Source organism: Podarcis muralis, chromosome 2 (genome assembly GCF_964188315.1).
Source record: "Podarcis muralis chromosome 2, rPodMur119.hap1.1, whole genome shotgun sequence".
Classification (NCBI taxonomy): Eukaryota; Metazoa; Chordata; class Lepidosauria; order Squamata; family Lacertidae; genus Podarcis; species Podarcis muralis.
This window is the reverse complement of record NC_135656.1, coordinates 108,942,503-109,014,591: the sequence shown is the minus strand read 5'-3', so window position 1 is coordinate 109,014,591 and position 72,089 is coordinate 108,942,503. Positions and strand designations below refer to the sequence as shown.

Below are 72,089 nucleotides of genomic sequence, written 5' to 3'. Positions count from 1 at the left end.
TTTTATTGACTACAGTTTAGTACCGTAATTCTTTATTGTAATTGTTAAGTGTAGACTGCTTAATTGTTTTTTGCTGATATTTAATTCTGCTGTTTGCTGTTATATTCTAATGGATTATTGAATATTGCTCTATTTGATATAAGTTTTTTTTTAAGTTATCATTTTTTGTATCAGATCAGATTGTGGTTACGTGTGTGATCTTTGCTATCTATTTTGTCGTTCCTTCAGCCTGCAAACTGCCTTGTGCATCGTTATATGCAAATTAAAAGCGAAATGAAAAAATGGAGACTTGCACTATTTTTTTTAGCAACCTCTGTTTAATTATAAATATACAAGTTGAACAGGACGGAGGCAGGCAGGTGGGCAGTGATACATCTTAGGACAGCATCAGTTCTCTCCTTACAGCAACTGCTCACCTTTTCAAAGATTCCACTGGCAAAACCAGCCAACCAGATTTTCCTCTCCTTTCCTGGCTATTTTGAGAGGGCAAACTGTTTCTATCCTGCCACAGAGACACAGAGATCGCTAAGTTCAGCCGTATCCATGGTGGATGGTAATTGTGATCACATACTCGCCAGCTCCAATACTTTGGTCACCTCATGAGAAGAGAAGACTCCCTGGAAAAGACCCTGATGCTGGGAAAGATTGAGGGCACAAGGAGAAGGGGACGACAGAGGACAAGATGGTTGGATAGTGTTCTCGAAGCTACCAGCATGAGTCTGACCAAACTGCTGGAGCCAGTGGAAGACAGGAGTGCCTGGTGTGCTCTGGTCCATGGGGGTCACGAAGAGTCGGACACGACTAAACGACTAAACAACAACTCGCCAGCACTAGTCTGATGGCTGGAGAAGCTACAAAGCCACTCAAGGCCAGCAGGCAATTGATCAAGTGAAACAAAACCTCAGAGAAAAGGTTACCGTATTGGCCTAAATATAAGCCTCGCTTTTCCCCCAAATTCCGACCATGAAAATTTTAAGTGCGGCTTATATTCGCGACCTTGCGGTATGCAGCCAGGAGCTCAGGGCAAACAGTGCCAGGAGCACGGCAAAGCGGCCACCCACCTTGCGCGTAGTCCTCCATCCTTGCCCCCAAGGCTGGGAAGGGAGAAAGTGAGGAAGGGGAAAGGCTGCTGGCAATGCAGCAGTCTCCCCCCCCCCCCCCCCCCGTGTGCAGCCAGAAGCAGCGAGGAATGGAGTGGCTTATATTCGGGTGTTTTTCTTTTTATCTCCTCCCCGCTCCAATTTTAAAGGTGCGGCTTATATTCGGGCCAATACGGTACTTCTTTGCCAGAGGACAGAAGAGCAATATGTTTTCTCCATTTGGAACTGGGCATTGAGGATCTGAAGTCGTTTCACTTAGGTGCTCATCCAGACTTCCTTTCATGACACGTTTTCCATGTCCTTGTCTGAGCAGTTTCCAATACAGTGGCAAGACTGCTATATGCACAAAGATGGAAAATACTGGTTTATAGAGGATAGAATGGTTGGATCTTAAGGAATGAATATCTTATGTAGCTGCAGGACAGAGAACCAGAAGCTCTTTATTTTTCTTCTTTATTTTTTTCCTTTTTTCTCGCTTTCTCTTTCTTTAGGTTTTTCCTTTCCTTGTCTTTTCTCCCTCCTGACTTTGTTCTCTTATAAACTAAAGTAGCTGTTTTATCTCAGTATATTATAAAAAGATACTTTGCAATGGGTATGTATTTTCGTATATCTTGGAATATGTATCAATAAATAAATTATTATTTTTTAAATTATTTATTTTAATTGATTAGACACTCATACTGACATTCAAACACATACACTTACAACCATAATAACATAATAACAACAAAAAAGAACAACAACAAAAAAAGGATAAGAAGAAAAACAAAAGAAAAGTTAAGGTAAGAAAGAAGTACATGAAATAGGTGGATGATAATACACCTTTATGACTTCCCTCCACCAGTGCTCATCATTTTTTCATTCAAGTTCTTATTTACACTGCAAATCATGTATCGCTACATTATTTCTTTTAATATACTATTATATTGTATTGTATTCTATTCTATTGTATTATATTATCAAGAAAACTTTATGAGCTTAGTCTAAACATATCAGCATGTTATCTTTAGAGCAGTGTTTACTCTGCTCTATATAAATTGAAATAAAGAAATAAAGCAGTGGGATTAAAAAAACACACGCTTGGGACAGACCTGGTAAGCGCAGATCTGTGTCTGAAAGGGTGTTGCCAAAGGAAGTCTGAATGAGCTGTTATATTTTCTGCTCCTTCTGCTGGGCAATGGTTAAGGGTTTTGTTTTGTTTTTTAAAGCATCAATATAACAGCGCTGAACTATTAGCGTACCAAACATGCGGGCTCCTTGGGGGAGCAGAAGATAAAACAGCTAGGAATCAGACAAAATGCACCTGCCAGCATACTTCCCTAGAAACAGGTGTGTGTTTCCCTTAGCCTGTAGTTTGGCAACTGCGCTTAATGCCATCTCTCTTTGGAGCGGGGTAACTGGCAAATGGCAACATGGATACATTGCTGATCACGGATGCCTCAGATACCGCCGGGATGCTGCTGCTTCGCAAGAGGATGAGAGGCAAGTCGGTAGGGAGTTTGGCGAGGTGCAAACATATTGTTAGGTGTGCTGGGCTGGCTCTGCTGGTGCATCTGCACTGTACTGTACTGTACTGACCTCCCTGGCACCACGAAGCAATAGCGACTCGGCTCCCCGGAGATCAGATGCGCACCACTGTACCATGCTCTACTGTAGGGTTACCAGACCATCCCTGGTTCCCGGGGACAGTCCCCAGATTTGCAAATCTGTCCCCAGGAAATGTGGCAGTGGCAGCCTCAGCAGCCCGGAGCCAGCCTGGTAGCACAGTTGGCTCTGGCTGGCTTCAGGAGCTGCTCGCTGCCGCCGCCACTGTCGAAGGGGAACCAGGGACGTCCGGTGGTACAGATCACCTGCCCCCTTCCCCCTTTGTTTTGACAGATCGGAGGAGGCTTGGGAGTCATGGGCACCATTGCCCAGTTTTTTAAAAACTTTGCACAGTTATGTTTCACAGGGTGCGAAAGAAGGGCATTGCATCTTTATACAATATGCACGTGTGCTTTGGCCCAGGGTCTTTTGCCTCACCATCCCCACTACTGACTCCCTGTTGCTACTCAGCTTCAAAAAAAAAAAAAGTGTCCCCGGATTCATTGGAAAAAAATCTGGTAACCATACTCTACTGTTCACTATTTTAGCAGACTCTTGGCAACAAGAATATACACTACATGGGACAGCCAACCTCACTGGGAAGAGTTAGTTTTGTATGCCGTTTCTTTTAGATATGAAACACCTACTGATTTTATTTGCAGGTTTGCAAGGTTTTGTTTCTGGAACAACACCAGACAGAAAGTGAAAAGTGTTAAGTTGTGGGTGAACATATCAGACGACACAGCTATTCTTCAAACAGCTCTTCTTTATTCACAGGCCAGAACAGAACTGAACTGAAGGGTTCAGCCAGCCTGCTTATAGAGAGCTCCACTAGAACGCAACAGTAACCATTTTCTGTAACTATCCAATCACTGAACGTCACTTTCGACCCCTTATTTGCATATGTGGACCTGAACTATCTACAGTATCCCCCTGCTGCCCCAGGGTGAGAACTTCAGTACATAACACCCCTCCCCACCGAGATAAGGCGTTAGTTACAATCGTAATGGTTTCCTTATATACAGCACTACACGCAAAAAAGCAGTGGGAATAAATTCATTTTCCATGCTGGAACCTTGATGCAGTCTGTAACCATAAGAGATTCTACCGTTAACACCACGGTGGTCAGATTACTACAGTAAGGAAGGCGGAAGCATCGGGGGAGTTTAATAAGTTGAAGTAATCAGTCTCCTTAACCTGGTGACAACAGGCTTTTCGCAGTGGGTTCGAGTGCCATGCTGGGCAAAAGATTCCTGCGTTGCGGGTGTGTGTGTGTGTGTGTGGACTAGATGACATGCAGTCCCTTTGAACTCTGATTCTATGATTCTATAAAACTAAGATTTCCATTTCGGAAGTTATAGGCAGACAGCCCTCCCATTTTGAAACCTGATGGCTTTGCGCTAGCATTATAAAAGCAACACTGATTTATAAATGAATTCACTTGTGCAGAGCTAGATAGTGCCATTCGTGATCAAAACCTTCTCTACGATCCATTGATTTTCCTTAAGAGGGCTGCCTTTACATGCATGGCTCCCCCCTATCCCCCGCTTCCCTCTTCAATATCAGCCACAACCACCCATTCTTGGGCTGCCTATCAGCACCAGACCCTCGAAATTTTGATAATACTCTCATTTCAAAATGGGTTCAGGGGAACATGTTCAATTACAATGTTGAGTAGGTGACCAGGATGAAGAACGTTGCATAATAGATGACCTAGGAGAGAGAGAGAGAGAGAGAAAGAGAATGAATGAATGAATCACTGATATATGTTCAGGGCAATAATAACATGCAAGTCAAAGAAAAGGACCCTCAAGCCCTGGCTCAAAAAACATCCTCTTTCTGATTTTGGGAAAGGTGCATTAAAACATCTGGCATGCATAACTCTCCTCTCCTCTTTGAATTCCTCATTGTCCTTTGGGCAAAATTCTGTCCCTCCCTTAAAAAATCTTTAATATAGAAAACCTCCATATATTGTTTTTTTTTTTAATCCTTCTACTTGCTTTTTAAAGTTCATGCAGTTTTCTCTAGAAGTGTCAGTTTTCTTTCTCCACCCCCCAGCTAATTAGGGTTTTGTTTTTTAAAAAGTGGAGGGGAAATCCCCACTGTTTTGGTCCTTTTCTAAACTGAAAAATATCCATAAATTTAAATTTGTCGTGCTTTTTCATCTTGGAAGTAGGCAGAATCCATTATTCCCAGGCTTAGAAAACACCTAAGACTTTTTAAAATAACAAGACAATTGCCACCCCTACCCGCACCCTGCCCATTTCCTCTAATCTAAAATATTATTATTAAAATTAAACAAACAAACAAATGCCCTCTTTCTGTTTTAACACCTACACACTCAATAAGGGTATATCTGACAATGTCCATGGTGGGATGTGTGTGAAGTGCCTGTCTTCCTTACCATGCAAAATCCAACAGCCAATACCAGGATGACCAGCATGCCGATGAGCAGCGTGGGCCAATATGGCAGAAGGGTCACTGCAGGAGGCAAGGAGAGAAAGAATGAGCTGCTTTAATCTCATCTGGCTTGCTGCTGCTTCATCTGGAGCTTATGCCTGCCCTTTGTGGTCAGTGGAAATCGTTTTCAATGCCTTGGTACAGTCTTGGATCACATGAGTCAATGAGACGCTGGTCATGTGCAGAGTGCTGTTCAGTTACCCTGTGGCCTTGGTGGACCACAAGTTTAACATGAGTTAACAGTGTGATGCAGCAGCAAAAAAGGGGCTTATGCGATTCTAGGCTGCATCAACAGAAGTCTGGTGTACAGATCAAGGGAAGTCATAGTACCACTCTATTCTGCCTTGGTCAGGCCACACCTGCAATACTGCGTCCAATTCTGGGCACCACAATTTAAGAAGGATGTTGACAAGCTGGAACATGTGCAGAGGAGGGCGACCAAGATGATCAAGGGTCTGGAAACTAAGCCTTACGGGGAACACTTGAAGGAGCTGGGTATGTTTAGCCTGGAAAAGAGGAAACTGAGCGAAGATAGGATAGCCATCTTCCAATATCTTAAGGGCTGTCACATGATGTAGGATGGAGCAAGCTTGTTCTCTCCTGCTCTGGAGGGCAGGACTCGAACCAATGGCTTCAAGTTACAAGAAAGGAGATTCCGACTAAACATTTGAAAAAAAACTTTCTGATGGTAAGATCTGTTAGGCAGTGGAACAGACTCCCATGAGAGGTGGTGGACTCTTCTTCCTTGGAGGTTTTTAAGCAGAGGTTAAGTGTCCATCTGTCATGGATGCTTTAGTTGAGATTCCTGAATTGCAGGAGGTTGGACTAGATGACCCTTGGGTCCCTTCCAAGATTCTATGATTCTATGCAGACGTCAGCCATAGGGGTGTGTTGGGTAAGTCATTTCTACCAGGGCTGTCGCACTATGCTGGAAGTTCCCGTTGCTGGACAGTTGCTAGCCTAACCCTTTGCCTAGGGTTAGATGGAGTCCGACAAAATAAAGGTAAAGGTAAAGGGACCCCTGACTGTTAGGTCCAGTTGCGGACGACTTTGGGGTTGCAGTGCTCATCTCGCTTTACTGGCTGAGGGAGCCGGTGTACAGCTTCCGGGTCATGTGGTCAGCATGACTAAGCTGCTTCTGACAAACCAGAGCAGTGCATGGAAACGCTGTTTACCTTTCCGCCAGAGCGGTACCTATTGATCTACTTGCACTTTGACGTGCTTTCGAACTGCTAGTTGGCAGGAGCAAGGACTGAGCAACGGGAGCTCCCCCCATCACGGGGATTCGAACCGCCAAACTTCTGATCTACAAGTCCTAGGCTCTGTGGTTTAACCCACAGCGCCACCCGCATCCCAATAACACCCCCCCCCAAAAAAGATCCACATTTAAAAAGGGTCTAGGATGTCCATCAGGTCAACCAAAGGCCTGGTTAAAACGGAATGTTTTTGCCTGGTGGCTAAAGGTGTATAATGAAGGCGCCAGGTGAACTTCCCTGGGGAGAGCGTTCCACAGATGGGGAGCCACTGAAGAGAAGGCCCTGTTCTTGTGTTGCCACCCTCCAGACCTGTCGAGGAGGAGGCACACGCAGAAGGGCCTCAGAAGATGATCTCAGGGTAGGTTCACATGGAAAGAGGTGGTCCATTAATTAAAACAGGAAGGTTGACTTCTGGCATCTCAATCAAGCACACACAAAAACTGGGCTGGAAGGATGTGCCAGGAGCGAACTCATAGCTCCCATGTTTATGCCTCTTTCAAAAGGCCTGCTTTCCATTATGAAAACCAGGGGCTAAGATTTCACAATGGTTGCCCAACCACATACGACAATCCCAAAGACAAATGGACACCTGGGTGCAATATTGTGCACAAGTTTCTTAGGGGACAGAGCTGTGTCCCTCACCCAGACATGTGTGATGTCAGTGCTGAGGGACCTGCGGTGGCTATTTTAAGGTCTTAGAATCATAGAGTTGGAAGGGACCATGAGAGTCATCTAGCCCAGCCCATTGCAAAGCAGGGATCTTTTGCCTAACATGGGGCTTGAACCCACAACCCCGGGATTAAGAGTCTTGTGCTCTACCAACTGAGCTATGCCTAAGCAATTGCAGGCCTGGTTACCCAAAAGGCTGACTTCCCTTCCATATTCCAAAATAAGGACATTAAATCAACAAATAGTTTAATTATGGATGTTTTTATTTTAAAGTTCATGCAACTTGTGGGTTTTTTTAAAAATATTTTGCAAACTGCTTACAACAGGGGTCAGCAAGCTTTTTCAGCAGGGGGCCGGCCTACTGTCTCTCAGACTTGGGGGGAGGGCAGACTATATTTTTTGGTGGAGAAATGAACGAATTCCTATGCCCCACAAATAACCCAGAGATGCATTTTAAATAAAAGGACACATTCTACTCATGTAAAAACACGCTGATTCCCGGACCATCCATGGGCTGGATTTAGAAGGCAATTGGGCCGGATCCGGGCCCTGGGCCTTAGTTTGCCTACCCATGGCTTAGAAGTTTATTTTGTCATTTCGTGGTATATCAATTAATAAATAAAATGATATTTAGCTAGCATTCACAAAATCCAGATTGTATCTGGCTTACCTGGCTTGGTAATGCTGGATTTTCCTTGGGAAGCAGAGGTAACCCCTCTGGGGGCAACCACAGGAGCCTTTTTGCAGGTAGGGGCAGCAATGGGAGCATTCTCTGTAGGTGCAGCAGAACGGCTCCCTTTAGAGTCTATGGCAGCATCTTCAGAGACAGCGGGTGGAATCTCACCAAGAGCAGTGGAAGGGAATGCTCCAGAGGTGGCAGTGGCGGGGGTCTTCCCAGGGACTGCAGGCAATATTTTCCTGTGAATAACTGTGGTGCTTTCACATATGGCCGTGGGGGTCTCCCTTTGGGTGGCTTCAGTGGCATTTCCAGATTGGGAAACTCCTTTTGGGGTGTCAATAAGAGACACTTCCAGGGCAGCCAAGTTGCGTCCATGAGCTTCTGCAGTAGTGTCAACACTTTCTCCAAACGTGGCAGCATCAGGCACCTCTCCCAAACTAATAGCTAGAGTCACACCTGGATCCATGGATCTAGTGGTAGGATCCGTGGTCTTTCCAGTTATAGCAATATTAGTCTCTCCGGTGTTGGCATTGAGGACCAATCCTGGGGCAGCTGAGGGGTCCCCAGAGACAGTCGCACTGTTCTGTTCTGTGGACATAGGGCTCTCTGAACTGTTGTCCATGGTCTTTCCAGATGCGACGGTGGTTGCTTCTGCTGGAGGGATGGTAGAAGACCCTCCTGGAACCATTGCAATGCCTGTAAGTGTGCTAGTATCAGCTTCTCTCAGTTTTAGAGTGGGTCTTTTTCTGTAACTGATAACCTGGGTCCCTTCGATGGTAGCAGACTCTCTAGTGTGGGTGTCATTGGACTTGTCAAGCATGGTGGTCACAAGATCATCTAGAGCAGCACTGTTGCTTCCAGAGGCAGGAATGCTGACTTCGGCCATTGAGTTTTCAGGTGCATTTCTGCTATTTTCAGGGGTATTTGGGTGTCTTGAAGCACTGGTAGCATTGTCTTGAAATACTAAAGTCTCTCTAGGAGAGGTGGTAGCTCTGGAACTGGGTATCTTACCATGGACATCAATGGTGGTGACTTTCCCAGAAGGAAGTGTCTCATCAGGTCTATCACTGTCACAAGGTGTGGAGTCAATAATCCCAGGGAAAGGTGCACTGCTGATGGTAGTGGTAGCTGCTGCTTCTGAACTGGAGTGTATTTCCAATACACTGTTAGCACCAGATGTGGAGGACTTTCCCGTGTCAAATGTGGCTGCCCTAGTACTGGTATCTTCAGAAACAATGGTGTCCCCAGGGACGAGACTCTCCTCAGGAGCAGGAGTAGCTTTAGAAGTATGAGCCCCAACAATTCCAAGAGTGGTCCCAATAGTTGAGCTCTCTTTCCCAGTGCCTCCAGAGGACGGGACAGATATTACTCTGGGGAAAATATGGGCATCGTCTCTTGGGTTGGTGGAAGTCCTGGTGATGGAATCTGCTGAAGAGGTGGTACTCAAGCTTAGGTCTGTAGATTTCCCTAGAGATGTAGTCTCACTATGGGAAAGGATGGTTCCACTGCTTAGAGTGATGGCAGCAGCAATAGGGAACAATATGGGATCTTCTGTAAGTGTAGTTTCAGGAGTGATGTTGGTGTCTTCTCTACAAGTAAGGTTCATTTCAGAGACGGAAAGCACCTCAGTGACAGGTGTCTCTTCAAGGGAACTGCTTGCCCCAGAGGTATCTTTCTGTATTTCATTGTCTTCAACAATAGCTGCCATGCTGATCTGCCTGGAAGTAGCTGGCCCTTCAGAGGTGGCGATGCTTTCAGAGAAAGAACTATTACCTCCAGTGGTAGAGGTAGAGTTTCCACTAGAGGCTTTGTTGGCGACATTTGCACTACTATCAGGAATTTTATCAGTTGCCGTTTCACCTGTATGAATGACAGATTTGGAGAAATCACTGCCAAAGGTATCTTTGGGGGCCAAATTAGTCATAGGCATAGATAAAGTGTCAGATGTTGGTGTCTTCCCATAGTGGCTTCTAGGGTTAGGGCTAGAAGCTTCATACTTGGTGCTGGTGTTTTCAAGAATAGGTCTGGAGATCTTTGTAAAAGCACCTCTTTTTTCCGGGCTGCCTCTGATTGTGCTGGTGACCTTTCCAGAAGCAGTCTCAGTGGTGGGGTGAATGTCTCCAATTGCAGTGGCTGTTGGAGCAATGGTGTCAGAAGTGTTGTATCCAAGGGCACCTTCAGCAGCATCTTCAGTGGCAATGATGTCCTCAGAGAGTGTGGTAGTGGTGATTGTGTCTTGGCTACCAGAGAGGCCTGTGGTACTATCTCCAGAAGAAAGGACAATGACATCTGATGTGGTGGGGGTTCTCTCAGGGACAGGGGTAGCAATAGCCCCTCTATATTCATTGGCATTTGCCCATCCAGGAACTGTGGTAGCTTCAGGGGCAACAGTGATGGTGCTCAGGTCTTCAGAAGTGGTAATGCTAGGTGTGGCTCTAGGGGTAGAAGTGTCTTCAGTGGCAACAGGCAGGTCAGTTCCACCAACCAATTGGGTGGGAAGGATGGAATTGTCCAAGGCAATGCATGCCTCAGGTATCTTAGAAGTATCTCCTGGTATGGAAATAGTGTCCAGGCTTGGAATGAATACTGCTCCTGAGTGACCATAAAGGGTGCTGTCCGGAGTGCTGAATGCCTCTGTAGGAGGGAAGCTGTGTGGATGAGCACTGGCTTCTCTTAGAGGTGTGGTCACATTGATTGCAGTACCCAAGGAAGGTGTCTTCCCTGTGGGGACTATTGCTTCAAGGGTCAAAGTGGTTCTGTCCCATGGATTAGAAGCATCATCATCCGCATGTCTAGGGCTGACTGTTATATTGGCAGCATTTTCAGGATTATTGAGGATGGTGACATTACCGGTGACTGTGCCTTGTGGGACAGTAGACATGGTGGCCTCTCCAGTGACAGTTTGTGTGGAGGTGGTGACATTTTCTCCTGTAGCAAAGGAGCATATCTCAGGGACAACAGTGGGAGCCTCAGTGATTGTGGTCTGATCCTGGATCCTGGCACTTACAATGGTGGCTGGGACATCCCTAGAAGTTGGAATTCCATCAGAGCTAGTAGTGATCTTGAACACAGAAGTAGCATTATCAAGAGTAGAAACAGTATCACTCAAGGTATTGCTGGTACTAGTGCTTACATTTGTTGTAACTGTAGTCCTGCAATCAGAAAGGTCACTGCTGAGATCATCTTTTGGAATAATCTTAGCTAGATCAGAGGTTTCTTCAAGAATGTCAGTGTCTGCGGAAGACCTTGTCCCCCGAGTAAGGACATCACAATGGATTCTGATGTCTCTGAGAGAAGTAGTAGCAGCAGCATCCTCTGAGGTAACTATTTCTCCCAGTTTTGGGGTCTCCTGAAGGATGTTAGTAGATATGTTTCTAGAAACAGTGATAATATCTTCAGGAAAAGCCTGGGTGTCCATGACAGTATCTCTAAGGGAAGTACCTGCGGATGTGGCTCCCATGGTAGTGGTGGTGATAGTGATAGCATCTTCCCCAAGGATGGTGGTTTGAGAAACATCTCCTGAGACATTGGTAGCAGTAGGTTCCTTGAATTTGGTGGTAGGAATGAAGTTGGTGCCTACAGACGTTGCCGTGGTGTTGTTGTCTTCATTAGCAAATACAGAAAAAACTCTGGTAGCAGTGGTGTATCTGGCATCTTCAAAAGCAGTAGTGACTTCAGATATTTTAAAAGTCCTGCTAGTTACACTGGGGCCTGGTGGCCCTTTCTTAGTTCCTACCACCATGGGAGTATCAAACCATATCTTGTTGTCTCCAGAGGAGCCAGCAGCATTTTCTGTTAGGTTCCTCTCACTTTGTGTGGTGGCTTCAGCAATGACACGTCCACTACTGGTTGTTTTCCTACAGGATGCCTGCTCAAGGGCGAGGGGCATCTCATTGTGCACGGAGTTAACTGTCCCCGCAAGGTGTGCACCCTCTGGAATTTTGCTGGTGCAACTAAAGGCAGGGGTGGTATCTCCTGGACTTGTGTTGGCCTCTTGAATACTAGTTCCAGCTGAGAATGATAAACTAGGGGTAGGCATATGTCCCCTGATTGTGGTGGTCTCACTGTATACAGAATCAACTCTGTCTCCATAGCACATCTCCTCTGGAGTGTCAGTGGAGGTGTCTCTGCTCTTAGTTGTGTTGATTAGCAAAGAACCAGGTGTGTCCTTGGTGGTAGTGTCTTCTGCAGCATCATTTTCTACTTCTGTTGAGAGCAAAGAAATGTTAGCAGCAGATCCAGGGTTTGGTGTGGCAACCCCAGGAACAGCCATGGTAGCATCTGAAGGGGCTTTGCTGTTACCAGCAATAGTACTGACATTCAGATTTATGTCCTGTGCTGCACTGTGGGTAGAAGTGAAGACATCTCCAGAAACAGTATTTTTTCTAATGGAGGGAGTAGCATCTGCAGAGGTGATAGAGGTGTCCTCAGAAGCAGTAGAGATGGTCACAGCGGCACTGACATTGTCTAAATGAATTGTAGCTGCCTCTCTAGATGCCATAGAAGTCCTTGGGACTGTGACTTCTTCAGGAGTTGCAACACCGGTGCTCTGAAGAGCAGGAGCACACCGGTCATCCAGTGTGGTGGTTGTGTCTCTAGTAGTAGCCTCTCTGGCAGGTTCACTCCTGGAAATATTTGTAGGAATAATGACATCAGTGCTGGCAGTTTTCTCATGGGGAGTGATGATGTTACCAGAAGCTATAGTGGTTTTGTCAGCTATAGTTTCTGAGGGTTTCCCAAGTTCTGTTCCAGTGGTGTCCTGAGAGATAGAGGTGATAGTAACAGATCCAGGAACATTCAAGGTGGTATCCTGGGATGCAGCAAAGGTTTCACTGGAGACAGTGGTGATAGCATCATCATGAAGAAAACAGTTTTCCTCTGTGCACATGGTGGCGGTGTCATTCCCAGGGGTGGCATTGTCACCAAGACAATCACTACTGTCCTTGGGTCTAAAGGTGGTGTCCTTGTCGGAGGTGGTGCTAACTGCATCTCCAGAGATAACGGTGGATCCCTGGTTCATGGTGACCATGTTCCCAACCATGTTTGTGTGTGTGTTTCCTGGAGTTGCTGTCATTTTAGTACCAACAGGAATGGGAGTGCTTTCAACGAAAGGAGCAATTGCAGTGGTATCTCCGCACGTCTTTTTAAGAGAGGTGTCGAGGTTCTCTCTGGAGCTGATGTTGGCACCCTTCAAAGAGGAAGTTAAGAGTTCAGTTTGGTTGGCATTTTCTGGAGCAGTTGCAACGCTGTCTTCCCTGATAGTGTTATCTCCACAATCTCTGATATCAATATATCCAGCGGCATTAGCATTCTCACAGACATGAATTGAGCTAGGTTTAACGGTTGAATTTTCAGATTCGGTGCTAGCTTCTTTTCTAGGAATGGGTGTCTCCCTGACATCGCCAGAAGACGGCACAGTGGCAATTTCTTCAGAAGGGTTGACTATGGTGACGGTCTCTACTACAATAGTAGCTGGTATATTTCCGTGGATTGTGGCCATGTTTTTAAACATACCAGTTGTAGTGTCTATGATGCCGACAACATTGGTCACGTTTCCAGGGAGAATGAAAAAAGGCTCGTTAATGGTGGCAGTGTCTAAACAAGTGGTTGTGATGCTCCCAAGGGATGTGTCATTCTTACTAGGAATGGTGACAGAGTTTCCAGAGCCTGTTGTGACAGCCCCTAAAGGGACAGGGGTGGATATATTGCCAGAAGTGTTAAGACTGCCATCTGTGGAGGCTTTGTGGGTTTCTCTGGATGTTGTAGCAGTACTAGAGGAAACGTTGGCTTCTCTAGACACAGGTCCTGTTTTGTTTCCATTGGTAGGACTATCTCCAGGACTAGAAGTTGTGTTGTTGCCATCAATAGCCAGGCTGATGTTTGTAGAGACAACAGCTGAAGGTGGTTGGGAGGTAGCTGAAAACGCTGTAGTGACAACTGAATTCTCTGCACTGAAAAGATTGGTAGTGCCGCCCCCTGAGAAGACAGTGACGTTTTCAGGGCTAGAGAAGGACGTTTCTTTAAAAGTGGTGGCTGAAATGTCTCCAGGGTCAGAAACAGGGTTAGTGCCACTGGTTAACTCAGCACAGAAACTGGTGATGTCACCCACTTTAGTGGTACAGTCCTCAGGGCTTGAGGCTACTTGAGCACCATTGGTATCCACAGTGGCACCAAAGACAGTGGCAGCAATTGCAGTGCCTCCAGCATTGAAGACCTCTCCAAAGAATGAGCTATCAATAGCCTTTTCTCCAGAAGTGATGCTATTGCTCTCTCCAGGAGCAAGAACCGACTTCCTGTTGCAAATATCTCCTAGGGCAATTGTCGGAGTGCAGCTGATTCCAGGAGTGACAGTGACAGCAGTGTCCCTGTTGCTTTCATCCATAGCCGTATTTCTAGGAGCTTTGTAGAAATTGTCACCCGTGGTGGAGATCTTTCCAAGAACTGTGCTGGTCTTCTCAGTTGTAGATGCCTTATGTTCAGCACAGCTCGCCTTGATAACACATCCTTTGCTCAAGGCATCTTCAGAAACTGTGGAATTAGCATTTCCTGGGGCATCTTTGGACTTGAAAGAGGACTCCCAGCGTAAGACTTCTCTAGGTGCATCTCTAGAAGATGACTTGCTACGAGCTGCTTTCGCGATGCTGATGTGGCTTCTCCCCGAAGTGTCTCTTCCCCTACGGTCAACAGTAGCAGTATCATTCTCAAGGGCTGGGCTGATGTGCTTTTGATGTATGGTGTTTGGGCTAGGGCGAGATGTGGTGAAGCTTTTGGATGTTATGACAAATGTGGCTTCAGAGGTAACAAGGTCTTCATCAATGGGAGCTGTGTTCTGAACCGTAGGTGTTTTTCTGTGGGTTGTAGTTGTGTTGGTCGCAGAATGTATGTCCGTACTGTGGGTCTGCTGGTCATCAACTGTGATGCTCTTTTGGTTGCTGCCTACCCAAAGGTTGGCAGTTCCTCCTGTTTCTACTGGGTCCATTTTCTAATCTTCAGCCGTGTTCAGCAATAATGAAACCTGAGATGGTGCAGCAAATGATAACAACAATACAAGAAAAGCAAACTCAACACCGCAAATTATTATTCTATTATCAGAACAGCAGCTTCCTTTAGCTTTTTCCTTTTCTTTTTTCGTATATAATTTTTAATTAAATTTTCTGTTTTACCATTTAAAATACTCATTTTACATCCTTAAGATATCAACGACTTCTTCTCTTTCTATGGTTCATTTTACATATCATAAATCATAAATCCCTGCATATTTTACAAAAACTATACCATTCAGTATTCCATTATTGCATCCATCAAAACTTGTTTACACTGTTGAATTTATCTCAACGCTGCCAGCATTTTCAGCTGTACACAATTATTTCCCATAAAGTCAATAAAAAAAATTCCAGTCTTCTTTAAACGTATGTTCTTCTTGTTCGCTTATTCTATATGTTAAGTCTGTGAGCTGTGCATATTCTGTCAACAAGCTGCCATTCTTCTTTAGTTGGGACCCCACTCGTTTTCCATTTTGGGGCTAACAGAACAAAGCCTTTTCCCTTTGATCAGTTGTTAACCTTCAGTCGGTCCCATAAAGTAATTCCATTTACCCTGTAATTTCACACCAGTAGTGTTCAAGAAAAACCACACTGAAAACTGTAACACCCCTCACTGCATCTGTCTTTTAGAAGCCTGGATGGGGTGGGTTTCCCGAGACTGATTTTGTAGAAACGCCACAGCATCTGGAAGCCTGTAGACAAATAGTCCAGTACAACACATTGTTCCTGAGAGTGTGTTGGGTGGTACAACCTAGTGCACAGAGCAATCTCTGATACCACACTATAGACTTCCTGATGCTGTGGAGTTTCAACAAAAGCAGGTGTTGGTGTTGGTTTTGTTTTATTATATTGCACTTTTCAAAATATGTTTTCAAATAAATGAATTATTAATTATTATTATTTTGATATTTTGTTTATTTATACTTTTCAAGTTTATACATCTCACTAGTTTTATACATTTCACTAACGTTAACATTCATTTTGACATTTCAAAACTTGACTTCCAACCCCCCCCCCTTTCTGGGGTTCCTTAAATTTGTTTTTTAATAGCTTCTGCATATCCAAATTAATTTGCTCACTTATCCATCTTCTTTAAAAATGTACTCTTATAAAACTGCAGGGTGTTACAATAATCCTGCCAATGATTTTATCAACAAAAGCAGTCTTGGGGAACACACACACACACACACACACACACCCTGATCCAAGAGCATAAGGAAAAACTCTGCTGGGTCAGAACAAAGGCCTGCCTAGTCTAATAACTTGTTCCCCAGATACGAAATCCAGAAGAAGAAGAGGAGGAGGAGGGGGAGGAGGAGGAGGAGGAGGAGGAGTTTGGATATCCCGCTTTATCACTACCCAAAACAGTCTCAAAGCGGCTAACATTCTCCTTTCCCTTCCTCTCCCACAACAAACACTCTGTGAGGTGAGTGGGGCTGAGAGACTTCAGAGAAGTGTGACTGGCCCAAGGTCACCCAGCAGCTGCATGTGGAGGAGCGGGGAAGCGAACCCGGTTCACCAGATTACAAGTCCACTGCTCTTAACCACTACACCACACTGGCTCTAAGCAAGACATGAGGGCAATTGATCCCAGCCATGATGCCTATCTATGGTCCGTCTCCATGGCGATGCTCTCTGCCTGAATGCCAGTTGCAGGAAACTTCAGGAGAGGAACCAGGTGCTCAGTTCCTCCTTGTGGGTTTCCATCAGGCATCTGTGAGAACTGAATGCTGGACTAGATAGGATCCATCAGGGCTCTTGTTATGTTCAGTCACTGGTAATGATGAACAGTGCTGGATTTATGTATAAGCTAAACAAGCTGTAGCTTAGGGCCCCACTCTCTTGGGGGCCCCAAAAAATGTAAAGGGGGAAAAACCTGGATGTACATTTCTAAAATAAGTTAGAGCTTAATAATTATTTCACTATACTGTAATATAAAGGTAAAGGTAAATGGACCCCTGACCATTAGGTCCAGTCGTGACCAACTCTGGGGTTGTGGCGCTCATCTCGCTTTATTGGCGTACAGCTTCCGGGTCATGTGGCCAGCATGACTAAGCCGCTTCTGGTAAACCAGAGCAGCGCACAGAAACACCATTTACCTTCCCGCCAGAGCGGTACCTATTTATCTACTTGCACTTTGAAGTGCTTTCAACTGCTAAGTTGGCAGGAGCAGGGACCGAGCAACGGGAGCTCACCCCGTCACAAGGATTCGAACCGCTAACCTTCTGATCGGCAAGTCCTAGGCTCTGTGTACCCACAGTGCCACCCGCGTCCCATACTGTAATATACTTCTTCCTAATTGTATTTCGCTCTTAATATACTTCTTAATTATACTTCAGTTCAACAATTACTTTGATAAAATACATATTTTGTTATGTGCAAATGGCTTTAGATACCTATTAGGTCCATAGATTACCATATAGCATAAAGTGGTACCTCAGGTTAAGAACTTAATTCATTCCGGAGGTCTGTTCTTAACCTGAAACTGTTCTTAACCTGAGGTACCACTTTAGCTAATGGGGCCTCCCGCTGCCGCTTCGTGATTTCTGTTCTCATCCTGAAGCAATGTTCTTAACCTGAGGTACTATTTCTGGGTTAGAGGAGTCTGTAACCTGAAGCATCTGTAACCTGAAGTGTCTGTAATCTGAAGCGTCTGTAACCCGAGGTACCACTGTATATTCAACACACAAAAACAGTGACAATTCGTTGTTGACAAAGGACAGCTGGACATATAAAGGGCCCCATTACTTTCAGTAGCTTAGGGCCTCATCAAACCTAAATCCAGCCCTATCAGTGAATGAAATCTTTATTGTTCTAAGCCATCACAATTGGTCCCAATGTGTAGAATACAAATACCAATTAATTTAAAACTGAAAAACAGCAGCAAAGCAAACATACAAAAATCACGCAGCGAGGGAACCGCCAGAAGGCCCTCAGCACTGGACCTCAGTGTCCGGGCAGAACGATGGGGGTGGAGATGCTCCTTCAGGTATACTGGAGCCAGGTATAAGCCATCACGATGGCTAGTAGCCACTGACTTCTTTACCACCCTGAATTCCCCTGAATTTATAAAGCAACCTAAGCTCCTGTCTGTTGCCACAGCTTGGAGGAGCAAATTCCCATAGTACAACTGTGAACAGAGCCGTCCTTCCCATAGGGATTAGTGGTGCATTGCGCCAGGGCGCCGGCCTCTCAGGGCAAGTGGGGGAGCTGAGCGGCTTTGCCAGCAGCTTCCCCCTTCCCTGCATGCCCGCCAGCTGCGCCCCGTCAACCATATGGCTGGCGGGCATGCAGCTTGCCTTCCAAGCCTCTGCAGGGATTGCTCTCCCATAGCGGCATGGTGGAGAGTTGGGGGGGGCATAGCTGGCAGTGTGCAGCTTCGTCCCCCAACTATCCATGGTAATTTGGGGGGTGCTGGGCGGATATTTGCACCCTGGTACTGCATCTGCTAAAGACGGCCTTGACTATGAACTTTAAGGGCAGGGGGAGAACAAGACGATTTGTATCCTTCCCGCTTCCTTGGGATTCAATTGCATTGGGAAATGAGAATCTATCTGAAATATTTATGCACTTATATATATAAGGTGCCATAGTCATAACGAAGGAGAGGGAAATGGTAATGAGGCATAGGGAAAAGTAAGCAAACTGGATATTATTTATAGACATGCGAATCTGGAAAATCGTATTTTACTGATGAACATTTGAGAACTACACGGCCAACAAATAGATGCTGGATTTTAAAGTATAATGACAGCAGGAGAGCAGGTCAGTATGTGTGATAAAATGGGGTGGGGAGCCTATTGCAATGAGAAATGTAATAGAAAAAAGAAATCAAAGGTGTTTGAACATCCAGGTGAAATTGTGTCACAATGGATAGATTTATAAAACAAAAACAAAATGAATTCCATGCATGGATAGGGATAAGATGGCAATGATTATTTTTCCCCAGCCAGGGATTACAAGCAGCTTAATACAGAACAGGTGAAAGAGCAGCCCTATAATAGTCAAAACTCATCTCTGTACAAGACACAGGGTAGATGGATGGAGAGATAGAAAGATGCACATACCTTCCATTTTCCTGGTGGCGTTCCGTCTGAAAGCAGGAGCAGAAATAGGGCAGTCTCTGCAGTGTGTCCCCTAGATATCTGTAAGATACAGCCTTATTTGTCTTTAAATAGAAGCTACTCATTAAGGAGATGATAAACCAATTATCAAGCACCCTGAATTTTGTCTCAATGGCATTCCCCTCACCCACCAAGCATGGCAAATGGCAAAGGACAGGGAGGGCAGGACGATGATTTTTTATTTATTTATTTTACAACGAAGGCAACACCACTAAACTTTTTAGATCCAGAGTTCTTAAGCTTTATTCTAACAACCTTACACAAATCATGAAAATGACTGCTTGAGCCAGTGTTTCCCAAGCTTGGGTCATCAGCTGTTTTCGGACTACAACTCCCATCACCCCTAGCTGGCAAGGCCAGTGGTCAGGGATGATGGGAATTGTAGTCCGCAAACAGCTGGAGAACTAAGTTTGGGGAACACTGGTTTTAAGCTTTCACAGGCAGTAGTTTATTCTCACATTCTAAGTTCTGCAATGAAGTGAGCATAAGAGCCCATGAAGAGCCTTGCTGGGTCAGGCTGAAGCTTCATCTGGTGTGTCATCTTGATCTCCTGGTGGCCAACCAGACGACTATGAGATTCCCCTTGAGGGCAACCACAATCTCTCCCCACTTCTAATTCCAAGCGACTGGTATTCAGAGGCATCTAGTGGCATTTGCATGGACAGGCAGAGACCCCCAACCCTGGGCGACCCCCATGTGGAATAACGACTCAAGACAACGTGCTATGGGATTAAAACTGGCCACAACTTTATTATGTTTCAGATGTGGGTAGACCTTGGCTCAGGCACTGGGCTTTTATCCCTCCCCAGTCCCCCGCCGGGGATCTGGGGAACATCAGGGTTATCCAGTGTGCGGGGGGTGGGATGGGCTGGCTCTGGAGAACATATGTTCAAGCAGAGAGAGCCCGCCCCTGTTACACCGCCATTTCAGGGGAGAGCAATGACAACATCTAGGCGTACGGCCAAAGCCTCCCCTCAATCAACCCCTTTAGGGAAGATAGACTAAAGGATTCCACCCAAGGCCTGATACCGCCAAAGTTGTGACGTTTTGCTACGGGAAATGCAAACCTGCCAATGCAGGAGAATTCCTTTCCGGCCCTTCAACAGCCACCCTGATGTAGCAGCGCCCGTGTACCTGTGGAGAAAAGGTTAACCTGCAAAAGAAGTCTTAACTGAGGGTGGGTTGGGTGGGAGAAGCTCTGGAGCCAACTGACAATTCCCAGGTAAGATCCTCCCCCTATTGTGTGGGCAGGTGGTCCCTCCCCCTACCTGGCCTGATCACCTTGGCAACGCCTCCCCAGGCAGGATTGGGCAACTGGCTGAGGTAGGCGGAGACCTCCAGGTATCCCACCTGGGGAAGGCGAAGCCAAGCCTGTGCTAATGGTGCTGCATAGGGTCCAGGGGGCTGTGTGCGACCATGCAAAGAGCGCCCCCAGTTTAATGTGGGGAGTGGTCATTGTCTCCTTTTCAAGGAATCTACATGGAACTGCACTAAACTGTTGCAGGATAATGGACCAGTCTAACCAACATACTTTGAAAGGACGCAGACCATCAGGAAACACCCTAAGGATGCAAAATATATATCAGCATATCTAGGGGTGTGACACACAGCCACCCCATGTGGCCTTGACTGCTCCATTATTCAAATCCCATTGCTCTGTCTTAGCTCCTACCAACCTAATAAAATAATATTATTAATAATAATTTATTACTTATACCCCACCCATCTAGCCAGGCCTCCACAGCCACTCTGGGCGGCTTCCAACAGGATATTAAAAACACAATAAAACATCACCTAGCAGTTCGAAAGCATGACAGTGCAAGTAGATAAATAAGTACCACTGCAGCGGGAAGGTAAACGGTATTTCTGTGTGCTTCTGTCATGGTGTCCTGTTGCACCCGAAGTGGTTTAGTCATGCTGGCCACATGACCTGGAAAGCTGTCTGTGGACAAACGCCAGCTCCCTCGGCCTGAAAGCGAGATGAGCACCGCAACTCCATAGTTGCCTTTGGCTGGACTTAACCGTGCAGGAGTCCCTTACCTTTTACCTTTATTCTAATGTTTCATTCCATTCCATTTTCTTTTACTATATTTCTGTGCCGCTTTTCACTCACACGAGTTCACAAAGCAGCTTACAAACAATAAATAACAATCACACAATGGAACATCACAATCACAACATCAACCATATAAAATAACAAATTGCCAATAAAACAATTGTTCTAGTTCAAGCTGCTTTTGATTAGCATATCCAGTGCTCTGTATTGGTTTCAACGGCTGCTGTGTCGATGTTAAAGTACAGACCGTGATTTGCAATGGATTTTATGGGATTTTATTTTTGTTTTAGTGTGATGTGAGCTCCCTCGGGAGGGTTAGGTCTGAAAGACGGTGTTCCGATATTGATATGAATTAAATGGAAAGGGACACTCCAACTTCTCACTTCAAAATTTCTGGCTCCCTTGGTTTTAACAACCCACTTTTCCTTCAGAAAAGGGCAAACTCTGTAACTGGAGCAACTGGCACAAAGCAGGGACATTGTGTCAGTTTATTTAACCTGCACACTTTATTTTGAGCCTTCTCTCAGTGTGAGAATTTTTCCGTTCCAATTTAATTTGTCCCAGAAGTGGGGCTGGGAGCTCCTGGAATAATTTCCCTGCAGAGAGGGGGGAGAAACAGAGGGATCTTCCAGGCGGCCAGCTTATGGAGTGATTGCCCTGATTCGCTGATGCAGAGGTTAGAATATATCCCGGTTGTTATTGATTAATCATTCTGATTTGCTTGCAGCAAGCTTACACATCTTGCTATTAGCCATTCATACGCCCCACATTCATATGCATTTCTCCTTTGCTTTCTGATCCGCAAAACCTCTGATTCTTCGTTGCACTAAAGACCGAGTCCCTTAACTGTGCAACCTTGAACGAGTGGTGCAAATAAGGGGCACATCCCATTCCGTCTGCCAGACACTCAGGAGTGCTGACTGCACTCCAAAACACATTGCTCTGGAGGTGGGGAGCAGTAGAAGCAAAGCCAGCCTAAGATCTGTTGGATCCTGAGCTGGTCTTACTGCTGTCCCATAACAGCACTGTGCTTGGCTGCTGCACCAGCTCCAGGCTGGCACTGTCCCATTTACTTGGTCAAGAATTACTTGGCCAAGAAACAGTTGCAGAGGCGATATGCTGAACAACTGCTTTGTTGTTGGCATCTATCTGTCTCAGTAGACAAGGGAAGAGTACACCTTTGGGGTTAAAGTCAAATTACCGGAGAATTACAGCACATACTGTGGCTGTAGAGACTGATATGGGTAGGACATGTTTTGTGGGGCAGAGGAAGGTGTCCAGTTTTCTTTTTCTAATTTTTTTTAAATATACTTTTCCATTACAATTTTTCGCATTTCAGTTAACATAACCATATATTCGTAATCATCAACTTTTCTTTCCCCCACTTCCATGTTTCCATTTATTTATCCATTGTTGTTTAGTCATTTAGTCGTGTCCGACTCTTCGTGACTCCATGGACCAGAGCATGCCAGGCACTCCTGTCTTCCACTGCCTCCCGCAGTTTGGTCAAACTCATGCTGGTAGCTTCGAGAACACTGTCCAGCCAACTTGTCCTCTGTTGCCCCCTTCTCCTTGTGCCCTCCATCTTTCCCAACATCAGGGTCTTTTCCAGGGAGTCTTCTCTTCTCATGAGGTGGCCAAAGTATTGGAGCCTCAGCTTCAGGACCTGTCCTTCCAGTGAGCACTCAGGGCTGATTTCCTTCAGAATGGATAGGTTTGATCTTCTTGCAGTCCATGGGACTCTCAAGAGTCTCCTCCAGCACCATAATTACAACTGCATATTCTAATTACTCCATACATATTATTTTTCTCCTTACTCACTATATCTTTAATACTTGAAACTGCTGGGATTTACTCCCATCCTGCTAACATTTATTTAACATAATTCTTCAGATATTTCTGATTTCTCGCTAGAGGTGCACCGTGGCATTCCTTCTCTCTGAATTCCTCCCAGCAATCATTCCTCCTCTTGTCACTGCTGTGGATATATGACCTATCTGTCTCCAATTATTTATTGAATAAAGCAACAGCTGCCTAGCTTGTGTTGGCATGTCTTGCCCAGGCTGCAGCAAACTAACCTCCCAGGCTTCAGCCATGCGGCCAGTGTTCTCTGGCTAGAGGTCCTCCAGGAGATTGTCTTCAAGCAAGTCACATCTACAACAGGTACAATGATCTTACTGCCTCCACACCCAACTTCTGCCCCACAACCATGCATGGCAGTAGACCAGATTCTGCACTGCATCTCCAGGTTGTGGTGGTAGGGATGGGGACTTTGTATTGCTGCCATAATCTGCTGCAGCAACCCCAAAAAGGAGTCAAATTTATTTTGGCACAAGCAGCTAGGGGGCAGCTAGTAGTGACCCCCTTTCAGATGTTGTGGACTACAACTCTCATCATCCCTTACCATTGACAAAAGTGACCAGGCCCAAGGACACTTGTAGTCCAATAACATTTGAAGAGGACCACATTTTGCTCTTCTTCACAAGACCTTTAGTGGTCCGTTGTGCTCTCCATCAGATGGATCTTTGCAAATGTGTTCATCTTTAAAATGCCACAAGACTCTTTGCTGTAGTATTTTCTTTTAAAGTTTTTGTTTTAGGAGGCAGGGGTGGAATCTACACAGATATTGAGAACGCTGTGAAAAATCCTTTTCTTAAAAAACGTTTTGAAAAATACACTGAATTTTGCATAGCTCAGTTTCGCCATCTACTGTCACATTTGCATATTGCACTTTACAACACATTTAAAACATTTTATTTGCAGGTGTATAGCTGGGTCCAAGGTGAGCAAATATGTGAAAGACAAGGAGGAGGAGGGAAGGAAAACACACACACACACACAGAGAGAGAGAGAGAGAGAGAGAGAGAGAGAGAGAGAGAGAGGGAGAGAGAGAGAGATCTGTATATAGTTTTTGGTAAAAGTGAGTCACATGCTAAAGGCTGGGAGATAAAGGTGAACCTGAGGTCTGGCAAGGCCAAAGTAGAGTATCCTAGCTCCACATCCCCTTAGGTAACCACTGCAAACACTTATTCATTCATGGCTAATGAGTTTGTTTCTGAATAGCCATTGGCACCTTGTAAAACACCAATGTCGGGTTTCAGTTTGAAGGAGGAACCACCAAGTCTAATGTCTTAATTAGCAGTTTTAATAATTATGGCATTTGTTGAGGCAGGTGTTGCCTGCTTGCCTCAGCTTGAACAGACTCTCTAATTGAAGCAGAGCTGAGACAGGTATGTGTGCCTCTTGGAGAGGAGAACTTTAAAGCAGTGTTTCCCAACCGGTGTTCCGCGGCACACTAGTGTGCCGCGAGACGTTGCCTGGTGTGCCGTGGGAGGGAGGCGGGCGAGTCGGGCGGCGAGAGGCGGGGCGGCGGCGGCGAGGATCCGTGTCGAGCCGGGGGCGGCTCCGCGGTGGTGGTGCCGAGGTTTCTCTCTCCATTCTCCCCTCACACACACACACACAGGAAATAACACAGGATCAGCTGACAGGACCCGGCCAATGGGGCGGCGGCGGGGCAGCACGCGCAAAAGGGAGGAGCGCGAGACAGCGGACGAGGAGGAGGCCGGCATGTCCGGGCAGCAGCAGCAACAACAGCAGCAGCAGCAACTCCCGGCGACAGCTCCTCAAGCCCCGGGCAACCCTACTCCCTCACCGGCCTCGGCCGCTCTCCTGCTCCACCCGCCGCCGCCTCCCCCGCCGCCGCCGGCCACCTCGGCCCCGCCGCCGCCCCCTCCTCCGCCCGCTATCGCCGCTACCACCACAACAGCCGCCGCCGCCTCAGCTGGGCCCATGCCTGCCGGGAGCGGCGGCGGCAGCAGCAGCGCCCCGGCGCCCTTCCCTCACGGCGGCGACCCGGCCCTGAACGAGCAGGAGAAGGAGCTCAAGCGGCGGCTCAAGCGGCTCTACCCGGCCGTGGACGAGCAGGAGGAGGAGTTGGAGGAGTCCCTCAGTCCCTCGCTTTGCTGCCTCCTCCACCCCCAAAGCTTGGAGGTTCCCCGGCAAGGGGGAGGGAAAAAAATTGAAACTTACACTTTCGTGCGTCCCTCCCGGCGTGACGCTGCGCGCTGACGTCACGGGGCTGTAATGGTGGTGTGCCTCGAGATTTTTTTCATCAATCAAGTGTGCCTTTGCCCAAAAAAGGTTGGGAAACACTGCTTTAAAGCACCGGGGTGGGGGCAGGGCAATGCTGTTGCTCATAAGGCTTTGTTCCAGCTGATGTCTATTATAGTCTTAACTATCCTTGTAATCTGTGTATTTGGTTTAAACTGTAAGCCTGAGCCCAGGCTGAAGCAGGGTGAGTTAGTTACGCTGGTGTAGCTCCAGCTGAGCTGGGGTTGGGGACTCCTGCTGGTGTAGCACGGCTGAGCCACACATCTGCCACATCCTAACTCAAGGCATAGGCAAACTCTGGCCCTCCAGATGTTTGGGACAAATGAAGCCATTTTGACTCTCAAATATCCCTCTGCAGTAAGGGAGTAACTTTTGATTACTTTGCAATTCCACCACATGATGGTAAACACTTTTAGTTCCCAAATCCGGTTCATAGGCTCACCCTATTCATATGCAAATGCACCCTTAAGACAGGATTTGCAATCAGTGGGAATGCTTTTCCCATTTGCCTCCCTTACTGCAGAGGGACTACAATTCCCATCATCCTTGACCACTGGTCCTGTTAGCTAGGGATGATGGGAATTGTAGTCCCAAACATCTGGAGGTCTGGAGTTTGTCTATGCCTGTCCTAACTCATGCATCCCAGGGGATCTTGGGTTAAGACTGCGTCTTATGACACACAAAGAGAAGAATCCGAGAACAAAGATTAATATTACTACTACTACTATTTGTTTGTTTCCTACATTTCATCAGAACAATGATAATTAGTTGTAGGGAGTTCAGATTTCATTCTGCCTTGGTCATACCACCTCTGGAATACTGTGTGCATTTTAAGAAGGATGTTGACAAGCTGGAACATGTGCAGAGGAGGGCAACTAGAATGATGATGATGAAGAGTTTGGATTTGATATCCCACTTTATCACTACCCTAAGGCGTCTCAAAGCAGCTAACAATCTCCTTTCCCTTCCTCCCCCACAACACTCTGTGAGGTGAGTGGGGCTGAGAGACTTCAGAGTGACTAGCCCAAGGTCACCCAGCAGCTGCATGTGGAGGAGCGGGGAAGCAAACCTGGTTCACCAGATCTTAACCACTACACCACACTGGCTTAAGGGTGTGGAAGCTAAGCCTTATGAGGAACTGTTGAAGGAGTTGGGTATGTTTAGCCTAGAAAAGAGGAGGCTGAGAGGAGATAGGATAGCCACCTTCAAATATCTCTAGGGCTGTCCCATGGAAGAGGCAACAAGCTTGTTTTCTCCTGCTCTGGAAGGTTAGACTCGAACCAATGGCTTCAAGTTACAAGAAAATAGATTCCGACTAAACATCAGGAAGAACTTTCTGACAGCGCTGTTAGGCTGCGGAACAGACTCCCACAAAAGGTGGTGGCCTCTCCTTCCTTGGAGGTTTTTAAGCAGGGGTTGGGTGGCCACCTGCCATGGATGCTTTAGCTGAGATTCCTGAATCGCAGGGGGTTGGACTAGATGACCCTCAGGGTCCCTTCCAACTTTACAATTCTGTGATTGTAATGTGCCTTTCATCAGTCTTTCAGCCTCTTTGTTTCCATCATCCTTCCCACTGACCAATGAGCAGTTCCGATGTCACAATCTCTGCATTTGCATATGGGAGGGAGGGGCAGCTCGCAGATGCGTATTATGAAGTGCTGCATATTATGACTCTTCAGGGGTAGCCTTGCTACATCACAAGAGGGGGGGATATTTCCCTCACCCAGCCAGCCAATCAAATAGCCGGCCCTTCACTTGACTACAAGCCACCCAAGGTGAGGACAGCACAGAGGTCTTTCTCCCTAAGAACTGAGCTTGAGAACAGGAGAGTTGGAGGCAAATGGCTGCTGTACAGGGCGAGAAGAAGGCGGCCCAGCCTCAGAAGAAGCAGAAGTTGGCGTCTAAGAAGATCCATCCCAAACAGAAGAAGCTGCAGCTCAAGCAAGAGAAGCAGAAGCAGAAGAAAGCGGGAGCGAGGCTGGCGCACAAAGGGAAGGGCCCAGGGCCTTCCCCTAAGATGGCCCGGCAGCTTCAGCAAAAAAAGGCACCTTTGGCAATGAAGGGCAATGGGAAAGCAGCCCCCTCTGACAGGAACACTGGCAGCCATGTGCTCAACCAAGACAAGGGTGTCAAGTTGGGGAGAAACATCTGCGCCTTCAGCTGCAAGGACCTTCTGTACGAAGTGAACGAGCTCATGCGCAAGGAGCTGACGAGGCGCATGTTTGCCAACAAGCGCCGTGTCTCTCATTAACGAAACAGTGGCTCCCTTACTCCCCTGGCTGGCCCAAGTCATCTCTGCAGGGGAGGAGGAGGAGGAAGAGAAGAGGCCAGCTTAAAAAGCAAAAGCAAAAAAAGGCAAAACAGAAACAAAAACAGCAGCTTTCATATGGAAAAAAAAAAAAAAGACCTGGCTTTCTCATCTAAGGCAGCACCCAAGAGCCCTAATTCTCTCTAAAGTAATGACTTTATGCCGCAGCTGTATTCCGCATCGCCACGATGACCTTCCCAACTGTATGAGAAGAACCAAATATTTGCTGAGAATGAGTCTTGAGGAGGAAACACGGCTAACACAAAAGGCCTCTCCTTTCGTTAAAAAGAAAGAGATCCTCTTCAAAGACCGCTGGATTTCCCACATTGCATGTGCAAGATTTTTTTTTTCTTTCAGGGAAAGAAAAAGCAGCTAGCTAATAGCATAATAATAAAACGGGATTTTAAAATTATTTTTCTGTGCATCTGTTATTTGCCCTGGGAGGAAAGCTGCTACACTGGGGGTGGGAAGCAGCTGCTTCCCATCTCCTGTTTTGGGCAGGATTGTGTTCATGAGGACCACAGCAAGAGGGCCAGGGTTGTGTTCCCCGCCCAGTGCTGTGGTCCTCATCTGGACTGGGAAGCCCCTCTGGCTGTTGTTTAAAACATATACTAAGGGAAAATTTAATCAAGATGTTTTATAGATGGTACTTAACACCTGCCAAAATAGCTAAAATGTATGGCGCTGTGGGTAAAAGCCTCAGCGCCTAGGGCTTGCCGATCGTAAGGTCGGCGGTTCGAATCCCCGCCGCGGGGTGCGCTCCCGTTGCTCGGTCCCAGCGCCTGCCAACCTAGCAGTTCGAAAGCACCCCCGGGTGCAAGTAGATAAATAGGGACCACTTACCAGCGGGAAGGTAAACGGCATTCCGTGTGCTGCGCTGGCTCGCCAGATGCAGCTTGTCACGCTGGCCACGTGACCCGGAAGTGTCTCCAGACAGCGCTGGCCCCCGGCCTCTTAAGTGAGATGGGCGCACAACCCTAGAGTCTGTCAAGACTGGCCCGTACGGGCAGGGGTACCTTTACCTTTACCTTATAAAACAAAAGCAAACCTATGTTGGAGGTGCGGTAAAGCAGCAGGGACACTTATACGTATCTGGTGGACCTGGAAGTTTGGAATAGAGTAGTTGCTTTGGAAGACGATAATCAGGCATCCGCACAACATGACCAGTCCAACAAACTGGATGTTGAAGAATCATTGCTTCAACACTGGTGATCTTTGCTTCATCCAGTACACTGATATTAGTTTGCCTGTCTTCGCAAGTGATGTGTAAAATTTTTCAGAGACACCATTGAGGGAATCTTTCAAGGAGCTGGAGATGGCGTTTATAAGTGGTCCATGTTTCACAAGCATATAGTAAGGTTGGTAGTGCAATAGCTTTGTAAACGAGCATTTTGGTTTCCCTGCTAATGTCCCAGTCCTCAAACACTCTGCACCTCAATCGGGAGAAAGCCACACTTGCAGAGCTCAGGTGATGCTGGATTTCGGCATCAGTGTTGGCCTTTATGGAATAACTGCCTAGGTAGGAGAAGTGATCAACATTTTCCAACGTTACACCATTGAGTTGGATTTGTGGTGCTGCAGAGGGGTTATTTTGTACTTGTTGGTGCAGCACTTTGGTTTTTTGGATGTTGAGTGATAGGCCAAGCTTTTCGTAAGCTTCTGCAAAGATATTTAGGATGGTTTGGAGGTCAACCTCTGAGTGTGCACACACTACGTTGTCATCAGCATACTGAAGCTCTATGACGGAAGTTACGGTAACCTTATTCTTTGCTTTCAGTCTGCTCAGATTCAAGAGCTTTCCATCTGTTCGATATATGATTTCTACTCCAGTCACACACACACAAAAAGTTACATTAAGATATTTGCACAGTAATAATTTGATTAGAGGTCTTAGTTACCTGCACAAACACAAATTCCGCATCAGAGGTGTCACCAGAGGGGATGTACTTTCCTATTGCAAGCTGAATAGTGAGATTTATCATATGTGAAGATCATCATGCTCATCAGTCATGCCTGGGCCAAGGCACAGAACAGGAGTGAGAAACCTCTGACTCTCCAAGACCCCCAACTCCCATTGGCCCCAGCTAGCACAACCAATGGTAAGGCACCCACGGGCTCAAAAGCCCGTCATTGAGAGAGTCCACCAATTGGATTCCACCAATTGGATTCCACCCTGACTACACCATTTATAGACTGCCCTATAATAATAAAAAGTCCCAAGAGCTTTCTATGGACTACAGGCAGAATTTTCCTACCTCCAAGTATAATGTTGCATTGTTTTAGTGTTGTTAGCCGCCCTGAGCCCGGCTTCGGCTGGGGAGGGCGGGATATAAATAAAATTTATTATTATTATTATTATTATTATTATTATTATTATTATTATTATTATCAAAACAAGGGAGAGGGGGCTGGAGCTCTGGACTCCTGAAATCAGTGGGATGAAGAGAGAAGAAGAGATGAAGGTTTAAGGGATGAAGACCAAGAGGGAAATGCCAACAGAGAGAGAGAGAAGGGGTTAATTTAGGACATGGGCTAGGCATTCCAAAACATTGGGCCAGATGAGCTGGTTGGTTTGGAATACTTGGGTTTGTACCTTAATAATTTCAGAATATGAAATTATATGTTGCCCAAAAGGGAGCCCTGCTGCTGAAAGATTATTAACTGTCTGATTGTGGAATTGTTCCAGACAAGGACACTCACGCTTAAGGTATTTTTTGTTAATGATTCATGGTCTAAGTTGTGTTTTATCAACCCAAAAATACTAGGAAAGGCTTTAGAACGTGGCTGGGCCATTTTTGCTGCACCTCCTTTGGCTCGACACAAGCCCACTGAATGCTTGATATTTCCTATGGAAGTACAGGTAAACTGTAATTAGAACGTGGAGGTTTAATGTGAGTAATAATCTGCAAACAGACAAGATTGTCCTTCCCTTTTCTGTCAGCCAGGTAAGAAGGTTTGTGTGGACGGGAGGGGTTTCACAGTCTCAGTGTGGTTGCAAGAGCTCAACTGAGGTCAGAGCTGCTACAATCGGTGGAAGTAACTCACGTGGGGATGCTATGTGCAAAATTCCAAAGCAGTGTTATCTTAAAAAAAAAAAAAAATCCACTGCTCCTGACGCAGAAATATAGCAGGCGAAATTCTTTATTTATTTCATAAAATTTCTACACCGCTTGTTTATAAAAATACAAAACAAAACAAAACCTCAAAGTGGCTTACAGAAAGATAACACAAGAAAACCAACCCCCCCCCCGCAACAATAGGTTAAAACAAACGCAAAGTTAAAATACTAAAATGGGTTAAAATTCACATCAATCATCCCAGCAAGCTTTACTGGTTTTTTTTTTAAAGACAGCAAGTCTATTTCGAACGAGGCTGAAGAATAAGTTCCTTTGATTTACTTGGAAGGAATATTTAAGTGATAAGGCGGACAGTGGTGGGAAGTAGGGGCAGGAGAGGTGGGGAAATATTGTTAAAAAGGTGTAGTCATAGGTATAAAAGGTAAAGGTACCGCTGCCCGTACGGGCCAGTCGTGTCCGACTCTAGGGTTGTGTGCCCATCTCACTTAAGAGGCCGGGAGCCAGCGCTGTCCGCAGACACTTCCGGGTCACGTGGCCAGCGTGACAAAGCTGCATCTGGCGAGCCAGCGCAGCACACGGAAACGCCGTTTACCTTCCCGCTATAAAGCGGTACCTATTTATCTACTTGAGGGTGCTTTCGAACTGCTAGGTGGGCAGGAGAGTCATAGGTATATCAGTATTCAAATCTGAATTGTCAAATTGTGTTATTAGTGTTTGTCAGGGCCGCCTCAGGTCCCAGCTCACAAGAGACCAACGCCAAGTCCACTTTATTTACAAAAGTCTTTATTGAAGTACATTGTTTGTTCCACAGCCGAGGCGCGCAGCCCCACGTCTGTTACGCTTAGACCGCTGAAGTCCCCTCTGAATCAGTCCCGCCTCCACACCAGTTTAAGAGGCTTCTGCTGGTCCACCTCTTCCTGTCCTTCCTTTTCCGCAGCGTCTTTCTGCCCCCCTGGGTTCCTTCCCTCCTGCTTTCCCCTGACGCTGAGTCCCCAGACGCCTGCTCCCCCCTCCTCCGTGCTTTGGGACCAGGCTCCTCCTCCGGGCTCTCCGCATTTCCGCGCGCCTCCACATTTGAACTTGGCGCACGTTCGCTACCCCTGACCTTCCTCTTGACAGTTACACTACTCTCTGTACTACTCTCCGCCCCTTCCGGCAGGACGTCTTGCCCCGATCTCCTTCCCCTCTCTGCTTCCTGCTCTGCTTCATCTGTCACACTGGGAACTCCACCCTCTTCACTCCGTTCCGGCGGGGAAGCCGGCCCCGATCTCCCACTCCCACTCGGGGTTCCCCTGCTGCTCCCCTGCTCCTGACTAGTCCCCCCTGTGGCTCCCCTTGGCCTGACCAGGGGCGCCCCCTTTTGGGAATCCTCCGATTCACTTGAAAGACTCATGGAAACCCTCAAGTCATTGTCATCCTCCTCCTCCTCGTTCCGGGATTCTTCCCCCTCGCTCTCAGTCTCCTCCCTCATCTGTGCCTCTCTCCCTGAACCCCTGACAGTGTTATTATAGTTTTTGTTGTATGTGTCTTTTGCGGTTGTTGTTTGTATTGAAAAAAATGATTAAATAATTTTTTTAAAAAAGTTCCTTTGGTTTATAATCCAAGACATTCGGCTAGAATCCATGTTAAGATGAGGCAAGAAGGATAATGATGATGATGATGATAATGATGATGACGATGATGATGATGATGATGACGATGACGATGATGATGATGTCTGGGTGAATTCAATGATGTAATCAATGGCATACCATTTGCAGCAACAACAGTGAATGCCAAGAGTATTTGCAGGATTTATTTATGTTCCAGACATTATGAACATAAGTGAGTATTGACCATTTCCGCTCCCATTTCCGTTTCTGTCAGGATTCTCTGATAATCTTCCTGCAACCCACATGAGTTTGTAATGGGTGTATGTGAGCATGTGTGCCATGGGGAATGAGACTTTCACTTCATAGCTTATCATCAATGTGGTCTCCCAATAACCATAAGAGGTCCTTCAAATAAAACCCGTGTTTTCACTTTAAGGTGTGGTCCCACCGCATATAATGCTTGTTCTGACAACATGGTCGTGCAAAAGACCATGTGACTGGACGACACCTTCACAAGAGTTTGCATTTATCATTCAAATAATGAGGAAATTTATAAGACCTGTGATATATAAGGTCAAGTCACACCACAATTTGAAGGGCTTATATTTTCCTTGAGTAGTGGATTATTTGGCCGGTAATAGACGTTGACTCTTCTCCACACTTACACCAGCATCTGACACCTGAGGCGACTGCCTCACTCTGCCTAATGGTAGCTCTGGCCCTGCTCATAACTAGTAGATCCTATTGAGATACATTAACCAACTATTTTGGGCCAGAACTAGAAATCTCTGTAACAGAACGTTGTGGTCAGTCAGCAGCCCCCAAACTAGGCTTATCAAAACTCACTTGAGACCCTGCAAAATTTCTCAAAATGGTTCACCTCAGGTGGAATTTCCATAATTGCTCAAAGGTTGTCTGAGGCAATAACATGCCCCCCTAAGTGTCCCAATTTTCCAAGGACAGTCCCAGAATTACGAAATCCATCCCGCCTTCTGATTTGATCCCTGAATGTCCTGATTTTCCCTGCCAGTGCCAAGCTCAGGGAGAAGGATTATTATTATTATTATTATTATTATTATTATTATTATTATTATTATTTATTTGTACCCAGTAACACCAGTCATTAAAAACTTCCCTAAACAGGGCTGCCTTCAGATGTCTTCTAAATGTCAGGTAGTTGTTTATCTCTTTGACATCTGATGGGAGGGTGTTCCACAGGGCGGGCACCACTATCGAGAAGGCCCCCTGCCTGGTTCCCTGTAGCTTTGCTTCTCACAGTGAGGGAAGGCCCTTGGCGTTGGACCGGGCAGAATGATGGGGGTGGAGATGCTCCTTCAGGTATACTGGGCCGAGGCCATTTAAGGCTTTAAAGGTCAAATCAAGATTTCAGGTGGAAATTTTAGAGAGTAACGATAAACACCTCTCCAAACTATACAAACAATTATTAGAATGGGATACAAGAGAGGACTTGGTGAAGGGCGTGATGATAAAGTGGGATAGAGACCTCGGACATAATATTGATTACAATAAATGGCAGACACTCTGGAGGAAGGGTATGAAATTCACAGCGTGTGCAAACCTCCGAGAAAACCTAGAGAAAATGATGTACCGTTGGTACTTGACTCCAGCAAAGTTAGGTAAGATGTATAAATCTGTGGATAATAATTGCTGGAGATGTAAAGATCAGATTGGGACTTTTTTTCATATTTGGTGGACATGCGAGGTGGTGAAGGAATTCTGGGGAAAGATCTACGACGAATTGAAAAAAATATTAAAATATAACTTCCCCAAAACACCCGAGTTGTTTCTTCTAGGCATGATCGATGAGGAAATAAAAAAATCAGACCAAACCTTCTTCCAATATGCGACAGCTGCAGCGAGGATTCTAATTGCACAAAAATGGAAATCCCCCGATATGCCCACGATTGGAGAGTGGCAAGTAAAATTATACCAATACATAGAATTAGCGAGATTAACACAGAAAATAAGGCAAAATAATACCATGAAACATAAAGATGAATGGAAGAAATTTTTAATCTATGTTGAGAACAATATTGGTATCAGTAACACAACAGCAGAGGATAATTAACACCTTCGATGTATAAGTTTAATGTAAGTTCTACTGCAAAGACTGTATGATGTTTATGTAATTCCAGACCAAGTTGAACGGAAGTCTTTTACCATTTTTGCTTTCTTTTTTTTTTTTTCTTTTTCTTTATTATTGTAACTTTGTTTTTTTTCTCTTCGTCTTTTTTCTTTTATTTTCTTCTTTTACCTTTTTAATTGTATACACATATGTAGTTTGATATTCAATATGTGATGTGATGCTTTTTTCTAATAAAAAATTAAAAAAAAAAAAAAAAGGCTTTAAAGGTCAACACCAACACTTTGAATTGTGTTTGGAAATGGTGCTTGTCCCCAGTGATGGCGGTAGCAGCAGTGCCAGCTCCAAGGGAGCATCCCATTGCCTCTCCGTGGCCTCTCCATGTCTTCCACTGATGGTCTCCTCCCTTGGACAGCTCATAGTGGCTGCTGGAGAACAGGTGAGGAGGAGAAGAGTCTGAGACAGCTGACGTGCCAGCTCTGAGGGGCAGGCAGAGGTCAGGGCCATCCTGGGCGGAAGGAAAGGGAGAGCAGAGCAGTGGCGTAGTGTGGGAGGTGCAGGGGGGGCCGGCAGCACCGGGCACAATATCTGGGGGTTAGGGTTAGGGGGTGCAAATCCACGGGTTAGGGGGCGCAAATCCACGGGTTAGGGGGCACAAATTACTTGCCTTGCTGACAACCCACACTACGTCACTGGAGCAGAGCAGCAGAGTCCTTATTTTTTCTAAATTAAAAAAAAAAACCCACTTTGTGTGTCCACATCTTACAGACTTTCTAGAATTTATTTATTGGTGTGTGTTTTTTCCTTTTTGTAAAGCTATTGAAGAATAAAATAAAATCAGGATTAAGGGGGTTTTCTCAGGATGGCGAAGCGTGGGTCTCACTGGTGTAGTGCTGATGACAGTCGCCCTTCTTCTTGGGGGGCACACAAATGGGGGATCAAGGAGGCTCAGTTAGGGGGAAGTGAGAAATGTCTCCATTTTCACCTGGGGATATGTTGGAGGGTGAATCATCATCATCATCATCATCATCATCATAGCAACTCTAGTTGCAAGCTTTCAACAACAATAAAATAGCGAAAGGCTCAATCCAGTCAAGCATTGGTATAGTACCCACGCATGAAGATTTCCACAGAGATGAAGAAAAGCCTGTTTTTCTCCCCCCCATATCACACAAATGCAGAGGCGGTCCTTCAGGAGAGGTCCTTGCAGGGAATGCAAAACCCATGCTCGCCTCCCATATCTCCAACCTGCCCTCCATCTCTGCGTCATGCCAGGTAGGGCACCTTCCATGCCAAGATGTGGTGCCTACATTGGACTGGGTTTATAGTTTGCATTGATTTCTTAAAAAGCTGTACACTGAGGCTCAGTTGAGGCCTCGCTGGAGATGGAGTTCCCTGCCCAGGTTGTTCTCATCATTCTCAGAGGAACAGGTAACAAGGTAGTGGTGAGTTATTATAAAGACAGTGACTATATACAGAAAAATAATAACAGGACACCTCAGGAACATGATTTGTCATCCGCAGAAACACCCATGGCTGAGTTCAGCTGGGGCTCCCTTCCAGCACACCAATTAATCACATGGATACAAACATTAATTTTTTTGTCTTGGTATAATTAAAGGCATGGGGTTTATGCTGTTCAGAGATTGCATGATCCTAGGCAACATATATATTTTTTAATCTGTCCCATCCCCACTTCTCCACTGCCTTGAAGAAATTCTTATCTGACACAAACAAATAACTGGGTTTATGATCACGCTTCACACATCCTTTTTTTTTTTTTTGTATTTTTAAAAATTTGTTACATTTGGTGACACAAAAGATACACACGCACATCTTATCTTCCTGAACGCAAAATATGACAACTGTCATGTTTTGGAACATTTCTGCCTATGTAGAGGTGTTGCCGAATTAGGGGAGAGCTCTCGCTGTTGCGATAGCATATATAAAGGAGTTAGCAAGAGTTATGGGAGAGAAGCCAGGAATACACTACAGCATCTAAGATTTAATTGTGCACACTGTTGTGCTCCCATGGAAGAGAAAAGGATGAATCCCAAGGACGCGAAGAGGATCCTCTTCACATCTGTAGTCCTGCTTCTGTGTACAGCAGCAGGTGAGGTTCTTCACGTGCCATTTGGTGCGGCCATTTTGAAATGGGATCTTTGTCGGTATTTGAGGGACCATCTTGTTGTTTCATTCTGATTTAGTTTGACAAAGCAATTCCGTTGTTTGTTTTTTTTAAAAAAAAGGTCCACGAAGGGACTACACGTTCTGAAGGAAACTTGGGAGCTACGTTGATTGTCTGTTATTGCTAAATTGGCAGTGGGTAAGGGAGGCAGTGGGACGCGGGTGGCGCTGTGGGTAAAAGCCTCAGTGCCTAGGGCTTGCCGATCGAAAGGTCGGCAGTTCGAATCCCCGCGGCGGGGTGCGCTCCCGCTGCTCGGTCCCAGCGCCTGCCAACCTAGCAGTTCGAAAGCACCCTCGGGTGCAAGTAGATAAACAGGGACCGCTTACCAGCGGGAAGGTAAACGGTGTTCCGTGTACTGCGCTGGCTCGCCAGATGCAGCTTTGTCACGCTGGCCACATGACCCGGAAGTGTCTCCGGACAGCGCTGGCCCCCGGCCTCTTGAGTGAGATGGGCGCACAACCCCAGAGTCTGTCAAGACTGGCCCATACGGGCAGGGGTACCTTTACCTTTACCTTAAGGGAGGCAGTGGCATTTGCAGGAGAGAAGAAAAGAAGAAACTCAAAGGGCTTGAAATGAGGTTTATTCCAGATTCTGAGACAAATCTTATTTCAAGCACCTTTGTTGCCTACAGAACAGTTCCCAAAACAACAGCCAGTGGCCTTTTCAATAGATTGCATCCCCCAGCTCTCTCTGTGGCTCAGGGTTGCTGTGAGGAGACGAAGCTGCCATCTCTTGCCTCTTTGCACAACAGTAGATTTTACTTGGGTGTGGGCAAGTTAATCACCAATTTATGTCTACTCTGAATGAAGCATGTTAATAATTTGCCGCCACCACTTAAATTTCAAAATTCTAAATGAAAAATTGTGGGGACAACAACAAAAAATAGGAGTTTTGTCAAGTTTAAATGTGCCCATGTTTCCTCATCAGCATTGTTAGTGTAATGTTATTTATTGGACTGGGGAGATTTAAGATCAAATCACCCCTCATTCCAACCTATGTGATAGATTAAGCAAAGACAAGAGGTTGTATGCAGTGAAACGCTATGGAGAAAGTCTGTCAGTGCAAGCATTTCTACTTGCACCACGGACGGTTCTCCCCTTCTCACCCCTGCCCACACCCTAAATCTGTTGCAGAGGTTTTGTCCAACACTCGAGCAGATTTACGGAGGGTGATGGACACTTGCAGGAAGAATAAGGGGGGGGGGGGATTTCTGTTGTGCAATTGGAAATCCTTCTGCTGATAGAAGCCCTTTTAGGTGTGCAAAAGCAACAAGTTGGTAGATTTGCCAGTTCACCCATAACCTGTTAGACTTGGGCCCACTGTCTGTGTTGCTGATACTAAACTACACTTAAATCAGTGCAGAGGATTAAAAAAAAAAGGTAAAGGACCCCTGGACGGTTAAGTCCAGTCAAAGGCCACTATGGGGTTGTGGTGCTCATCTTGCTTTCAGGCTGAGGGACCCAGTGTTTGTCCACAGACAGTTTTCCTGGTGATGTGGCCAGCAAGACTAAACTGCTTCTGGCACAATGGAACACCATGACGGAAGTCAGAGTGCATGGAAGTGCCGTTTACCTTCCTGCCACATTGGTACCTATTTATCTACTTGCACTGGTGTGCTTTCAAACTGCTAAGTTGGCAGGAGCTGGGACAGAGCAACGAAATCTCACTCCGTCGCAGGGATTTGAACTGCCGACCTTCCAATCGGCAAGCCCAAGAGGCTCAGCAGTTTCCAGCAGAATATCAGAGCTTTCCTGTTCTCCAGTAGCCAGCCTTTTGTCCCTTATTAAGAAAACTCCTTTCTCACGCAGTTCAGTTTAGAGTGTAAAGTGTCTGTTGTCTCACGGCACGAGACAAGCATAAGGGTAAACTTTAAGAGATTCTAGTGCATTGTGAACTAATCTACTACAACAGAAGTCCTCCTGGTCTTAGAAGCAAAGCTTGTGAAGATACAAGTATACAGAGAGAGCCACCAGCACTTTACAGTGCTAACTAGCTCTCCATGCTATATTGAACCATACGGCACACAACCTTCAACTTCTCTGCTGATACTTTGCACTAAGCAAAAAAAACCCCACCCTTCTCAGCGAATACCTCACACTTCTGCCAATGCTGCTGAATGCACATTCCTTAGAGAAAGGGAAGGCGAGTGAAACATGCTCCAGGTATTTAGCCTTGGACTGTTTCTAAGCCACCCATTGCAGCTGGCACGCTAACTCTAAACAGAATCCAAAAGTTGAGGGTAGGCTGCTGAAGACATGGCCCCAGCGCTTGGTGCAATTTTACCCATTTTCTCCAAATTGCACCAACACAAGTGAAGGCTGAAATTGGAGAGGGGGGTGGATATGTGCGTGTTGGCCTTGTCCTCACTGCCTCCACATGCACAAGGCGTGAGCTCTCCCTACCTAACCTTCTGTCACTGAGCAGATAGAGCTGAAGGGTTTTGGGGGGTGGGGGTGGCACATTGGCTTGCACGTGTTTAGAAGCCTCCCCATGACTGAGGATCCTGTATCCTCGTGGTTCTCCATTCCAAGATGGCTTCCAAGTGCATTCAGTTGCACACACTAGAAGCCCCCTCAGACCTTCCCTCTCAACTCTGAAAACTGGGACTGGAGCCAGAACATGGGACAGACCCATCCCTGCCTCTCCAACCCCTGATTTTCAGTCCTCGCAGGGTATCTTTGAATGTTTGAAGAGGGCTATAACCCAAGCAAACTGAGTTATTTTTGACCACTCGTTATTTCTAATCCTGTTCCACTGAAGAGGGGTCATTGTGAGGGGGAAATAGGACATCTCCAGTTACAGCGTTCTGATCTCCTTGGGGGTAAGGTGAAATACAAATAGATCAAAATAATGAAAGAAATGATGGTGGTAATTTGTCTACATAATACAGTCGGGTTACAGATGCTTCAGGATACAGTCGCTTCAGGTTACAGACTCCGCTAACCCAGAAATAGTACCTCGGGTTAAGAACTTTGCTTCAGGATGAGAACAGAAATCACACGGCAGGACGCCCCATTAGCTAAAGTGGAACCTCAGGTTAAGAACAGTTTCAGGTTAAGAATGGACCTCCAGAACGAATTAAGTTCTTAACCCGAGGTAACACTGTAATGAAAAAAAAATGAAAACTGCAGCTTGGCAAGTGTGAACATTTTTTTACAGCTTTCAAACTGACGTGTGAAAAAGCAAGTGCCCTCTTCACTTTATCTTATGAACTAATAATGAATTAGGTAGGTCCATTTGGGGACGGATTGGATAAATATAAAAATATGACAGCCGGCTGCAGCTGTATCCTTAAATGCTACTCATCTTCTGACAGCCATCCAGGACTAGAAGAGGTTACCATATTTAAATTGAGGAACCACCATCTTTGCTTCTGAGCACAAGGAACGAAATAAGGGGGCAGGAAATGCTCAAAGCACCTACCTATATATGGGCTACATAACATCAGACTAATATTTCTGTGACTCCAGGATCCTGGGCAAACAAACTGGTCGATTAATCTATATGAGCCCCAAGAACAACGTAACAAGCCCTAGACATTTGGCAAATCTGCAACTGTTGATTAAACACACTTAGCCTCTGTTACGAAAAGGTCAGCCACATCCACTGTCAATTGCAAAGTAAGGTAGCTAACCTGTGTTTCACAACGTAGTGAAACTGTGTCACACATTTGTTTTTAAGTGAACACAATGAAAAGTTGCTACGGAAATGTTAGGTACAGTGGTATCTTGCTTCTCAAACACCTTGGTACTCAAACAACTTGGAACCCAAGCACTGCAAATCCGGAAGTAAGTGTTCCGGTTTGCAAACATTTTTTGAAGCCAAACATGCTCCATTTTGAGTGTTACACTTCTGTTTTGAGTACCACACTACCGTTTTGAGTGTTACACTGAGGTCTGTCTGTTTTGCTATTTATTTTGTGTTTTTGTTTTTGCGGCTCTTTTTGTTTTGTTTTTTTGACTGTGTGGGACCCAGTTCAGCTACTGATTGATTGTGTGACTGCAGTACATTGTTTATTGTTTTCATTTTATGGATCAGTGGTCTCGTTAGATAGTAAAATTCATGTTAAGTTGCTGTTTTAGGGGTTGTTTTTAAAAGTCTGGAACGGATTAATCCATTTTGCATTCCTTTCAATGGGAAAGCACATCTGGGTTTTGGAACCGCTTTGGTTTCGGAACAGACTTCCGGAACGGATTACGTTTGAGAACCAAGGTACCACTGTATCTGCAAACTAAAGTAAAAACATAACCCCTCCCCAATGCAAATGCTTGACTTTTCTATCTCCTCTGCCTGCTGTCATTTGCTTCCAGATTCTCAAAACCATCACACAACCACACATCCCAACAACAGCACTTCTCCTGAAATTGTTGAGCTTCCAACATCCACAGCCACTCCTGCAGCTTCCACGACTCTTCGGCCCATCCATAAAACTACACCCTACGCAACGAATGGCTTCCCCATCACCTCAGCAGATGTGCCGAATGTCACAGAAAGTGTCTCCAATACTACTCATGCACTCCTTACCTACCCCTCAGCCAATACCACTGGTAAGTCGCCAGACTGGAGAGAGTCAGAAACATTCTAAAATCATGCAGGACTTTGACAGGAGTGGTGCAAAGAACTCCCTCATTGCCCTTAAAGGGGTTGTTTTTCTTTCGAATGCTTAATATGGTAGTCGTGCCATGAAATCCGAAATATAGCTATCTAATTTGAATGGTCCGATGGATTTATCCTGCCCGCTCACCCCTGCCTGCACTCACTCACCTTGTCATGGTGAGTGGGCTTGAACGTTCCTATGATCCTTGTGAGCGAAGCCGTCAGGAGTCTGCGCCGCCGCCTCCATGATAATAGGCACAATCGATTTCAAGGATGAAATCAGAGTGAAAATGACCTTCTAAAATTCTTCATGCGATTTGCAGGCAGAGAAATGGAGAGGGGGCACAATGTGTAATCTTGGTGTGGGTGGGGAGCCAAGATCACTCATCTATTTTTGTCCATGAGGATGCTTTCAATATGGTCAATTATTATAACAAAAAAAATTCCTTCCAGTAGCACCTTAAAGACCAACTAAGTTAGTTCTTGGTATGAGCTTTCGTGTGCATGCACACTTCTTCAGATAAGGTATCTGAAGAAGTGTGCATGCACACGAAAGCTCATACCAAGAACTAACTTAGTTGGTCTTTAAGGTGCTACTGCAAGGAATTTTTTTTGTTTTGACTATGGCAGACCAACACGGCTACCCATCTGTAACGTCAATTATTATGTTTAGCTTACATACCTGCTTACTGTTTCTTTTGTCACTGGAGAAGCATCTGATTTCTGTGAAAGTTCTTTTAAACTGTTTTTAATATTGTGTTTTATCTGACCTAACCTGCCTTGGGATTTTAGGCAGGGTAAATAATAATAATAATAATAATAATAATAATAATAATAATAATAATAATAATAAATGTCACACTCACACTTTAAGAGTACTGAGTGGTTCTGTGGAAGCGTAAGATAAACATAGTTACCCCCAATAAAATAAATCAATATTAATAACTAACTGCAGTTATACTTTTGCACTTGGCCCCCCTGGTTTCCCATGGAAAGCAAAGGTAGGATACAGATTTTAGAAACAAACGCAAGAGCAAATGATTAAATCTGGAGTGGGGAACCTTTGGCCTGCTGTTGGACTACCACTCTCAGTGTCACTGAACATTGATCAAGCCAGCTGGGTCTGATGGGAGATGGAGTCTGGCAACATAGAGAAGGCCAAACATTTCCCCATCCCCAGAATAAATGTCATGTTTCATTGCATCCCTTATTCTCCACAGATTCTACACCATCAGAGCCTGCATGTTTGCAGGGCTGGGCCATTTTCCTCATCTGTTTAGGCACCATAGTGACCGTGTTCTTGATGACTGGTATCCCACTGATGGTAAGAGATACTACGCACACACTACCAATCTTTTTTTATTTTTGTATAATAATTTTTATTAATTTTTAATTACAATAAGCCAAAAGAGCCACATTATCACAATACCAAATTACAATACAGTTAAAAAAGCCAATTATTCAAATACCAAATGAAACAATTTTGGGTGACTTCCCATGTGCTAGATTTCAGGGTACAAAGCCCTTATTTCTTTCTGCTTCCATAATCTTGATTATTCCAGTTACAACAGTTCTGATCTTGATCCTTTATTTAACGGCCACTGGTTTCATAACTTTCATTCGTAACTGCATATTTAATGAATTTTATTTCTGCAAGAGGAGTTTATGTCCTGTAAATTTCTGTGTGAGGTGTTTATATTCTCTTTGTTTATTCATTCTTCCTGTTATAATCCAACATATACAGCTCTCTGCTTCTTCTTTTTCACTGTCTCTCTTCTCTGCTCTCAAGGGCTCTATTTTTCACTGTGTCACCTGCCATCTTGTTTGTCAGAGTCAAACAAAAGGTCTGGTGTCTCGCCATAGCCCTGGGCAGATTTCTATCTTATCTTTCTTGTCCAACACTCATCAAAACACACTACCAATCCTGACTCACTGTTTCAGAACAAGAGGAAGTGCTGCTAACACTGGGATAGGGAATCTGTGGCTTTCCAATGTTGTTGGGGTTCCAGCCTCCATCATCCCTAGCAAACATGGCCTCTGGCCAGGGATGATGGGAGTTGTGGTCCACAAACATTAAGAGGGACACAGCCTCCCCACCCATGTGCTACTGTATCAGTTCTAATAGCTTCTCCCCATGATTTTGCTTTCCAGCTCTACTGCTTCTTTCAGGGCCGGCGCATACAGCAGCCCCAGCAGTGTTCCCGATATAACCGCAAAATCTATGTGGTTCCTGAGGAACAAACGCACCAGGTAGAATGAGAAGAAACAAACAAAGACAATCGGAAACCCAGGACCAAGATTCGTGGATTCTGTCTCCAGTGCTGCCACTGATATCTCTGCATTTCCAGGAGGACATTGTTTCAAATGCGTTATTTGCAATGTGGCTACAACAGAGATTGAGGCTCGCTGTTATTTTAGTACGAAACTCAGTGTACTTAAAATGAGAAAGAGAACAAGCAGATTTGGTGTGCTTGTGAGAAACTGGTGTAGCACATTTTGGAGCTGCTAGGCACCTTAAGTTTAACTTGGGACCCACCTGTTCCTAGCGGACATTGATTCCCTGCTATAGTCCAGGGGAATCTGTTCTTTTGATAACTTACAACTCTTCTACTCTCCTGCCAGCAAAAACAAGCATTCAGATTACTCTAAAGGACAACCCTTCTGCATTTCCTCTGGGTTCTGATGGTAGATGCAGGAGTTACAACACTAGGAACAGGGAAGGCATTATTCATGTGCTCCCTGAAACCTTGCTATCCTTCGAAATGCACACTTCTCTGAATTTTGTAACACAGTTCTCCAACACACACACACACACACACAATGTTAAACACACACACATCCCCAAAAATGTTAAAATGCATATATTAGTGTGCATACAGATGCAGATGTTACTGAAAATAACTGGGAGGAATGCAACATTTTAGGAGAAATTGCTTGCAAAAATGTGCACACTCGGCAGAACAAAAATGTTGTGTATTAAAAAGAATGTGCCCTACAATGTTGATTTATTTTTGTGAGGACTTTTAAAAGTTCAAACAATGCAGAAATGTAGTGAACTGAAGCTGGGGGTGGGGGTGGGGCTTAGGGAAACCAGATTCACCAATTGGTCTCACCTTAACAAAACTCATTGGTGGGGGGAAGGAAATGCAGGAATCAAGGGAACTGTAGTAGGGGCTCTAATTTATTTCTGTAAATACCCTTTGCCAGATTACGTCCACACCTCTGCCACATGTGAAATGTTGTACTTAAACTGTTGCATCCTCTCCAGCACAATGGTGGGGTTGTTTTTATTAATAAAGCTGTACGGTATCTAATGCTATTGGTGTAATAATTTAAATTCATTTTCTTGCATACAAGTTCTTACTGGATTTAGTGGGCTCTTTCAGCCTACAAATTATTCCAATCCACCTCTGCAATCTCTATCGCTAGATCAGATTCCCATTGTTGTTTCACAGAACTGCATCCTCCAGTTGTTGACTTGTTAACTTCTTTGATTCGTTTGTATGTAAAATCACATTTTCAAAGAATGTTAAAGGTCTTGTGGCACATGCTTTAACTTCAGAATTTGATATTAAACACCATTTGATGAACATAAAACCATTTTAAGTAAAGGTAAAGGTACCCCTGCCCATATGGGCCAGTCTTGACAGACTCTAGGGGTTGTGCGCCCATCTCACTCTATAGGCCGGGGGCCAGCGCTGTCCGGAGACACTTCCGGGTCACGTGGCCAGCGTGACATCGCTGCTCTGGTGAGCCAGAGCCGCACACGGAAACGCCGTTTACCTTCCCGCCAGTAAGCGGTCCCTATTTATCTACTTGCACCCGGGGGTGCTTTCGAACTGCTAGGTTGGCAGGCGAAAACCATTTTACTGGGCCCTGAAAAGCAACTGATGCAATAAAAATTCAGTTGCCTTCAGCCATGAGCTTAGCAGATAGCCTTGGGCAATCTCTCTTCCTCACAGGAACGCTGTATGGCTAAAATGAAACCTAGGTTCTTGTTTACTTGGCAGAAGCATGCACTGGGGGGGGGGGATGTCTTTTCTTAAAAAATCTTTATTACAAAATAATTAACATAGAACATAAACAAAATGAAAAACAACACAAACAGACCATAGACACTGACTAACAACACCTCATTTGACATTACATACCCTTTAACTCCTGCCAACCTAGCAGTTTGAAAGCACCTCAAAGTGCAAGTACCGGTAGATAAATAGGTACCGCTCCGGCGGGAAGGTAAGCGGCATTTCCGTGCGTTGCTCTGGTTCGCCAGAAGCGGCTTAGTCATGCTGGCCACATGACCCAGAAGGTGTACGCCGCCTCCCTCGGCCAATAAAGCGAGATGAGCACTGCAACCCCAGAGTCGGCCATGACTGGACCTAATGGTCAGGGGTCCCTTTACCTTTACCCTTTAACTTCCGATTCACCTCATTGTGCTTTTTACACCTGACTAGTCTATAAGCAATTTCAGTTAATTATTGGGGGGGGTGTTACTTTATAGTTTCCTTGAATTTCAAGATTCAGTCTGAATCTGTCAGAAGATTTGTGTTATTACAGTACTTTTTAAGATAGTCTTTGAACATTATCCAATCTTTACTAAATTTCTGGTTAGAGTTTCCTCTTATTCTCCCAGTCATCATTGCAAGTTCTGAGTATTCTATCATCTTTGCTTGCCAATCAGTTTTTATGGGGATTACATCACCTTTCCGGTTTTTTGCTATTAAAATCCTCGCCACTGTGGTTGCGTACATAGAGAGGGTTCTGTGGTTTTTTAATGTATCAATGGACATAATGTCTAACGAAAAGGCTTCAGGTGTGTGGTTTTTTTAAAATGAGAATTTAAAGATCTTTTTGAGTTCATTGTATATTATGTCCCAAAATTCTCTTATCCTCACACAGTCCCACCACATGTGCATAAAGGCACCAATCCCTTTTTTGCATCTCCAGCAAACATGTGAGCTTTTCTTGTACGTCTTGGCCAGTTTGGGGGAAGTTGTCACAAATGTGTCAGCAACTCTGTACTGTGCTGACTTTCAACAAGCTTGTGAGTCCCTTTGACCCTCAGTTCAACTGTTCCATTTTGGAAAACCAGACGTTATTCACCATTTCAATTGCACCATCAATCTGCAGCATTATTACTTTGTCTGTTTGTTCACCGGGTTACTTCCCCACCTTTCCCCCTAAGGTCCCAAGGCGAGTTACAGCAAAATGCTCATAGCCTTTATTATGTTTATCGTCACAAGAATCCTGTGAGGTAAGTCACTGTGCAGCTTGGAGTTCTAGTCTACCCAACTGCCATTGGCTTAGTCATTGGTTCGCTTCAACGCTCCTCCACATGCAGCTGCTGGGTGACCTTGGGCCAGTCACACAGTCTCTCAGCCCCACTCACCTCACAGAAGTGTTTGTTGTGGGGGAGGAAGGGAAAGGAGAATGTTAGCAGCTTTGAGACTCCTTAAGGGGAGTGAAAGGCAGGATATCAAGTCTAAACTCTCCTCCTCCTCCTCCTCCTCCTTCTTCTTCCATGCTCTGTTGTCACAGAGAGGTAGAGCAGCCTAGGGTTGGGAGGCTGCTTGCTAGAGGAATGTATGGTTGAGAAGACAGACAGACAGGCATCAAAAAGGAGATCATAGTGCTGCCTGTATGCTTTCCACTCTCTTTTAAAGAGCAAACTGAATGCTGATATGTGCCAAGACCACACCTAGACGCTTGGCTGCTTCTACTTCCTCCCCCTCCAGGCAACTGGTTTCTGAGATGTGGGCGGAGGCGGCATCCTTTCAGGAACTGAGCTATGAGGTTCTTGTTTGCCAGAAGCAGTAGGTAAAGGAGGGAGACAAGTTAGAAAGGAAAGGACAGAAGGGGGAATCTTCAGGTACGTTAGAAGCCTTTAGCCCAACGGAGGAAAGAAAAGGATGGAAGACAAAACAGAGAAAGAAAGCACCTGATCATTTTCCTTGTAAGGAAGTGAGCTGCTTTCTTTCCCTGGTCAACAGAAGCTTCCCAGTAGGAAGGTCCCTGTTGCTTACTGGGAGATAGAGCAGCAGGAGGCAGCAATGGCTATCGACCTGGATTAGACAAATTCATGGAGGAAAGGACTTGCCATGATGGCTCTGCTCTGCCTCCACAACTGGAGGCAGCAATATGTCTGAAGACCCCTTGCCAGAAACCAAATTAGGGGAGAATGCTATTGTGCTCGAATCCTGCATATGGTTGGCCACTGTGAGAACAGGATGCTGGACTGAATAATAATAATAATAATAATAATAATAATAATAATAATAATAATAATGGCATCCAACACAATATTAAAATACAATAAAGCATCGGCCTGATCCTGCAGGCTCCTCCTATGATCTTAGGTTCTTAAGGTGGCCAGAGTGGCGCAAAGGCACTGGCAGAATTGCTGGATTGCACCACCGATTTGTTTGCCCTGTGTCGACCTTCCCGCCATCTTGCCTCTCCAGTGCTCCAGCCCAGTAAGCAACAGCAACCCACCTGTCAGGAACGTAGCATACCTGCTCCACCCCACCTGGAGAGCTGCTTCTGCTGGCCACCGTTCTGCCCACCCACCACTGCTTGTAAATTAGTTCTTAACCTGCTCTTCATCCTCTTGGGGTAAAAGGTAAAAGGCAAAGGAACCCTGGACGGTTAAGTCCAGTCAAAGGTGGCTGTGAGGCTGCGGCGCTCATCTCGCTTTCAGGCCGAGGGAGCTGGCGTTTGTCTACAGACAGCTTTCCAGGTCATGTGGCCAGCAGGACTAAACCACTTCTGGTGCAACGGGACACCCTGATGGAAGCCAGAGCACATGGAAATGCCGTTAACCTTCCTGCCACAGCAGTGCCTATTTATTTACTTGCACTAGTGTGTTTTTGAACTGCTAGGTTGGCAGCAGCTGGGACAGAGCAACAGGAGCTCACCCCGTTGTGCGGATTCGAACCGCCAACCTTCTGATCAGGAAGCCCAAGAGGCTCAGTGGTTTAGACCACAGTGCCACGCGTTCCCACCTCTTGGGATAGCAACGCCTAACAGTCAAGACCCTCTGATGGAAGCAGCTGGTCTTGGGCAACGAGTTACTCAGTGCTGGATACCTGATGCATGCCTTATTTCTCCTAATTTTCTCTTCCTATACACATTCTTGTATGCAGTTTTGCCCAATATGCACGTATCTGCAATTTCCCCTAATATAATGCACACCTGTATGTTATGTTGACTAAAATGTGCATTTTTATGCACACCTTACACCAGTATATACACTTTTGCACACATTACATGGCTGGGAAACTGCACTGCAAAAATTTCAAGACGTGTGAATTTCAAAAGGATGGCTATGCTTCCGTTCATGTATTGTTTTAGAACATGTGGATTAAGGCACATATAGCCAGGACTTTTGTTGGGGTGGGGGACTTGGTGGGGGGGCAGGACTTTTGTTAGGGGGGCAGAATCGATGTGATTGGTCAGTTAGTTAAGTATTTCTATTGTTTTACTTGATGGGGGGCTACACCCATGGATTGCAGGCATGGCCAAATTTGGGCCTCCAGATATTTTGGGACTACAATTCCCATCATCCCTGACCACTGGTCCTGTTAGCTAGGGATGATGTGAGTTGTAGTCCTAAAACATCTGGAGGGCCAAGTTTGGCCATGCCTGGATTAAGGAGATTCGCCTTTAGATGTCCCTTGTCACTGACCCTACAATGTTGAGATATACTTGCATTTAAATTATTGTAATACAGGTGTATTAGGTGCATTCGACTTCCACATAACTGCATATATGCAGCAGGAAATTAAGTAAATTGATTTAAAAGGCAGAAAAGGGCAAAAGGGGGGGAAACAGCCTGAAAAGAGTGGGGAAACAGCCAAAAACAAAACAAAACAAAAAGGCACAAAAGAGTGGGAAAACCACTAGCAATCCTAGGAGCCTTTACAACTGCAATCTCATGAGCCGTTGCACTGACCTTTGAGGCCTGTGTAGAGTAGGAGTTTGAGAAACGTGGTTTGGAGGGAGTGATTGTGGTGAAGTTTGGTGGATTTTTGGTGAAGTTAGATGGTGTTCCCCACTATACATGATTTCACATATACACATGGTACCCAGGAATGTAACCCCCATGTAAGTGGGGAGGTGCCTGCTGTTGTTTCTAAATTTCCAACTATGCACAGCGCTAACAAACAGCCCTAAAGTACTCCTGGTTTTGTACCTGTTAGTTACTGAATTAAAGCAGATTCATATAAGAATCATCACTGTATAGCAGATAAGACCCATTACTGTACTAAAAAGAAATGAAAAAGAGAAGGGAAAGGGTACCTTAATTTTTGGAAGACAATGGTTATCTATACAGTTGCCAAAACATAACTTTTTTGAAGTCTTGTTAGAATTCCTGCTCCGTGATTGCAGTCATGGGATTTTTGTCTATCACATGGCGGTGTATGTTTTGATTCCACAGAGTGGGAAGTGACGGAGACAGGATGTTTGTGTTACTGTGAAGTGGGACTATTGTCCTTTGTTCTCTCTCTTTGCTGTCTGATACTAGAGATAGAGGGAACCATGTTGCAGTGCTCCATGTGTGTTTATATGAAAATAAAGTAGATTAGCCAAAATGCTGAGTTGCTGAGGCATGTTACGCAAGCTGCGAAGACTCTGCGGATCCCTAAGTGTGCCGATGTCTGTTGGCATCGGTCGCTGTGATGTTCGGGTTGAAGAAAGCTTTTGAAGCTCCCGAATGATCGACCAGGAAGGAAGGAACATGCCAGTCGGGCATGTGTCTCTGCCAGGGTCCTACTCGAGAGCAGGATGAGCTACAGGAGGGTGATAATGAAATTTTGCTGGGATCTAGTGCATTGTTTCCCAAAGAGTGGAGGGACCTCACAACCAGGAATATCTTTTAAGATATGCCAATGGCGTTTCACTATTCTCTCAATGTCTTTCGTTATGTGATTAAATTCTAAGGAAGAATGAATTCTCTTAGGGTTGTCATGAATGTCAGTCCGGGTTTTTAAAAGTGTGGATCTATCCTTAGTTTTAGTTCTCTGTATTATCAAGCATTTATATCTATATTATATAGAAATATTAACAGCTGAGGAAGCCCTTGGGGGTGAAACAAGGAAATATCCAGAAACCTTGTTCTGCCCAACCCAGCTGCCTGCGCCAGCCTGCCTGTGTCTTCTACCTATGCTAGCCAACCTCATCAGCTGTATTCTCCGTGACATTCCAGCGACCTTTCCTTAACCACATTCAAAGACTGTGTAATATATGAACTCAAACAATAATGTATTAAGAAAGGAAGAAATATATCTCCATTGGATTTAATTAAATAGGTTACATACCTTGCTTAAGGATTGTACATGGTGTACATCTTGGACTTGATTAGGAAGTAGCCAGTAAAGAAATTTGTTACAAACATTACCATTCAACCTGTTACGTTCTTTAGTTAAGGATCGTGTGTAAAATAGGAGCTCGTTCACTCTCTAGCTTAGGGCTGCCATATTTCAAAAAGCAAAAACCCAGACAGAAAATTTGTTGAGCTTTTTTGGGGCAAAGTTGTTGTGCCAAAGGAAAATCACCCAAAACAACACTGCCAACACAGGTTGTCATACGTCCGGATTTCCCCAGACATTTCAATGATTTTTGCCCGGACGCTGCTTCCACGACATCCGATTGCTGGCTATGCCTGGGAAAATCTGTACGTATGGCAACCCTACTGTAGCTTTCTGCATCTGGCCCCTCCTTCTGCTATCGCTTGCTACAGTGAGCTCCAAGGGACTTCCTCTGTGGCTGCTGGCATGCAATGAATGCCTCATTCTAGGAGTGAGAGGGGCTGGCGAGGAGGAGTTTGGATTTGATATCCTGCTTTATCACTACCCTAAAGAGTCTCAAAGTGGCTAACAACCTCCTTTCCCTTCCTCCCCCACAACAAACACTCTGAGGTGAGTGAGGCTGAGAGACTTCACAGAAGTGTGACTAGCCTAAGGCATGTGGAGGAGCAGGGAAGTGAACCCAGTTCACCAGATTACGACTCCACCGCTCTTAACCACTACACCACACTGGCTCTCAGAGGGGCTCTGTGGGAGAACTGCAGGGTCTACCTCCCCTCTGTCATCGCTGTTGGCACCTGCATCCAAACTGGAGAAACCTCATCGCCTTGCTCTGTGCCTGGGGGGGGCACCTGCCTGCTTCCATCTCTTCGCTATCCTTCAAGCTCCCTGCTTCTAGCACATTTCAGCTCGTCCCATCCTCTGAGGTGTGGCCGGTGTCCCACCACCAGTCTCTAGGCTTGAAGTCCTCTTCCTCATCCAACTAACCCCCCTCAGTTGAGCAGGGAGAGCCAGTGACAGGAAGCAGTTCAGACTCCGAAGGTGAAGCGGAGGAGAGGGGGGTCAAGAGGCTGCTGCTATGGATTCCAAAGACCTCTCCCTTTCCTGCCCCCTGGTCCCCAAGAGTGTGTAAGGGCAGAACAGAGGTCAGAGGTGAGCAAACGCAATTTTGAGACAGCTTATGAAACACCCGGGAGAGGAGGATCTTTAGAAAGGATGGAATGCTCTACACAGCAAGACCGTCTGGGAAGTGTTGCTAGGAGTGCTTTGAAATGGTTCCATGCAGAAGTGTTCATTGTGAGAAATCATCTTGGAATAACAAAAACACATGGATTTCATCAAATTGAAAATAAAAATACAGTGGTACCTTGCTTCTCAAACTTAATCGGTTCCGGAAGTCTGTTCCAAACCAGTTTTCTCTGTTTTGTAGTTTTACGTCTTAATATTGGTATTTAAATTGTTTTGTCATTTATTTACTGTAAGCTGTCCACAGAACTTTATGTTAGGGGGTGACAAATTAGGCAAGGGATTATATTAGCATTAGGATTTAGCACAGGTGGCCTGCTGACTTCATTCTAAGGAAAGGCTACCAAAGGTGGATTTGGGAATGTAATTAAATGGGAACAGGTTGGATATGTGATGAGACACTCAGCATAAACTGGTGCCTAAGAAAGAGATTTGAAAGATTCCAATCTGGACTTTCGTCACTGGAACAAAATGTCCCTATTAAGTGGTGACATTCAGGACTTCATTCTGCAGTCATGATCTATTGTTTCCGGAGGCGATGAGGGAAAAGTATGCTGGATTTCAAACTGCTCCGGTCTAACAAAATTCTTGTTTGGTGTTACTTGCTGATTCTATGTCTCGTTTAATGTTTCATTAGTTTATTTTACATTCAATATAAGAATGTATATGAGTGAGACATGAATGGCAGAAAGGTGGTGAATGCCAACATCTGGACTATTGGAACTTGTCTGTGTATGTGTGTGTTCTCTATTTCCAGTAAATATTTGTTAGTTTGCATTTCTTAGTGCAGAAAGCATTGACCTGATGTGTAGAGATCTCTCCTATTCTAAATAATTCAAGAGGGTTCTGGAAGCTTCTGGAAGCTTCTCTGTGTGAAAGAAGCTTCATGATGTTTGGGTTATACCTTCAGAGAAGCTGAGTACAGCTGGCTTAAACTGGTTTTGTTATCTCTTCTCTCAAGGTCATGCTAAGTATAAAAGCAGGGCCAGAAGGAGCCTGGGTTTCACTTTCTCTTTCTGTCTCTCTTCCTTCTAGTGTGGTGTTCTTTATACAGTGTTACGGTTTAGTCTTATTATATGTTATTGTAAGTTTAGGTTAAGTCTGCTGCAACAGGACTTCTTATAGACAGTGCCAATCCTGAATGTATTGGATTTGTGACCATTATGCTCACATGCCTCTGGAAATTGCCTCTGGTCTACTTTTGGGGAATCCTGCAACGTATTTAAGCTTTTACTCTGCTAACTATACACATTGGAATCTAAAGGTAAAGGTAAAAGGACCCCTGACCATTAAGTCCAGTCATGGACGACTCTGGGGTTGCGGTGCTCATCTCGCTTTAGTGGCCAAGGGAGCCAGCGTTTGTCCACAGACAGCTTCTGGGTCATGTGGTCAGCAGGACTAAGCTGCTTCTGGCAAAACCAGAGCAGCACACGGAAACACTGTTTACCTTCCCGCCAAGTATCTACTTGCACTTTGACGTGCTTTCTAACTGCTAGGTTGGCAGGAGCTGGGACCGAGCAATGGGAGCTTATCCTGTTGCGGGGATTCAAATACAATGACAATATTGGCAATCACCTTTTGCTGAGTGTCAGCATTCACATCTTCAACATTAATCTGAAGGAAGCAACAGTGACCATTTCAACATATCACCACCCCAACTCTCTTTCGCCCTGCTCTTCTTCCTGCAGGTGCCAAGGTGGCTGACCGCAAGCCACACAATACAATCAGCATTAAATAATAGTTAAAAAGTCAACACACAATGCAACATTAATGGCATAGTCCAGCTGGCAGGGTTGCAGACAGATACATTTCTTCAAGGAAATGGCACACAGCTCAGCAACACTTCCCAGACGGTCTTGCTGTGTAGAGCATTCCATCCTTTGGAGGGGAAGTGGGGATCGCTGCCCCGCATTCACACTTTAATTTTGAGTAATCCATTAGCCTAAGGGTAAAGCAGTTGTTGAGGGACACAGGTGGTGCTGTGGGTTAAACCACAGAGCCTAGGACTTGCTGATCAGAAGGTCGGCGGTTCGAATCCCCGCGACGGGGTGAGCTCCCGTTGCTCGGTCCCTGCTCCTGCCAACCTAGCAGTTTGAAAGCACGTCAAAGTGCAAGTAGATCAATAGGTACCGCTCTGGCAGGAAGGTAAATGGCATTTCCGTGCGCTGCTCTGGTTCGCCAGAAGCGGCTTAGTCATGCTGGCCACATGACCCGGAAGCTGTACACCGGCTCCCTCAGCCAATAAAGCGAGATGAGTGCCACAACCCCAGAGTCGGTCACGACTGGACCTAATGGTCACGGATCCCTTTACTGTTGTTGAGCTCTAGGCCTCATTGGGCTGTGAACTAGCTCTCTCCTAGTGGTACAAGCTATGGGTTGTGTCCATAAGAACGAAAAAGAGCGTGCTGGATCAGGCCAATGGCCAATCCTAGATGGGATTCATCATCCTGTTCTCACAGTGGCCAACCAGATGCCTGTCGGAGACTCGAAAGCAGGAGCTGAATGCAACAGTGCTCTCCGCACTTGTGATTCCAGCAACTGGCATTCAAAAGCAAATGCAACACAGTACAGGCAGAGTTAGAATCACAGAACTGTATAGTTAGAAGGGACCACAATAGTCATCTAGCCCAACCCCTTGCAATGTGGGGATCTTTTGTCCAATATGGGGCTCAAACCCACAACCCCGAGTTTTAAGAGAGTCTCATGCTCTACCAACTGAGCTGCATGAGATCCTGCTAGCCTAGCACAATGGGACTCTGTGTTCTCTAAGAACAAAATCCCAAATTTTCACAGGGTTGGGTTTTTTTACTGGTGTTCTTCCCAATGTTCCAGCACATCACTTCCCAAAATTCCCGCAGAGTGATTTTTCTTGATCCCTAATATCTAGGTGGATGAGTGCGTCAGTTTCCTGTTACATCCGCCTTTTTCGAATGAGTGGACAGTAGGGTTTTGGCTTTTTCCTTACGAAAACACATGGAAAAGGATCCTGTTGTGCAAAATGTATGTCAGCAAACCAATCTTGTGATGACAGCCTGAACTGGTTAGCTGGATGTGAGGAGTCACTTTGTTCAGAAGTATTTAAGCAGCAGAAACCTGCAGGAACCCAGAAGACCTGAAACTACCACCATCACGTCTGAGAGCCAGCTGCCCGTCTCCTTTCTTCTTGCCAGCCATGGGCCTGTCCAAGATGTCATTTGTGCCTCTTTTGAGAAATGTGCTCATATGTTTTGCTCTGTGCTTTCAAGGAACAGGTAAGACTTTTTCTTTCTGTTGCTGTGGTTAATCCATGTTAGTTACATTTGTTCCAGAGGTAGTTTGCTGGGTAAAGGTAAAGGTAAAGGGACCCCTGACCATTAGGTCCAGTCGTGGCTGACTCTGGGGTTGCAGCGCTCATCTCGCTTTATTGGCCAAGGGAGCCGGCGTACAGCTTCCGGGTCATGTGGCCAGCATGACTAAGCCGCTTCTGGTGAACCAGAGCAGCACAAGGAAACGCCATTTACCTTCCCACCAGAGCGGTACCAATTTATCTACTTGCACTTTGACATGCTTTTGAACTGCTAGGTGGGCAGGAGCAGGGACCGAGCAATGGGAGCTCACCCCGTCACAGGGATTCGAACCGCCGACCTTCTGATCGGCAAGCCCTAGGCTCTGTGGTTTAGACCACAGCGCCACCCGCGTCCCAGGTAGTTTGCTGGGTATATAGGACAAAATAACAAAGCCTCATATTGGTAAATGATCAAAAAGGGCTGGTTCAATTCAGTATTATTATTTTTTGTCCTCCGTGCTACCTGTTCTGACCTACCTGAAGCCTGCAGATTCGTGGGCAAATGTGACACATAAACAATGCTATTGTCTTATTGTTTATTATTACATTTCCATCCTACCTTTTCTCCAAGGAACTCAGGGAGATGTGCATGGTTTCCCCATCTTCCCCTCTAGCCTCACACGGCCCAGTGACAATCATAGAATCATAGAGTTGGAAGAGACCACAAGGGCCATCGAGTCCAACCCCCTGCCAAGCAGGAAACACCATCAGAGCACTCCTGACATATGGTTGTCAAGCCTCTGCTTAAAGACCTCCAAAGACGGAGACTCCAGCTCCTAGGAGCTCCAGCCAGCTCCTAGGTGCCAAGGTCCCTTCGCCCCCCACAAAAAATATTTGAAGGGCTGGCCACTCCCAAAGTTGATGGGTGTTGCCATTCAAATAGCATGCATCTGCCACATCATGCTAATGATTGTGCAGGGTGGGGCTCACCTGCCACCCCCCCCCATTATTTTATTAAGGTTGGCACCCCTACCCTGTGATAAGGATAAGAAACTACAGGCAGTTTGAGAAAGCTAAGAGGTGCACCCAAAATCTAGCTTCCTTGAAGGCAGAACTACATGTTGCTTTCTAGACATCAACCAGGTGTTTCCAAACTTGAATTTGCTGCTATTTCTAGGGGAGAAATTTGCTGCTATTTCTAGGGGTGGCATAGAGTTGCTTAGTTCTAGCTGTGCCTGCTGTTTCTATCCTGAAGGCCATTCTACTCCCCTCTCCATGGGGAGTAGAGGGTGCCCCATTTTAGATTGTTTTGGGGACAGGATGCTTAAAGATAGAGATTGTGTTCACCTATACAGAGCAAAGGAAATCCAACAAACCAAATGACAGGGGTCATTCATATGGCCAGTCCAGGAAGCATCGCCCACATTCTCAATTCAGAGATATTTGCCCACTGTAACATCATTGTATAGCTAACTCTGATTGGCTAATAATAATAATAATAATAATTTATTATTTCTACCCCGCCCAACTGGCTGCGTTCCCCAGCCATTCTGGGCAGCTTCCAACAAAAGATTAAAAATCCATTAAAACATCAGTCATTAAAAACTTCCCTAAACAAGGCTGCCTTCAGATGTCTTCTAAATGTAAGAGAGTTGTTTATTTCTTTGACATCTGATGGGAGGGTGTTCCACAGGGTGGGCGCCACTACCGAGATGGCCCTCTGCCTGGTTCCCTGTAACTTCACTTCTCACAGTGAGGGAACTGCCAGAAGGCCCTCGGAGCTGGACCTCAGTGTCCGGGTTGGATGATGGAGGTGGAGACGCTCCATACTGGGCTGAGGCCATTTAGGACTTTAAAGGTCAGCACCAACACTTTGAATTGTGCTCGGAAACGTACTGGGAGCCAATGTGGGTCTTTCAAGACAGGTGTTATGTGGTCTCGGCGGCTGCTCCCAGTCACCAGTCTAGCTGCCGCATTCTGAATTAGTTGTAGCTACATAGCTGAGACATTGTCATATTCACTATGTGACCCTTGACTGGTTCCGAGCATTCCAAGAAGGAGGAAAAAGCCTTCGCCAGAAGGTGGATAACATACAAAATGCGAGAGAATCGTGAACAAACAGCAACGACAAGAGATGAAAACGTCTGACCATTAAGAGAGTTTTGGGGAAATTGGCTTCCCAAATCCTAGGTTTTTTGCTCAAAAACCAATCCTACAAACCTCCCTACTATTCATGGAACCAGGGGCAGCCTACATTTTAACAGAGGCTGAAGCATCCCATCAAGGGTCCTTCATACTAGCTTGTGAAACACTGCCTCTGGGATCCTTATATAGCCATCCGAAGCATGGTGTTAAAATTTCTGCCAAAAGATTTAGCAATAGTTAATCTCTGGATGACAGGAGCTGGGTGTTCATGACAAGAGGCGGCTCTGCCTGTGATTTGTTATGGTTGCTTCTTGTTCTGCGCTTTTTGGCCGTTGTTTTTTGTTGTTCCTCATGAACCACCCTAGAGCAGAAAGGCAGTGCAGAAAAGTGTTAACTAACTAAACAAACCAACTACCCAACTTCATGCTTAGTCAGTCATACACTGTAAACGAGCCCAACTAGTATTTTGGCTTGCTGGCCAGTGTTCAGTTCAGTCCTAATGCCAGTCAGCGAGTGATGATTTAAAATTTGCTGACGCCCAGGAATCAAAAAGTATAAAGAATATGGGCACAAGGGGTTGGCTCTGTTAAACTACTTGGGCAGGGGACCACCTGAATACCAAATTAATCTCTTAAAATGAAGTGTGGGCAATTTATGTTTCCAAAATCAGATTGGTTCAGGAAAGTATTTTGGGAAAATAGCTTGGCTTATTTCCATTGCCAATTGAAATAAATTCTCCTGTTGGCCAATCAGGTTGTGGATTCACTTCCAGCTGGAGCTGGATTGGGTGGCCCCTGCAGACCAATCATACTGCTGTATTGTTCTAGGACCAATCAGACTGCTGCATTTTGGATCCTATTGTTCTAGGACCAGTCAGACTGCTGCATTTTGGATCCTATTCAAGTCAGTACATAAAACCAATCCAAATCAATTTGGGATGGAGCTTGATCCTTACTCTCTTGGACCTTGAAACCCAATCACAGTTCAGTTATCTTGCAACCTTTATTCTTAAGATTTTGATAAAACTGAATGACAAAGACCCAAAGCCATTGAGCAGCTTGATTATCTCGGATCTAAGCTTCTGCTGTAGAAGTAACTAGAAACTTACTTCAGCTGTTGCAGACTCTGAAGTCTGACAGCCTAATACTCACCATTTTTACTGAAAATGTTCCAATCCCATCCTTCAGGACAGGAATGGAGAACTTGTGGTGCCCCGGATGTTGCTGGACTACAACTCCCATCATCCCAGACCGTTGGCCGTGTTGGGGGTTGATGGGAACTGGAGTCCATCAACACATGGAAGCCCTCAGATCCCCTGTCCTTGCTTTCAGATAATCTGCTTGCTGGTTCAACAGGCTCAACCTGGGATGGCCTACCTCCAGAATGCCACTCTAGGTTTTTATGGCATACCAAGGCTTGAGGAGAAGGTAACTTCTGCGACATGAGACTTCCTGAGAAGCAGAACATGAGACAGAACATGTGTTCTTGTCCGCGAGGTAGAGAGGCTGACCTGTAGCAAAGCAGAGATGTCTCTGGTACAGTTCTGAATGAAGGCCCAATCATTTCTCTATAAAGAATTGGGATTTATGTGTGGTTGTGACTTGAACTAGGCGAGAGGGTGCTTGACCTGGTTCACCAACATTTTTTGTTCTCTTTTCTCAACAGCTGCCCAGCTGTTAGGAGGAGGAGGTGACTCCCTCAGCATAGGAGGGGAAAACGGAGCTCCGGGTGGCTCTCTCAACTTAGGGGACGGATCCGCTGGTGGCTCCCTCAACTTAGGAGGAGGAGGGGACGGAGGCCTTGGTGGCCTCCTCTCAGGAAATGGAGGCCTTGGTGGTCTCCTCTCAGGAGGGGGAGGGGGAACAACCCCACCCCCTACGACAACGACAACGACGCCATCAACAACCACGACGACGGGTAAGATTCTATCTCTTTCAGAAAACATATGAAACAGCTGGGCCATGAGATGCTAGCTTTGTTTGTTTGTTTGTTTTGTTCTGGAGTAAAGCATTACAGTATTTACCACCCTCTGTAGCACTGCCCTCCGGTGGCCATTTTTTGCCTCAGAAACTTTATGCTGCGTGATGATGTAGTGTTGTTTTGAGGGTGGTTTGTGAGGGGTGGGGGGTGGGGATGGCAGCCACCAATGGCTCGTAGCTTCCATTTTTCTCTGTCACTGCTTTCCTCTGTGTTTTTCTTTCTTTCTTTGCCACTGCTATGAAATATGGCGGGAGATATTTTCTGCCACAGCCCCACCTTTTGCCTCCCCACTCTACTACCCCACATTTAAGCAAAAGCTGTGCCTTTTCTCTTATACAGTGGTACCTCGGGTTACATACGCTTCAGGTTACATACTCCGCTAACCCAGAAATAGTGCTTCAGGTTAAGAACTTTGTTTCAGGATGAGAACAGAAATCGTGCTCTGGCGGTGTGGCAGCAGGGGGAGGCCCCCATTAGCTAAAGTGGTGCTTCAGGTTAAGAACAGTTTCTGGTTAAGTACGGACCTCCAGAATGAATTAAGTACTTAACCCGAGGTACCACTGTAATACAACCTGGAGATGGGTCAGCTGTAGAGAGCTGGTCACACTGGTAACGTTTCACCACGTAAAGTCGTTTTATGTTTTCCTCTTGTGAGATGAAATGACATTCCACAGCATTCATGTCTGTCCCTGCTTTTGCTTTCTGCCAACAAAAGCCACCACCACCACCACGACTCCGACCACCACCACGACGACTCCGACCACCACCACCACGACTCCGACAACTACCACTACTGGTAAGATTGATTCCAATGTAACTCATAGACAGCCATCCTGGTAGAGTGATTAGAAAGTTACTTTTATTTTATTTTTTTATTTATTACACCGCCCTTCATCGAGAGACCGCAAGGCAGTTCACAGAATAAATGCAACGTAAACCACAAGTAAATAATTAAACCGAGACAGCAAAACAATAAGCCCCCTCCCCACCACAGATACAATTAGAAGGCTGTGGGATATTAACCAGCCTGCTTGAAAAGGAATTCGAACTGTGGCCTCCTAATAGACTATATATATATACGTGTGCACACAAATTGTACACCACCCTTCATCTGAAGATCTCAGGGGTGTTAAAAATATAAAGTAAAAACACAAAAGATACAATAAAAGCAAGAGCAAAACAAACACACCAGGGCTGGATTTAGGTCTGATGAGGCCCTAAGCTACTGAAGATAATGGGGCCCTTTATATGCCCAGCTGTCCTTTGTCAACAACGAATTGTCGCTGTTTTTGGTTTTGAATCTATGCTATATGGTCATTTATGGACCTAACAGGCATCTAAAGCCATTTGCACGTGTTGCCATGCAACCAGTCCATGCAGAATGTAGGCACCCTCTATATAGAAATGAGCAAACCAGTGATATTTTAGGGAGCAGGCGAGCTGGCAGGGCCCATTACTAGCATCATAGGAGCCTACACAACACAATACAATGTTGCTGTATGTAGGTTTTATTTTATTTGTTTTTTATCTTATATTTTGGAAATGTACATCTGAGTTTTTTCCACTTTAATTTTTTTTGGGGGCCCCCAAAGAGTGGGGCCCTAAGCTATAGCTTGTTTAGCTTATATGTAAATCTGGCACTGCCCCCAACACATTTAAAAGGACATTGGATGTCAATCAGCTGAAAGCCTAGTTGAAGAGGAACATTTTGTCTGGCGCCTAAAGATATATAATGAAGGTGCCAGGCGAACCTCCCTGGGGAGAGCATTGCACAAATGGGGAGCCACTGCAGAGAAGGCCCATCTCATGTTGCCACCCTCCAGACCTCTCGTGGAGGAGGCAGATGAAGGGCCTCAGATGATGAACCAAGAGTCCGGGTTGGTTTATATGGGGAGTGGTAGTCCTTGAGGTAAGAAGCGGTCCCTGAAATTGGACTACAACCCAGAGTAGGGTCAGCAATAGCAAGCTAGTCACTTTGACAACATTTCACCAAGTAAAGTCCTTTTTCATTCTCCGCTTGCAAGCTGAAATGACATTCTGCAGCATTCATGCATGTCCCCGCCCCTTGTTTTCTGCCAACAGAAACCACCACCACAACTCCGACCACCACCAGCACCACCCATGGTAAGAATGATTGCAGTGTAACTCAGAGAGAGCCAGCCTTGGAGAGTGATTAGAGAGTGGGATGGTGGCTGCAGAGATTCCGGTTCAAATCCCCACTTGGCCATGAAGGCCCACTGGGCTTCACCTTGGGCTGGCCAGCCTACCACGCAGGGTTGGGATACGATGAAGGGCAGAAAACGATGCATGCTACTTTGAGATCTTTGGCAGCTGAAATATACTCGGAGTCGAGAGTGGATTTCATGCTCTTTATTCAGCTCATAGCGGTGAGGAGAAATGAATGGTTCCCCAAAGTGTCTGCTTTATATACATTATTTACACAATGGACTGCACGTGATTGGCTAATTCCGGGATTCTCCTGTAGGCCAATCAGGTTGCGGACTCACTTCCACCTGGAGCTGGATTGGGTGGCTCCTGCAGACCAATCATACTGCTGCATTGTTCTAGGACCAATCAGACTGCTGCATTCTGAATCCTATTGTTCTAGGACCAATCAGACTGCTGCATTTTGGATCCTATTCAACTTAGTACATAACAGCAGTGGAATCCTTCATCAGCAGTGCTGGGAGAGAGGCAATGATTGCTAATTCCACCTTCATCCCCCCCCCCACCCCATAGCTCCACACCACCTCTCAGGCTTTCTCAAAGGGTCCCTCAAACCCTCTAGAGCAGATTTTAGGGATGCGGTCATTGAATAGTCGTTTAGAATCTAAAGTTTGCTTAGCCTTAGGAGCAACCCTTCCCTTGCCCGGTGATCGGACGCTGAGAAATGGGTTATGCTGCAAATCAGTAGGCTGGAGAATAATAAGGGTGTTGGCTTCGATTTGTTCTCCTTCTAGCTTTCCTTTGTCCTACAGAACCTACAACCGCTTCAGATCATGTATCGCTTGCGCCCTGGGCCCTTTCCCTGATTGTTCTGGGCTGTATTGGTGCAGGCATGGCAATCGTTGGAACAGCTTTAACAGTAAGTATGTGAATGGGGGTTTTTTAAGGTTGTCACTGCACTGATCACCATGGGGGGGGGGGAGTGGATTAGGGGAGGAGAAGGAGGAGAAGGAGACAAATCTGCTCCTGGGGGTGAGAAAATGAGACTATGGGAACTTTCCCTTCAGAGGTCCTGTGCTCACTTATCTGATCCTCGGTGTATGTGTGAGTCATCTTGAGGGAGGTATGTCAGATGCATCACAATGGAAAACATACATGGACATTCCCACAATTCCCATGTTTCTGCCCCTTGCAAGGAGCATTTCCTGAATTCATTTCTTTGAAGGATTTTTTAAAATCCCTGTTCTTCAACCCCAAATGTCCCTCTGAATGGCTCACAATGATCCAGTAACGAGCCCCTGCCCTCAGGCTCGCAAATCTAAAATATATGACCTAAAAGGAAAAGTAGCTGGGAGGAAGGAGGAAGGAGGAAGGAAGCAAAGTTGGGCACTTATTCTTAATGACAAGGTCCTTTTGTTGGCCAACAGTTCACTGAAAGGGGGAGCTGAAAGTTTCATGTTTCTCAGCTGGGGAAAGGATTGTAAACAGTGGTGTCAAAAAGAAACAGAAGGGAAAGCCGTTCAGTTTTCCCTTGGAGAAATTATGACGAACCCTTCCCCGAATTCCAGTTGAGTGCTGTCCCAACCAAGTTTCAATCTAGAAATCATTCCGAAAGTACAGAACAGCAGAATAGTGGGTGGAATTCAGCTGTAGCAGGCCCTGTTGCTATCCCCTAAGCAGGCATAGAGAGCAGGAAAAAAATCAACACAATTGTGTATTCCTCCTCCCTGTCTCCAGGGGGAGCCATTTCCAAAAAAATATAGTAAGACAAAAGGGAGGTGAGCAGAGGGATTGGGATGACATTAGATTTAGTTTGCATTTGAAGGTGAATCTTTCTGATCCACACTTCCTGAAATAAGTCATGAACTGAAACCCAACCCTCCTTCAAAATCCGCACTTCTATGAATGCTGCAATGTCGTTCTTCAGTAATGTAATGAATATAAAAATGCATATACTAGGGTAAAATGAGCGTTAGAATGCACACATTCGTGAAAATAGCATACAAAAATGCATTATATTAAGGGAAATTGCTTTGCAAAAATGTGCATAGGAGGCAAAATTGTATGCAAAAAATGCAGGTGAATTTTCATGAGGTTTTTTTTTAAAAAAAATCACAAACTGACATGGACATATGGAGAAATGAATGAAAGAGGTGGGAAAACAAGAAACTGAAACTGACAGATTTGGCTGTCGCTAGGTGAACATAACTTAATGTACTAACTCCTTTTTCATTTTTCTAAGGTCTGCTACTGTCTGAAAATGAGAAGATCTCAACAGCAGAACACATGTGGGTCAGGAGGAAGCTATGTTCCACATGCTATGCCGTGCGGGAAATTTTGAGAAGCCACGCAATGGAGATGGTATAATCAGATGGGAATGTGCCAAGTAACCGACCTGCTCGGTTGCTGCTGCTTGAATTAACATATACTCAGGACCTTCTGCTTCCTACACTTTGCAGGGCTCAGATTATTAATATTTTGGAATAAGGACCATGCATTTCCTGACAACCAGGCCAGGACATCTTAACCCTTGCTGGACATCTGCTGTGGTTCTGTCTCCAGAGTCTGGTGTGCAGACTGCCTCTTAAGGTTCTATTCTTAGCTAATATCCATTCATATAACTTGACGTGGTGTGGAGAACCTTTGTCCCTCTGGATGTTGTGGAACTACAACTCCCATCAGCCCCAGCAAGCATGGCCAATGTCCAGGGATGATGGAAATTGTAGCTCAGAAACATCTGGAGGGACCACAACTTGTCTAACCCTTACTATTGCCTTACTACTGTATACCACTGGCCCTTGCCAAGGCAAGGGAACAAACCTTTAATAAATATGCAACCAAGAGAATAGCAAGCGTCCTGTAGGGACCCGGTTTACTAAAACTACAGTACAATAAGACAGACTTGCCAATGTGGTTTCACATCTCTCCCTGATAGCTTGCTAGGAGTCCAGAATGATTGCTTGATGTTTCTTTAGTGGGAACTGATGACAAGAGATTTTCACCTGATAGCTGGGAATCTCTCTCCAGCCATTGGAATGTAATACTCAACAGATTGTGGGATGGTGACTCCTTCCAGCAGGTGTGTGAAGAACACAATCTGTATGTAGCATGCAATTTGGCTTTAGAAAGAACCAGAGAGGAAGAGAAAGAGAATTTTGGAGCTGCAAGTTGGCTGAAGGTGAATCACCTTGGATGCAGTGAGTCTTTCCAGGATTCTGATGCAAGCTAGTGGATTTGCTGCACGCTATACTAGTGCTTATTTGCTTCTGCTGTGCTATTATTTGTATATTTGTAAATAAACAGATATTACAAACGCATCATAATATTTCAGTGCTCTTTCATCCAAAGGAAAATAAATTCTGTTGTACGACCTCCGGAGTCCTCATTATTTGTTGGAAGCGCAGAGCCCTTAACAATATGAAATGCAAGAATTTTTTTTTAATTTTTTTTTTGCAGGAAACATTTATCAATGTATGGTAAACAATATCTGATGGTAAAAAGTTCGCACAAGTAGGATGAAACAGATATATACAGGATACCCTTAGAGAAGAGGAATCAATATGCCATTGAATAAAGCAAATGGAAGATCTGCAAAGTCAGGCACAAGACAGAGAGAGAGAGAGAGAGAGAGAGAGAGAGAGAGAGAGAGAGAGAGAGAGATAGGTAGACCAAACAATGTGCTGAAACACCTAAGGCAGATTGCGCCACCTAGCCACCAAACTCAGATCAGAACCAAAGGAACTTCCAGATTCCTCTCTCTCCTCCTCTGTTGCTTTATAGCTCTGTTGTGGTCACAAGCCAAGCTGGTATGCAGCAGCTATAGTTGGGCACTGGAAGGAATATTAAATAAAAATAAAAAATACAGTGCGATATCTTCTACTCTTCTGAACTAGTCATCTCTTTAAGCTCTTTGGTATGATATTCATTCCCTCTCTCCTGGCTATGATATGTCTGCCATTGTTTGATCTTGGCATGGCTACCTTATTACTAATTGCCCTTGAGGAAGCACACCAAAACCTGTATTCATCAAGAAAGGCCACAGAGCGAAACCAAATCTGATCGGTATTTAGACAAAACCCTGAGGTTGAAAATGCATCGTGGAATGTTGGTGTGTGTTCATGCTTCAAATTCCATCCCCAAATCCTCAAGACTGGTTACTCAAATGCATAAGGAAACCTGGCAAAACTTATATTGACTGAGTCTTGAAAAACAATAGTACACAAATGGATTTGTAACCATTTAAAACAGACATTGTAACATTTAAAAAGACATTGGATGTCAAAGGCCTGACTGAACAGGAACATTTAAAGAGTTTGTGCATAATATGATTATATATATATATATATATAAAATAATAATAAATATAGTAAAGGTAAAGGTACCCCTGACCGTTAGGTCCAGTCGCAGACGACTCTGGGGTTGCGTGCTCATCTTGCTCTATAGGCCAAGGGAGCTGGCGTTTGTCCGCAGACAGCTTCCGGGTCATGTGGCCAGCATGACTAAGCCACTTCTGGTGAGCCAGAGCAGCGCACGGAAACGCCATTTACCTTCCCGCTGGAGCGGTACCTATTTATCTACTTGCACTTTGACGTGCTTTCAAACTACTAGGTTGGCAGGAGCTGGGACCGAACAACAGGAGCTCACCCCGTTGTGGGGATTCGAACCACTGACCTTCTGATCAGCAAGCCCTAGACTCTGTGGTTTAGACTACAGCACCACCCACGTCCCAAAAGACTATCCTGCACATCACATTTTTAGTTTGACTGATAGTTTCTACAAAAGTTTCCATAAACACAGTTTATACACATGTATAAATAACATAAGAAGAGTCCTGCAGGATCAGGCCAACGGTCCATCGAACTCCAGTATCTTGTTCCCACTGGCCAAACAGATGCCTATGGGAAGTTGACAAGCAGGATCTGAGCATAAGAGCACTCTCCCCTGATGTTTCGGGATGGGATTAAAGCACATGGCAATTCCGATTGCAACATTATAGCCTCGTGCAACAAACGCACTTATCCAAAGGACAAGACTTTTTGCAAATAAAGAACTGGGTGGGAAGATGCAATGGGAAACGCGAGATGCGTCATCTAACCTCTCCACCAATCAGAAGGGAAGTTCCTTAAATAGTCGACGCCGACTAATCTCCCTGCGAACAAATCAGGATGGATTTGCTCAATAAGCAGGCCATCTGGAAGCAGCCTACAAGCAGTGCCGGCCCTATCATTAGGCAGAGGGAGTGGCTGGCTTTCATTGGGACTACAGGGCACAAGGAGGAAAGGTCCACAAGGGAGGAGAGGTGTTCCTTCCCCGTCCATAATTTCAAAGAAAAAGCGGCTTCCTGTGAGGCTCACCAGCCAGCATTATCCTCAATCCTATAATTAGGAAACGGGTGATTTTGTTGGAAATGACTAGTTTCCGGCACTGACCTAGAAACATGCTAAACTGCCTGATCCCTAACCAGGAGTGGTTTGCAGGGTGGAGCAGGATGTGATGGCATTTCTTAGCTGGCTTCTCAATGCAGAGGCAGCAGGGAGGTCAGCAAGTGCCGCCCTCACTCTGTCCCAGCAGGCCGCTACTGCTAGTCAGAGCACTGGCCCATCTACCTTGGTTCTGTCTACACTGACTGGCAGCTGCTCTCCTAAGTTTCAGGCAGGGAGGCTTTTCCCAACCCTTCCTGGAGAAACCAGGGATTGAACCTGGGATATATTCCTAACCTGAAAGAGCCAGAGGTCTCTGCTCAGTGGGGCTCATTGCCAGGCCAGTGCTTTTTCGTTTGCAGCCTTAATAATCTGAAGGGTCATATTTGTTTATTTACAAGTCAGCTCTACAGCTTCATGTACCGGTTTTCAAGACAACCGACAATCTAATAAGCAAGAAAAATTGTGTGTGTTTGTATACATACACCCCGTATTTTTTGCTCCATAAAACTCACCTGACCATAAGACACACCTAGTTTTTAGAGGAGGAAAACAAGAAAAAAAAATATTCTGAACGAAACAGTGGATGTATGATTGTTGTGGTTCATGCTGTGGCCACATACATGATATGTGATTTGACGGTGAGTTTGGGGTAGCCCAGTGCAAAAATCCTGAGAATCCATGTGGATCCGTGCTTTCTAACCACATTTTTGCACCATTGCGGCCCCACAAAACAGTGGATGCATGATTTTTTGGGTGCAGGCTGTAGCCATGGACATGCTATGTGATCTGACGGTGAATTTGGGGTGACCCAATGCAAAATTCCTGAGGAATCTATGTGCTTTTACCTCCCCCCTCCCAGGCAGCCTCCTTTATCGCTAGCGTCCATTATCTCCCTCCTGATCGCTTGCCGATCAGCTGCTCAGCGGCTTTGTTTCAACACCCCCTTCCCTCTTTCTTTAAAAAAAGCACGGTCTCCTTTTTGCCCCTGGGCAATTCGACTGCAGGGACCACGCATTTGCTCCATAAGACGCACAGACATTTCCCTTACTTTTTACAAGGGGAAAAAGTGTGTCTTATGGAGCGAAAAATACGGTATATCCTTAAGAAATAAAATAGACACAAACTTTGCAGGTAAAACAAAACAAAACACTTGTCAAGTTGTAACATTAGATTAAGAACACGGGTCTATAATTCTGTGAACAGCTACATGTGAGGAATCTCCTCCGAACACAGTAAGGACTTTACTTCTGAAGCCACATTCACAAAATGCATTTAAAGCTACAATTCCCAGAGTTCCCTGTGAAGATGGATTGATTCTTAAACCATCCTGGTAACTGTAGCTCTGTGAAGGGTCTCCTAACAACTCTCAGCACCCAGGAAAAGAACCCCTGCAGCTCACAGAATTCCTTGGGGGGGACCATGACTGTTTAAAGAGGTATCACAGTACTTTCAATGCATGGTGTGAATGTGGCCTGATTAAGTGAATGTAGAATTGGATTATCAACGGCATAAGGGTCTTTTTAGCAATGAACAATGGAGCCACTCATCATATTGTATCTATTGGACCTGATTTTGGCTGAAGCAAAAACCTTGAAATTTGGTCATCCAGATGGGTTGTCATACGTCTGGATTTTCCTGAACATATCTGGAATACTGCAGTCAGCAGCAGTGTCCAGGCGGAAATCAGGAAAATGTCCAGGAAAATCCGAATGTATGGCAGCCCATGGCAGCATTTTTTGTGTGTGATTTTGCCAAAAAGTTCAACAACTTTGGGCAAAACTAGAAAAAAAGCTCAGCTGTTTCAAATATGGCAACTCTATAAAACAGCCCCGTTTTATCTAATCCAAATGGCATCTCGCCTGATACCAGATCTTTTTTTTCTGGAGGTGGGATGGAGTGAACTTGGGAGGTTCTCCGTACAAGGTGTGTGCTCTGCCACTCAATTATGGTCCCTCCCCTAAAACACCAGGTGATGCCTCAAGAGCTAGAAGATGAGTGGTCAGAGTGCTTCATTGTTTTGCATTTAGCCCTTCCAATGAACAGCAGAGTTCCTCTTCTACAGCCAACTACAGCTTCAGTGGTTCATTGGATCTGGGCAGTGCCTCCCGCTCCCTTGCACCATGGCCCCGATCCAAATCTCCTTATACACCCCATTGGCTGCTTTGTCCCTGTTCACATGGCAAGCATAACCACAGTTTACTGTTACAAAGACGAGCTGGCATAAGCCTCAGGCTCACACCCTGGCTTCACCATAATTAAGAAGTAATCCGAAGCTTCCACTTCCATTTTAGGTTAACCCACAGTTTAGCAGGGCATCTGAACCATAAACCCAAAACTGTTATGATTAGTAAAATAGGATATTCTCATCCACTACGGTTACTGCTCACCACAGTTAAGACTAACCACAGTTTGCCCTGGTTAAGACATCACAACAGGCTGCAGTTAGGAATCCCTTCTCTTTGAATGTTTCTGAACATGGAATCTCACCCACTAGCTACTTAAGCTTTTGGAAATTGGCCTTCTTAAAGTCCAGAGTGTGTGTCCAACTACATTCAGCTTTCCCTTGTATCATGAAACCCGGAGAACATGATCACTTCTTCCCAAGTCTCAAAGCACTTCTACTTCACCAATCAGTTCCTCCATATTGGTGAGGACTAGGTCCAAAATAGATGATCCCCTTGTTGGTTCTTCCATCTTCTGTTAAATGAAATTGTCAGCGAGGCAATGGATGAATTTGTTGGACCTTACATTCTTCATAGAGTTTGAGGTCCAACAGATATCGGGGAAGTTGAAGTCTCGCAGGACTACTATATCTCTCCTTTTTGAATGTTTGGCAATCTGTTCTGCACCATCCAAGTCTTCGTTAGAAACAATAATGTCCGATATGGCCTCTCTCTCGCGCGCATTAAATTGGAGTCACTGTCAAAAACATATCACTGGGGTGTGTGCTTTTAACCGCAACAGTCAGAGCGAGTAAAGTGCTCGTTTCAAAACACAGGAAGGTTAAAAGCGACATCTGCCTCACACCCAGCCGTGATTTCAGAGTTCCTAAAATGTCACCTGCTTAAAGTAGCCCAAACCAGCAAAATCACCGTTGTCCCAAGCTCTGTCTGGCCACCTAAGTTACAAAAATAATCTGGGCAATTAACTAATTATGTGCCTCAAAATTATATGATACACGCTCGCTCTGTTTGAATTCTCCAAGGCTGTAAGCTGTCATCTCCCTCCACAATAGGAATGAGATGGGAGTGTGTTTCAATTGCCAGGATCCTCCCCTCCTTCCTCCTTTGAATGCATAATAGGTCTGCTGCAGATTTTCAGGGGGGAAATGAGGCTGAAGACGGAACTGGTGAGAACCATCCCTGATTTCACTAGGGAGACCATTCCATGAGCCGAGTTTCACTCAATATAACTTAGAACCCAGCCCCTGCTCTGCATTTTAGCATGGTCAGAGCTATAAACTTGCATTGTGTTGGTGCTGACCTTTAAACGGCCTCAGTCCAGTATACCTGAAGAAGCGTCTCTACCCCCATCGTTCTGCCCGGACACTGAGGTCCAGTGCCGAGGGCCTTCTGGTGGTTCCCTCGCTGTGAGAAGCCAAGTTACAGGGAACCAGGCAGAGGGCCTTCTCGGTAGTGGCACCTGCCCTGTGGAACGCCTTCCCACCAGATGTCAAAGAGAAGAACAACTACCAGACTTTTAGAAGACATCTGAAGGCAGCCCTGTTCAGGGAAGCTTTTAATGTTTAACAGACTACTGTATTTTAATACTTTGTTGGAAGCCGCCCAGAGTGGCTGGGGAAACCCAGCCAGATGGGAGGGGGTATAAATAACAAATTGTTGTTGTTGTTGCTAATATTGAGCTAAAGGAGGAGGAGGAATCATGCCTCTGATCCACTGCTGATGTGCGCTGCAATGCTCAAGTGAGCTGCACTGCTGTAAGGGACTGGGCAGAAGAGGAATGGTGGAGACCACCTCCCCAGCCTGACCCTTCCAGAGAAGAGGAAGACAGTTCAGAATTACAACAGGGATTGGAGGGAGATCACAGCTCAGAGGCAGATGAGGGGGAAAGCTGGGAAATAATGGGAGAAGAGAAGGAGGCAGAGCTGAAGCAGCTGGCTGACATGCTTATCACTAGAAAGCATTCCAGACCCACCATCTCCCAGAAGCCAGCGAGCCTTGAAAGTAGGAGAGCAAAGAACTCGGAGACAGAAGGCCCTAAGCAGCAACCACAAAGGGTGTGTGTGTGCTGTTGACGAATGAGGAAGCGGGAGAGAAGGGGGGGTGGAGATTTACTCGGGACAACGCCATTATTCCAACAGCCTGCGTTCCCAAGCCTTTCACTGTAAAGATTGAATAAAAAGCAGGTGGTAAGGACTTTTCCTTGTCTTATCCTTTCCTGGCAACCTGCCGTGGGGGTTGGTTCCTCTGCCGCCTGACAACTGGTTACAAATATGCACATGGCTCCCCCCCCCCGAAGAATCTGCAATTCCCAGAGTTCTTTGGGAAGGGGGATTGGTTGTTGAACCACTCTGAGAACTGTAGGTTCCCCTAACAACTCTCATCACCTTTAACAAACTACAGTTCCCAGGATTCTTTGGGTGGGTGGGGGGAGCCATGACTGTTCAAAGTGGCATGATCCTGCTTTAAATGCATACTACAGATAGCTCCATGGGGCAGTATCATTCATCACCTCAGGGCAGCAGGCTAGCTAAGGGGGTGCAGAGAAGCCTGCCTGGTACACAGTGCTGCACTCCAGCAGAGAGGAATGGCTGGAGTGTGTGGGCTCCGAAGAAACAGCTGGGGTGGTGGTGGCTGCTCCCCCAGCACCTGCTGCCTGAGAAAGTTGCCTCACTTTGCCTAATGATAGGGCCGGCCCAGATGAATTAGGCTGCAGTTACTAGCCCTCGGCTTTGCTTCATGCATTATGCCTCTCGTCCTGCCACTTTGACAGACACCAAAGAGCTCCCTGAAATACAGGTATGTTGCTTTTCCTCCCAAACGCAAAGTGCTAGGTGCTATGACATATAGGTGAATCGCATGGGCAGGTGGTGTCAGGGACTCCCCTCCCCCACGAGTGCAGGGGATGAGTTAGACTCAGAGACTGAACTAGGGATCGACTCTGCAGATGAGAACTGCCTGTCAGAATCCAGAGAGGGCAGTTCGACCCCCCTTTTTGGAGAAGACTCTATTAGCTCTCAAGGAGAGGAAGAGTCGGAAGGCAGCCAGAGTGTTGCTAGGCAATCAGCAGAGAAGCAGAGGTCTGAGTCTGGGTTGAGTGATGAGGAGAAGGGAGGTCAGCCTCTCAGTCCCCGATTCAGACGATTGGATAAAATCAGAAAGCAACAGAAGGGCAAGAGAGGGAAGGCGGGAGCCTGGCGTCCTTCCTGTTGTGGGAGGGGCGAAATTTCAGACTGACCAACAAACGTAAATGTGAGCAAGCGAGAAGCAGGGCTCTGGATCTTTTTGTAAATAAACATACATAAAACTGCCAAAGAGTCAATTACTTCTTAATGGGGCTTGCTTGTCTGCCAGAGATCATTACAGGTAGATCGGAGGCAGAGGCAGTGGGCAGCCTGCACTGCAAAGTGGGGTAGCGCTTCCTGTTTAGCCTC

General features: G+C 45.6%; 1 protein-coding gene across 1 annotated transcript; it reads left to right on the top strand.

Moving 5' to 3' along the window:
• Positions 1-59,049: 59,049 nt before the first annotated feature.
• Positions 59,050-64,316, top strand: LOC114592785 (uncharacterized). The gene is made up of 4 exons (XM_077923484.1): positions 59,050-59,682; positions 60,969-61,010; positions 61,865-61,971; positions 63,295-64,316. Exons 1-4 carry the CDS (start codon positions 59,547-59,549, stop codon positions 63,391-63,393), a joined length of 384 nt encoding a protein of 127 aa, XP_077779610.1. The 5' UTR covers positions 59,050-59,546; the 3' UTR covers positions 63,394-64,316.
• Positions 64,317-72,089: the final 7,773 nt, after the last annotated feature.

Coding starts and splice junctions, on each gene's coding strand:
- LOC114592785 (XM_077923484.1), top strand. CDS start 59,547: ATGACATTCCACAGCATTCATGTCTGTCCCTGCTTTTGCTTTCTGCCA. Junction 61,011..61,864: donor CACCACCAGCACCACCCATG/GTAAGAATGATT, acceptor TTTGTCCTACAG/AACCTACAACCGCTTCAGAT. Junction 61,972..63,294: donor TCGTTGGAACAGCTTTAACA/GTAAGTATGTGA, acceptor CATTTTTCTAAG/GTCTGCTACTGTCTGAAAAT.